The sequence below is a fragment of the Lolium rigidum genome, chromosome 7 (genome assembly GCF_022539505.1).
Source record: "Lolium rigidum isolate FL_2022 chromosome 7, APGP_CSIRO_Lrig_0.1, whole genome shotgun sequence".
Taxonomy (NCBI): domain Eukaryota; kingdom Viridiplantae; phylum Streptophyta; class Magnoliopsida; order Poales; family Poaceae; genus Lolium; species Lolium rigidum.
The window spans coordinates 82,569,647-82,641,735 of record NC_061514.1 but is presented as its reverse complement, the minus strand read 5'-3'; the positions used below and the strand labels follow the sequence as shown (position 1 = coordinate 82,641,735).

The 72,089-nt window shown below is 46.4% G+C and overlaps 1 protein-coding gene across 1 annotated transcript; it reads right to left on the bottom strand.

Moving 5' to 3' along the window:
• Positions 1-32,707: 32,707 nt before the first annotated feature.
• Positions 32,708-36,471, bottom strand: LOC124675280 (photosynthetic NDH subunit of lumenal location 3, chloroplastic-like). Its single transcript, XM_047211347.1, has 3 exons — positions 36,398-36,471; positions 33,575-33,863; positions 32,708-32,971 (listed from the first exon to the last, which is right to left on the bottom strand). Exons 2-3 carry the CDS (start codon positions 33,830-33,832, stop codon positions 32,864-32,866), a joined length of 366 nt encoding a protein of 121 aa, XP_047067303.1. The 5' UTR covers positions 33,833-33,863; positions 36,398-36,471; the 3' UTR covers positions 32,708-32,863.
• Between the last annotated feature and the right edge of the window lie 35,618 nt (positions 36,472-72,089).

Below are 72,089 nucleotides of genomic sequence, written 5' to 3'. Positions count from 1 at the left end.
CAAACTCAATTGCTTCGATTGAGCTACCCCTGCGTATTAGGGATCCCTGGGTACTTAAGTACCTCGTGTGATTTTCATGATTGCTTGTGGGTTCCTAAATTTGTTGCTTGAGTGTTTGTGATTGCTTGTTGTGTATATGCTTGTTTTAGCCTTTTGGCATGAAAAACCCCTTTTTGTGTGATAACCCTGTCTAGGAAACCCTCCCTAAGATGTTTTCCTCGTTACTAAAAAAAAAAAAAAAAAAAAGATGTTTCCTCGCGTTCGATCAATATTCGGGTAGAAATAATAACTGTTAGATTACAAAGTTAATGGAAGCTCTAACTCTAACTTGGGTAACATCCTGATATAACCCTGTTTTCCCGATGCCAACTTCAGTACGACACTCAGCCAAAGACACCCTGCGACGCCAATGAAGCAGAAGTCATTACTTCAAGATTGACTGCAACCCCGCAAGAAGATGAAGCCTACTAACAGGGTCTAACCGTAGGATAGAACCCCGCTAGCCATAAAGAAACCTTCTTAAGACCCAACCATAGGGTACCAGCTGCCCGCGGAGCAGCCAAGCGAGAAGTCGTATCGAAGCCAATATATTCTACATGGTGCATCTGGTCATCATCAAGTGAAGCCTGTGAAGAGAATTAAAGACTCAAGACTAGGTGTACTTTACCTGCTTATTCCTTAGCTGATAGGAGTCAGCGCCAACCCGAAGGCCAAAGACTGTTTTCGACAAGTTGCTGCTTCATGTGGAGACTGACCATGATCTTCGCTGACTCACTAACTTAACGAGCGCCTTACAGAGCAGTAAACACTGTGTGTACCTCTTGAAGTCGTGGTCTGCACGTCTTCCCTGAAGATTCTTCAACTCAATACGGAAGATCGATGACTTCTTCAGAAGCGCCAGAACAGAACATCAAGGCAGAAGCTCTGAGTTCTTCCGAACCCCGGTGAACAATCTTAAGGGTGGAAGACTTCATCTTCCACTAAAAATGGAAGCTAACTCCAAAAATTTCAACCTTTCTAAAGCATCGTTAGGATGCTCTAACCCTCCCAGAATCCTTGACCAATCTAGTATTGTTACGAAGGTGCAAATCTAACATCCGCATGGAGAAGTCAACCGCTTCACGAAGCTTGCCCTCGGTGGAAAAATCTACCGTGTCTCCCAGAAGCTGAAGCTGTGACTTTTCGACAACAGCACGTTCACCGAAGGATGTAGTCCAACTTAGATTAACCTATAAAACCTTTCCAGCCCTAAACTTAGTAATCTCGGGACGAGATTATTTTAAGGGGGGAAGGATTTGTAACACCCCAACTTTTGCAACCTTGTTTAAGTGTCCAGAGTGCAAAAATCAGGGGGAACAAAAACTTTTTAAGTTTTGCTTGTGCTAGTTGTCAAGTTTTTGGTTGAAATGTGTCTGACTTAGTTTGATGAGTGATGTTTGTTGAATGATCTTAAGTGAAGTACCTCGACCCACATCTTCTTGTCTCGAGAAACACTCATGCTATGACCCCTCTTGTATTACTTTAACCTACTCTCTTCAAAAGTATTTGAACTTTTAAACACAACACAAAACCTGTTTTGTTTTGTTTTTGGACTCAAAGTCTTAATTCAAAACGTCTTGAAAATTTTCTTTTCTTAAATTGGCTATGGTCACTTAGATCGTAGTATCAATAGGAGTTTCAAAAATTGTTGTTCACACAAGGTATTTTCCAAATGGCATACCCCTACTTTGTGTGAATTTAAAATTTTATAAGAGCTTTTGTACGCATTTTTGATTTCCAAACGTAAAATGGAGTGATCCGTACTTTATTCTAATTCGACTTTGGGCCACACTACCCTTCTAAAACCCTATTCTTCTCTATTTTGATTTTCCAAAATATTTCTAGTTTTTGTCAAACTAATTTTCAAAACTTTCTCAAATAAAATAGGGAATGTGAATGATATGTTCATCATATCATTTTCCACCCAAAATTATTTTCTACAAAATTATTTTATTTATTAAATCCTCTTATTTTACAAAATGATTTGGTATGACAACTATGCCAATTCTTGAACTTTTTCTCTTCATTTTTTTATAGAAAAATCTACAATGATATCCACATCATGTAGAACCCTTTCTAAACCAAACCCCTAGTTATCTATTTTATTTTGTTTACAATATCTAGCTCATTTGATTTTCACTCAAACTTGGACCTCTTCAAAATTTTAACCCCTCTCCGATCCATCAAAATCATGATTGTACGGGGAAAATCGCTACAAGTTAAACAAACCCAAATTTGTCCATCGCATGGATGGTCTCCTTTTCTAACTATGTCCCTCCCTTTTACCATTTGCTCTCCAACAAAACATGCCAAATATTCCAATCTCTAAACAAATTTCTCTAAACAAATTTCTCTAAATAATATTGAAGCACACCTAACCCTCAACCTGGCCATCCCAGCTCCCTACTCTCTTCCTGGTCGACCTGCAGGACCTCAACACCATCCCTTTGTCATCTTGTGTTTGGCAAAAGAAGGGAACCGGCCATGTCTTTGGTCATGGAAAAAGGTTTGTCAAATCCTTTCTCTCTCTCTCTTGCAACCAAACCTTGCTTGACTCGTGAGCTCCCCTGGACCTGCACCTTGCCTCTCCGTCCTGCAGCACAAGCACTCCTGGAAAGTCACCAGGCTAGCCCTACGCCCTCCTCTCTCTCTTGTGCCATTGTGCACCGATGGCGTGATTTGTTTTCAAAACCATCACATCTGATCGAGACATCGCGCCACTGGCCTCCCCTAGCTATCGTTGAAGCAAATCAGGCTCGTGCTAGATATTGTCCCGTTCCTCTTGCACTCTCTCGACGATTGCTCTGATGGACATCGTTTCAGCGAACACCTGGCGGGCACAACTTGTTCGTTCTCCCTCCAAGCAGCCCAACCTCCCCCGGACAAGGTCTCTCGCCTGCAGCCTCGTCTTAAGTTCCCCTGACCCCTCCTGATGCAGCCCGCTCCTCTCCTTGTCCTATTCTCGTTGGAAGATCTTGCCGCGCACTGCCGCCCGACGCCCCGACCACGGCCGCCACGTCGCGGTAGAGCGCAGGCCAACATCGACCGCGCCTCGTGCCTCCCAGCACGCCTGCACCCTCTCCCTTACCTTGCACGCCTCCGATCCTTGGCATCTTCCCTTTGTTCCATCCACCGCCCTGGCTGCCCAATCTCGCGCGACCATCCCCGCCACAACCTCCGCAGGCCGCGTCCATGGCACACCACCGCGCCCTTCTCTAAAATAAACCCGAGGCCCCCTCTTGCTACCCACCTCCCCAGTTATCTCCTCTCCATCCCAGAGCAACCCCAAGAACCTCCCTGTCTCTGTCTCTCTCTCGGCCTTGGTCGACACTGAGCCAGGCCCGTCGTCGTGCATGTCGTCATGGATGAGGCCGCCGCCTCTCTCCGTCCTGGCTCTCCTTCCCTCTCGCCTCAACGCTCTCTCTCACTCCTCTCTCTGTTTGATCTAACTCTCTGTCCCTCCCTTGCTCAGGTGCATGCGAGGAGGCCCTCGCCGTTGGTTTGGCCTCGTCGTCCCGCCCCGGTGTCGTACCGGCCCTCGACCGCGTCGACAACCAGGAGCCCCTCAAGCAAGTCTGAGACGTCAGGCAGCGCCACCTCCGTCCTCCGAGCTTTCCTCACACTTTCAACGCCGTTCTAGACCCCACACCGGTGAGCCCTGCTCTCTTCCTTCCTCGCCGACGGAGGGGACCAAGCTGCTGCTCGTCAGTCCGCCCGACTTCCAGCACATCCATGGCTGATGTCCCTCTCAGCCCTCTCTCTCTCTGCACTGCTTGTTTTACTCTTCTTCGTGCACCTCTAACCCCGGCCCCATCCTTAACCAGGATCACTTCCGAGTGTCGCGAGGCAGCGACGGAGACCGGCCGCAACAACACGAAACTTCTCGCCGTTCTTGCCCACGACCTGGAGCTCCGCCTGCACGTCCGAGGCGGCCAGGTAGGACTTCCGCGCGACGCCACGTCCTCTCCATGGCCCCCCCTCCGTCGCCGCCATCCTGTCCGTGACGAGGTTTTGCTCCCCGACCTCGCTCGCGTCCGTATCGGAGGCTAGGGACTCGCCGCGCGGCCGAGCCGACCGGTCTCCGCCGCCGCGGTCCCCCTCCACGTCCTCCTCACGCCTCCGACGCCCTGAGCCCTTTGGTGAGCCTCCACCTCCGTACGTTTCCTGCGTCGCGGCGGCGCCGCTGAGTTTTGGTCGTCACCGACGGTTTCTCCTGATCCGACGCGCGCATGCAGCCCCTGCATGCATGTCGCGGTGGGGCCCGCGCGCTGACGCTACCTGGCCTGTTCAAACGGCCTCTCCCGCGAGGCCTCCGTGGATCTGGGCCGCATCCGGCCAGTCCAGGGATTCAGCCCGTCCCCTTTTCCCTTTTATTTTCATGTCTAAATCAGCCAGTAAAGATTGCCGTAGGTTTCGAAGTTTTTAAAATTCATCGAGTGTCCAAATTAACTGATTCAAAATTCTGCGTGCTCCTAAACAAATTTTTCAATCACATAAAGTTGCATGCATGTGTATTTCCAGTATATTTTTGTGCTGATAAATAATCCTCTAAAATGTTGTTGTTTCTGTATTTTATTTAGTGTGTGAATTGTGTGAATTATTTTTGCATGAAACCAATTTTGTTGTGTAGTAGAAGTCAGTACCTTTATTTTGGCAGGGATCTTGCATACAGGAGTTTCCTATATTTTGCTTGGTTAATAGATTAAGATCTAGTCAGTAGGTCGTTGTGTGTTTTTTTTTTATTTTGAAAAATAAAACTGTTTTTGAAACAAACCCAAATCCCGGTGCTAGGTATCACGTTAGGCTACTAGTGTGCCACAGGAAATATTTTTGTGAACTATATTAAATTTCTATGAATTTTATAACCCAAAACAGGGTACCTTTTTAGTATAAAATTGTGTAAATTATTTTATAGGTCAAAAAAAATACCAAACCAATTTTAGTAGATCACATTTTTCAGTACGTATCCAGTGATATGTTTGTTACTGGTTGGATACGCTCTGATGACTATGTTCCTTGAAAATGGTTGGCTCTAGTTTCTTCCTTGTCAAAATATTTAAAATGTTATTTTTGAAAACTTCTAGTGCATGTGAGTTCCACATGTTAATAGATTCCATTAGATATGATGCATGTATTTTTGTGAACAACAGAAAGATTTAGGTCATTTATTTAGTTCCTAAGCCATTTATGGTTTTATAATAATCTTATCTATTGTTTTTAAAACCCAAATTTAGTGAATCCAATTTATGTAGCTTTATAAAGTCAAGCTTTACTCTCTGTTATTTTAACACATTTTTGTGTGCATTTTTATAGAGTGATTTGTTAATGTGGTGTTGTTGCTTAGTCTACCCATAGGGAAATTGTGTTGTTTATGTTTAAAACGCTTTTTAATGAACTTTGGCACCAGACCTCTTCTGGTGGCTTCCAAAAATCATTACCTACTAGTACTTGTGTGTATTATATCCTGATGTCGTGCATATCCTTTTTAGCAAATAGATGTTCTATTAAGGTATTTCCTAGTAATGGTACAACTAGACCTTTTATATTTAAAATAACCATTATTGTCCTAGGTGTTGTTTGTTTGAATGGTTCGGTGTCCCCGATTGAGTGGTTTGCTACTGGTTTTGTATGAGTGGTTGATGCTATGGCTATGTGTTGATTGTTCTCCTTTTATTTTTGCGACGTTAGATTGCGAACACCATCGGAGAAGAATGAGAGGATCGTGATGAAGTTTTCGAAGAGCAAGGAAGAGAAGATGGTTCATGAAGATGAAGTCCAGGGACAAATACCCAACCAAGGCAAGCCACCTCTTGATGCATCTCTGATCCTATATATCTTGTTCTTGCATTATTACAAGTTTTACAAAAAGTGCATGTCTTCTATATTTATTTTGTCGGTGGTTAGTGCCACCCGGAGATTTATTAATCCACCATTAGGGTGCAGCCCTCGTTGATACCTACTGAACACCTCTCTATTAGTGACCTGGTGCTTATCACCTTGTCATCCTTGTCGCCATTTTTCGAAGAAGAAATTGGACTATAGGTTGGGAGCCCTGGAAAGATGGATGCGAAAAAGGTTTTTTCTGAAAAGAAGTTTTTCGAAAACCTTGGAATGGGGTAGCCCTGCCCAAGTGTGGTTTTTGGTGAAACACAAAAAGGTATTATGAAAGATATTGCTGGAGACAAATGGAGATGAAAAAAGGTTTGTTTTGAAAAACTTTGGTGACCATAGTACGAAACCGGACCTAGCCAGTACAACCACATTACCCTTTAGTGGGACGGGGCGTAGTGTAGTAGTTTGTCTCGCCTTAGTTTGGGTCCTGCAAATGTAAGGGGTAGTCCGAGCATGGACACCTATCGACCGTGGCCTTCCCGACGAACTGGGAACGCCTTTCCATTGCGTATCAATGGCAGGGGTACAACCTATGAGCTCCCATTGAATAATGCCCCGCAGTTGGTCGCGGCATTCCGGAGAGTCGAGCTGGTCGGGGAATTTGCTACTCCTGGGTAAACGACCCCTCGGACTCTGGTGTTGGGAGGTACAACTCTAGGCGGCATGTCTTAGGCTAAGGCGAGCAGGCGAAAAACTACGATCGGGTACTTGTCGTGGCATATGTTATTATGCAGGGATGACGCCCACACGAGGAGTATTCGGATCTTGTGGGGAAAGTGTACAACCTCTCGCGAGTGTAAATCTATTCGAATAGCCGTGTCCGCGGTTATGGACATGGGAATGGCGGTACGTGGCATTAGAGGAAAGTTTTGGTTTATAAAAGTGTTTTCTCATAATTGTTTCGGGAAAATAATACCAGTGGGACTGGTGGAAATGTACCTGGGAGGTACGGTGGAAAGTTGGAAAAAGTTATTTGGCCATATGAGATGGTCGGGAAGGAAAATGGGTCATCCTTACCTATTAGTCTGCAAATAAACTTGTTTTCAAAAAGGTTTTCAACAAAGATATAGATGTCATATTCTAGAGAGAAACCATCTCTCACTCCTTGTCACCCTAGAATAGTGCTCGCTCCTTGCTACCGCCAAATTGCATATCCTTTACTTCTCTCTAAGGTGGTTTGCGAGTACAATTCATAATGTACTCATGGCTTTGTCCCTGGCTATTTACTTGGCCAGACTTGGTGGAATCCGACAGATGAAGAAGGAGTTGACGACGTCTATGCGAGCTAGGAACGTCTTCCCAGTCAGTTGCCTGTAGGGTTATGGCATGACTTGGACCATGCGAACGCTTTCGTCTGAAGTATTTCCGCTGTGTGGTTGATGATCTCCCGCCATTATGGCTATTATGTAAGTATCTGGTCATGTGACCATTGTAATCTTTTTAATCGGTACTGTAATGGATGATGTATTTGATACCAGTTCAGTTATACTTTCACGACACACTGATCATGGGATCGTGAATGTGTATGCATAACGGGTGTTTCGGACAGCTAGTCCGGGGCCCCACAGAGCCCCTTCGTGGAGCTCTCTCGAGGAAGAAGGTGAGGCCTTCCTTCGTGGTGTGGCCGTCTGGCCTCTTCTGTGAGGCTAGCACCTCCTCAACACAGACGTACTCCCTTTTGTGGGAGGAACTGCGGGAAACAAACCTCGCCTCGTCTTCGCGCCCTCCGGTTGTCCCGCTCCTTACTCTTACTATCTTGTTTGATTCTTTTGCTTGTTGCACTTGTCTAGAATCATTGTAGGAACACCCCCATCGCTAAAGCCACTACAAGAAAAACCCCTCTACAACAACATATACTTCGCAACCCTCCAAATATTCGTTGCAAAATTTTATAATAGATACACATGTACGTGTTGCAGTTCACATCGTTGCTGCATCATACAGATTGGAATTTATGGGCAAAAAACTAAGAGCCCAGCCCACCAAATAACTCCCATAAGTCATCTAACCCCACCTGCCACGAACGCAGGATTGACGCACGACTTGAGTCCACTCCTCGCCAAAACCTAGATTAGAACCAGTCGCCGCAGCTGTGGATGGCTTTTCGATCGGAGCGGTTGTGATGGATACGGACACTGCAACGGCGCTGAGGACGAAAGCCATCGGAGTTGTGGCTGGTCGACGACGGCCCCGGATTCCCAGTCTCCTTCCGCGCCACCAAGACCCGCCGCCTGGTACGTGCCTGCCAAACCCGATCCAGCTCGCCCCCCCTGCTTTCCTGAGCTCAAGTTTTCTCGGCGGCGTGTTTGTTTTGGTTTTGGCGTGTGTGCAGGACACGGATGTGCCGGCTGTCGTGCCTGGCGTGGTAGTGCCGGTGGTGCCGGTGGAGGTGGCGCATGGGGCCAACGACAAGAGGCCAAGAGCGTGATCATGTTGTAGGCCGCCGAGTCTACACAGAACCTCCTGCTCGTCCCGCTCCGGCCGTTCGCCCCTCTCCACCTTAGCCCCGATCGGATCAATGGGCTCAAGAGTACGTGCTAATTTCCTCGAGTTAGGCTGTTATTTGGGTTCGTTCCCTTCGATCTTAAAATTCCATTGCACTCTGAACTGTGATGTTCCCAACTTGGTGAATGCCCGAATCACTGTAACTGACGAGAATTGATACTATCGTGCAGGCACCATTCTGGATGTTCACTGGATGTGGTGATGCAAAAACTATACTGGTGCAGGCTGACGCACTTCAGGATTTAGCGATAACATGCCTGTATCCAAGAGTCTCTCCACACGTATGGTAGATCTAGATATATTTGGAAGGTTTTCTAAAATTCCTTATTTTAATAGCTTTTTTTGATTTACAGAGCTATATTTTTACACAAAATATGCGAAGGGGCAAAGGTCAGCTCTGAGTGGCTTGTGGCCATGCACAGATGTTGCTTTACCCACAAATACTGCACATAAGAAGGTTGTATTTTCTTGTGAGACCCCAAAATATGTATGCTCTCTCGTTACATGGTAGCTCTAGTTTGTTAAAAAAAATCCTTCTTATTTTTGACTCATATATCTCATTGTGGTTATTTCTTATCTAGATTTCCTCATGTATTTCCATCAGTACGAATTGTGAGTGTGATGAGCTATTTCAAATGGACACCAATAATTTCTTGGACGCTGACTTGCTTTGGTGTGCCATGAAGGTAAATACACCTACACACAAAAAAAACAAGTATCTAGTAAAATTTACTATATACTTCACACTGTTTTAGCAACTTTTACGCTGAAAAGAATTTTTTTATTTGCAGGTACCATACAAGATCTCATCCATCAGCAAGACTTGCTATATTGGATATCAGCTCTCGCCATGTTAGAAAAAATATTAGAACGAATGTATATAGGATTATGTGGAATATGATATTCTGATGCAAGATTGTAATTTGTGTACTTGCAAGATACCTTTCATGTATGCTATGGTGATACCAGTAATAAATATTGATTTATTTGGCACGCAATGCATTTGTATTCTATGATTCATTTGTGATGAGTCTCGGATGAACTATGTTCCCTCTCTAGGAAAAATTTGCCACATTCAAGAGAAATCAAAAAATCCAGTAAAAATGGAATTGTACATCCAAAAATACTTTTAGAGAAATAGAATTTTCAATCCATGTAGGATGTCTCTACCAACGCATACACCAGTTGCTTGGATTCTGTAGCTATCTTGCAACGCTAACCTCATTAGTTACCAACGCGTGTATATGCGTTGCATTGTATCCTTGCAACACCCAAAAACGCAACGCATTTTTATCCGTTGGTAAAATCGCTAGCAACGCCTATATAAGCATTTAGATACGCATAAGTCCGTTGCTGTAGAGAGGGTCTTCTTGTAGTGAGCTATCACCTTTACCTTCCGTTGCATTAAAAATCGAAAAAGACTAAAACTTGACGTAGCGTCCATTCACCCCCTCTTGTTCGCTACGATCCATTCACAATAAGAACTTAAGTTCATGCTGAAATTAAGTAATTAATTTTGATGATAGTCATGCTGAAATTTTTTGGAGTATGGGAGATAATAGTCCTTTTACCTTTGATAACAATAACTTTGATTTTGATGATTGCAATATCTCTGAAGTAATTAAGTTCTTACAAAATCTTGCTAGAAGTCCTAATGCTAGTGCTATAAATATGGCTTTCATGAAACATATTACAAATGCTCTCATGCAAATTAGGGAAGAGAAATTAAAACGTGAAGCTTATATTCCTAGAAAGTTAGAAGATGGCTAGGAGCCCATAATTAAGATGAAAGTAGATGACTTTGATTGAAATTCTTTATGTGATCTTGGTGCAAGCATTTCTGTTATGCCTAGAAAAATCTATGATATGTTTGATTTTCCACCATTGGAACAATGTTATTTGGATGTTCATCTTGCTGATATTGCTAAAAAAACCTTTGGGGAGAGTTAATAATGTTCTTATTATGGTTAATAATAACTTTTTCCCCGTTGATTTTGTTGTTTTGGATATTGAATGCAAAGCTTCTTGTCCAATTATTTTGGGAAGACCATTACTTAGAAGTGTTGGTGCTGCTATTGATATGAGAGATGTGATTATTAAATATCAATTCCCACTCAAGAAAGGTATGAACACTTTCCTAGAAAAAGAAATAAGTCACCTATTGATTCTATTATTAGAACAAGTTATGATGTTGATGCTTCTTCATTTGAAAATACTTGATGCTAGCTCTTTTTCTGCGTCTAGCTGAAAGGCGTTAAAGAAAAGCACTCTTGGGAGATAACCCATGTTTTATTTCTGTAATTTTCTTTTGTTGAGTCTTGGAAGTTATTACCTCTGTAATAACCTCGCCTTATCATTCTTATTTCGTTTTTGTGCCAAGAATAACCTCTAATAGGAAGAAAGTAAGATTTGGGTAAGTTGTTGTCCTGAAACAGATTCTGTGATGTCACCATAAAAATTCGTATTCCCAGCCAGAACGTAATTTTGAGCTGCCAAGTTTTGAGCATATGGCCCAGGTTATTATCTAACTTTTGTTAGTTGAACACTTTTCGATTTGAGCAACAGAGGATTTTCGAAAAGATCGATCTTTACCTGTTGTTCTGTTTTGACCGATTTCTGCCACTATTTGCATTTGCCTCTTAATCTCTTTATTTTTGAGTTCTTTTGAGGAAATAGCTTTTTGAAGAAGTTGCTACAGTAGCTAATGTTTTAATGGATATTTGATATATGTTAGAACTGAATCCAAGTGGATTTGTTATTTTGATTGCACTAATGCTGCTAATAAGAATTGTGTGAAGTTTTGTATGAAGGAAGTTTTCAAGTGTAGGGAGAGAAGAATGATGTAATGAGATGAAGTATGGACAAAAGCTCAAGCTTGGGAATGCTCATATCACCCCAAAAATATTCAAGGGGTACAAGCGTCAAACCTTGGAGATGCCCAAGGCATCCCATCTTCATCAAGAAAGCATCAGGTCATCTTTCTAGACGCTATATTTTTATTGCTTCATATATATGCTATCTATTGTGTTCTTGGAGCGTCTTTATTTTTGTTTTTAGTTTTCTTTTATTTTGTTTTCTGTAGCATATGGTTCGATCCCAGCATATTTGTTTTGGAGAATGGCACACTCCATTTTAATTGCATAGAACAGTCTAGTTTTCACTCTTATTGTTCTGCGAGTGTTCTCTTTTGCTAGTACTGCGTTTAACTCTTGGTTTTCCACTCGTATTTTGTTCAGAGCTTGTTAGTTTTCTTTACTTAGGTATGATTAGCTATCTGGTATTCATTGATTATTATCTATGAGAGTTGTTTCAAATAAGCTGATTGGTGTTGGAGACGAGTAAAATGTTTCATGTTTATAGTGATGCAAAAGAAAGCTTGTCTAGACTATGGCATAGACTTTGGCATGTCATGTTGAATGTTATTCTTATTATATGCTTCGTAGTTATTGTTGTAGGATGACTTGTCTCAAACAGCTGAGAGTGTTTAATGTGCCATTGAAAGAATCATGTATTTTTTCTATCATACAAAGCATAATATTATGGTATTCTCCTTTGATGCTTTATTGGGTTGACTCGGCACATGTTTACATCATGTTATGACTACAAACCAGTCACCTAAAGCCTATATGATCATTTAGTTTTTAAGTTGTAATATCACTTTATGCTTTGATTAATAATGTTTTGTCGCTATGCATGATTATGGCCATTATTGCTCTCTTAGTTAGTCGCTCCCAGTCTTTTGCTAGCCTTCGCCTGTACTGAGTATGAGCTCTACTCGTGCATCCAACAACCAAAAACCAAAGTTGTCAATTGTGTCCACCATACATACCTATATGTGGTATTTCACCGCCACTCTGAATTGCTTGTGTGCTACCTTTGAACCTTCAAACGTTATTACTTGTTTTGTGTTTTGTTTTAGCTCATGAGAAAGTATTGAATGTTTATTGTATTTTCATGACTTCATTCCATGACTAGCATGAATAATGTGTTGGTACTAAATATTGCAAAAAGAGCAAGGCAACTGGGTGCCCATCCCAAACAAAATATAAAATAAACAAATAAAGCTCCGCACATTATGTACTGGAGAGATCCTAAATAATGGTGTGCAATGAAGAACTACATGGATATGAAAGGATGATAGATCATTTGATGTCATTCGTTAACATATACATGCATACCTCTCAAAATATATTTTCAACTCCTCTATTGCATTCAAAATAAAAAGCTCTAGCACATGATTAATCTTGCTTTCCTCTGCGCAGAGTCTTTCTTTTAATTTTATGTTGAGTCTTCATCTTCTTGCTTTATGCACCAATTAAGAGAACATAGTTGTCATTCTAAGTATAATGTGCATAGTCCCAATATTTATTATTGATTGATTCATGATTATGATGTTGCTTGTTCTCAAATTACTTGTATCTAGTCACCCTTTGAACTTTCAAGGTGTCCTGGCATTTATGTTTTGCTACTTGATAAAGTACAGCTGAGTACCACTTTGCTATGTTTTCTCTATTCTTATAAACAAACAGTTGCTTTCAGTGCACAATTATTCATGATCCTTTGTTTGAGTTACTTTTCATATTGTAACATAGTTGCTAAGTTCTATTGTTATAATAAATTTTACAATATGTTTAGAGTACTTTGATCCCAGCTCACAATGCTTTTACAATAACTTGACCAAGATTGTGTTGGCTTCATGTCACCTCAAAAAATTATTTTTGTTATCACTTACCTACTCAAGGACGAGCATGAGTTAAGCTTGGGGACGCTGATACGTTGCAAACGTATCTATAATTTTTGATGCTTCATGCTTGTTTTACACCAATTTATATATGTTTTGTTTACACTTCATTGTACTTTTATACATTTTCCGGCACTAACCACAGTGTCAGTTCCCTGTTTTTTTGTTGTTTTGTATTTCAGAAAAGTTGTACAGGAAATATTCACGGAATTGGACGAAACAAAAGCTAAAGTTCCTATTTTACCGTAACGAAGACGGAGTCCAGAGGAGAGACGAAGAGGCTGAAAGGACACATATGCCGCCTAGAGGGGGCTGAATAAGCGGTTTAAAACTTTTACGAATATGACTTAACAAATGCGGAATAAAACTAGTTTTTAATTTATCAAGCACAAAACGTATATACCTAGGGTTCACCTATGTGCACCAAAAACTTATGGTAAGCAATACAAGTAACTATGTGATAGCAAGATATATAACGTCAAGCACGATGGCTATCACAATGTAAAGTGCATAAGTAAAGAGCTCGGGTATAGGAATAACCGAAGTGACGTGGAGACAACGATGTATCCCGAAGTTCACACTTTTGCGAGTGCTACTCTTCGTTGGAGCGGTGTGGAGGACAAGTCACTCCAAATGCACAAAGGTCACCGTATTATCCTCGAGAATTCCCACCAAAAGGGATGTCCTCGATCCACTATGGAACCTTAGGGTGGTCACCGAACCCGCACAAAGCTTGGGGCTATCTCCACAACTTAATTGGAGGCCTCAAGAACACCACTAAGCCACAAATCACAAAGCTTGAGGTAATCTCAAAAACTTAATTGGAGGCCCCCAAAACACCACAAAGACCACTAAGCCGTCTAGGTACCAAAGACCCAAGAGGAACAAGCTCCGGGAACAAGCTCCCGAAGTGTATGTCTCATGAACTTTCACCTCCACGTATTACCGCGGAAAGTTAAACCGATGCACCAAATGCAATGGCAAGAACACCACAAAGATGCTCAAGTCATTCTCTCTCGAATTCCAACAAAGCGACAAAAGCTATTGGGGGAATAAGAGAGGAAGAACAAATAGGAGGAGGAGCACCAAATTTCTCCAAGATCTAGATCTAGTGGATTTCCCTCACAAAGAGAGAATTTTGTTTGGTAAAGATGTAGATCTAGATCTGCTCTATCTTTTCCTCAAATATGAGCAAGAATCATGGAGAGATTAGAGTGAGAGGAAGCTTCTTAAGGTCAACAATAGAGTTGAGAGAGTAGGAGAAGCAACCACTCAATGGGGAAGAAGACCCCTTTTTATATGGGAGGAGGAGCACTAGCCGTTTGGAGAAAAGGTCTCCATTTTCGCACCCGGCCGGACCTTCCGGGCTTTGCCGCACCATTCCGGTCACCCGAACTTGTCCAGCCAGCCCCGGACCCATTCCAGCGACTAATCTGAGAGCCAGGACCATTTCGCCGGACTAGGGGCTGGCCGGACCACTTCGGCTGGCAGCGCACCGCACACCAAAAACGTCACCATTTTCACATTGGGACTCCGAATTTGATGGTCTTGGGCTCATTGGAATCACAACGAAAATCTCTACAAAATCATACAGGTAAACATCATAGTCCAACCACGGATTATAAGATCAAAAGGGGAAAGTTTAACCTATCTATAAGAGCTAAACTGGTAACACCTCCAATAAGGAAATTGCAACAACTTGAGTTAGAAAACTCGAATTTAGGTGAAAACAATTTAGTTGGAAATAGGATGAGAAGAGGTACCCCACAAAGAGTGAAAATATAACGAATAAGTGGGGTAGATTTTTTCATGCATTTAGAGGTGAAACCTCTCAAAACAAAGAACCAGGAAAAACTCCAATAACGAAAACACAACAAGCATTTTATGTGGAATCCGTTTTCGATGAACTAGAGATTGTGATGAGAATAAGCACAAGCTCTAAAAAACCATATGGATAAAATCCAAATAACAACCAAGAAAGATGATGCAATGATGCAAAGGTTTGAACTCTCTCCGAACGATACGATCAAGTTACTCACTCGAGAGCCCCTTGATAGTGCGGAAACTAACCTCTAACCCGGTCTCCCAACTAAACCACGAGACCGGTAAGAAAGAAACCCCACAAATAGTGAAAATATAAAGAATAAGTGGGGTAGATTTTTTCATGCATTTACATGTGAAACCTCTCAAAACGAAGAACCGGTAAAAACTCCAATATCAAAAACACAACAAGTATTTCATGTGGAATCCGTTTTCGATGAACTAGAGATTGTCATGAGAATAGGCACAAGCTCTAAAAAATCATATGGATAAGATCCAAATAACAACAAAGAAAGATGATGCAAGGATGCAAATACTTGAACTCTCTTAGAACGATACGATCAAGTTACTCACTCGAGAGCCCCTTGATATTGCGACAACTAACCTCTAACCCGGTCTCCCAACTAAACCACGAGACCGGTGATACGTCCAATTTGCATCACTATTTTATATCATAATTTGCTGTTATTCATTGATATATTTCATATTGGGACACAATACTTATGTTATTTCATCTATTTTGCATGTTTCATGATTATTTGGAGATCGCGCACCGGAGTCAGGATTCTGCTGGAAAAAGCACCGTCAGGATGCAATATTTCGGAAGATCAACTGTGGACGGAAATTTCACCAAAAATCCTTTTTTCCAGATGACGGAGAAGGCCAGAAGGGGGAGCCGAGAAGACCCAAGGTGGGGCCAGACCACAGGCCGGCGCGGCCCATGGCCTGGCCGCGCCACCTTGTGGTGTGGGGGCCCCACAGCCCCTTTCGCCTCCTTTTCTTCGCGAAACCCTTCGTCCCGAAAACCTAAGCCACGAGAGGGATCCTCACGAAGAGTTACGGCCGCCTCTGCGGGGCGGAGAACACCAGAGAGAAAAGAGCTGTCCGGCGGGCGAGGAATCCGCCGGGAAATTCCCTCCCGGAGGGGAAATCGACGCCATCGTCACCCGCCATCGAGCTGGACATCATCTCCATCACCATCATCATCATCTCCACCATCATCACCGCCGTCTCCACCGCTGGACATCGTCACCGCTGTAGCAATTTGGGTTTGATCTTGATTGTTTGATAGGGGAAACTCTCCCGGTACTGATTTCTACTTGTTATTGATGCTATTGAGTGAAACCATTGAACCAAGGTTTATGTTCAGATTGTTATTCATCATCATATCACCTCTGATCATGTTCCATATGATGTCTCGTGAGTAGTTCGTTTAGTTCTTGAGGACATGGGTGAAGTCTAAATGTTAGTAGTGAATTATGGTTGAGTAATATTCAATGTTATGATATTTAAGTTGTGGTGTCATTCTTCTAGTGGTGTCGTGTGAACGTCGACTACACGACACTTCACCTTTATGGGCCTAGGGGAATGCATCTTGTACTCGTTTGCCAATTGCGGGGTTGCCGGAGTGACGAAACCCGAGCCCCCGTTGGTATATCGATGCGAGGAGGGATCGCAGGATCTCGAGTTTAAGGTCTGTGGTTAGATTTATCTTAATTACTTTCTTGTAGTTGCGGATGCTTGCAAGGGGTATAATCACAAGTATGTATTAGTCCTAGGAAGGGCGGTACATTAGCATAGGTTCACCCACACAACACTTATCAAAACAATGAAGATTAATCAGCTGCATGTAGCGAAAGCACTAGACTAAAATCCCGTGTGTCCTCAAGAACGTTTGGTCATTATAAGTAAACAAATCGGCTTGTCCTTTGTGCTAAAAAGGATTGGGCCACTCGCTGCAATTATTTCTCTCGCATTTTACTTACTTGTACTTTATTCATCTGTTACATCAAAACCCCCTGAATACTTGTCTGTGAGCATTTACAGTGAATCCTTCATCGAAACTGCTTGTCAACACCTTCTGCTCCTCGTTGGGTTCGACACTCTTATTTATCGAAAGTACTACGATACACCCCCTATACTTGTGGGTCATCAAGACTATTTTCCGACGCCGTTGCCGGGGAGTGAAGCGCTATTGGTAAGTGGAATTGGTAAGGAAAACCTTTACTGTTTGTGCTGATTTTATTTCTGCCTGCTGTTATAAGTCATTATGGAGAGATCTTCTCTTCAATTTCTATTTGGGAAATCTACTACTACTGAAACGGTAGTGGATGAGGCGCCAGGTGAGGAAGTAATACCATATAAAATACCTATGAAAATCATTGAACGTGTTATGGATAACCACTATGAAGGGGATGGAACTGTCCATCCTGGTGATCATTTACTGTTTTTGCATGAATTATGCGGGTTATTCAAATGTGCAGGTATTACTATGAATGAAGTTAGAAAGAAACTATTCTCTATATCGTCTGTACGGTAAAGCGGCGCATTGGTATAAATTGTCTGAAGAATGGTGATTCTCTTGATTGGGAGGACATTGTGCCTTTATTTTATTCCAAATTTTATCCTCCAAGTGAAATTCACAAAGATCGGAACCGCATATATAATTTCTGGCCTCATGATGGAGAGAGTATTGCCCAAGCTTGGGGGAGATTGAAGTCTTTAATGCTCAAATGCCCCATTCATGAGCTTCCTGGTAATGTTATTATTGATAATTTCTATGCAAGACTTTCTTTTCAAGACAAGACCTTGCTTGATACTTCTTGTTCTGGATCATTTACGCGCAACAAAGAAGAGTTTAAAAGGGACCTTCTTGATCGGATCCAAGAAAATACTGAAGGTTGGGAGAACGACAAGGATAGAGAATTAGGTATAATTTATGATTATAAATGCATTGAAGCTTTTATGGATACTGATAAATTTCGTAATATGAGTGCTACATATGGTCTTGATTCTCAAGTTGCTGCAGATCTTTATAAAGCTTTTGCCTCTCATTATGAATTGCCTAAGAGGAATTTTGATAAGTATCATGAACCGTATAAAGATAAAATTGATTCATCTATTAATAAGTGTGTTGTAGTTGAAACTGCTGATCATGTTATTCCTGAAGCTTATATTGAAAAAACTCCTTTTCCTGCTAAAATGAAGGGGTACTCTGTTATAAATAGTGCGGTTCATAAAAGTGAAAAGAAACCTATAGAACCCGAAGAACAAATAAAAGTTGAACTCTTCATTGCAATAGTTAAAGATCTTGTGACTGAAAATGTAGAGGATGGTCATATTATTTTCTGTGAAGATGCTTCTAATATTGTATCACATCCTAATAAACCCAAACAAGTTAGTGTTCCTTATGAGCTTTACACGGAGACTATTATGGTTTATGTGATATTGGTGCAAGTGTTAGTGCTATTCCTTATGAGCTTTACACGGAGACTATGCACGAAATTGATTCTTGTGAACTTGAAGATATTGATGTGGTTATTCAGCTGGCTAATAGAGAAACTATTTCTCCAATTGGTATTATTCGAGATGTGGAAGTTCTATGTGGTAAGATTAAATATCCTGCTGACTTTTTGGTACTTGGTTCTGCTGCTAGTGATTATTGTCCTATCATTTTTGGTAGACCTTTTCTAAATACTTGTGGAGCTATTATCGATTGCAAGAAAGAGAAAATTTTGACTAAATTTGCTGGTGAATCTTATGAGTTTAACTTCTCTAAATTTACCAAAACTCCTTATAAAGCTGATTTGCCTAGTAATGATTTTAAAATGGAGCAAGTGTGCATCTATTGTTCTTGTTCCTAATAATCCTTTGCAGCAACATTTGGAGAATAGCGAGAGTGAAGTTTTTAGGAAAGAAAGAGATGAGCTTGAGGAGATTTTTCTTCGCCAACCTATTCTCAAGCATGATTTACCAGTGGAAGATTTGGGTACAACACCGCCACCAAAGGAAGATCCTGTTTTTAATTTAAAGCCTTTGCTCGATAATCTTAAATATGCTCATATTGATGATAAGAAAATATATCCTGTTATTATTAGTTCTAAGCTTACAGAGTTTGAAGAAGAAAGATTATTGCAAATATTGAAGAAACACCGAGGTGCTATTGGCTATACTCTTGATGACTTGAAGGGGATTTCTCCCTCTATTTGCCAACACGCATTAATATGGAAGATGATGCGAAGCCTGTTGTTGAACCTCAGCGTCGTCTAATTCCTAAGATGAAGGATGTGGTAAGAAATGAGGTATTACGACTTCTTGAAGCTGGTATTATATATCCTATTGCTTGATAGTAGATGGGTTAGTCCTGTGCATTGCGTTCCTAAGAAAGGAGGAATGACTGTTGTGCCTAATGATAATGATGAGCTCATACCTCAAAGAGTAGTTGTAGGGTATAGAATGTGCATTGATTATCGAAAAGTTAATAAAGTTACTAAGAAAGATCATTACCCTTTGCCTTTTATTGATCAAATGTTAGAAAGGTTATCTAAAAATACTCATTTTTGCTTTCTTGATGGTTATTCTGGGTTTTCGCAAATTGCTGTTAAAACTAAAGATCAAGAGAAAACCACTTTTACTTGTCCCTATGGAACTTATGCTTATAGGCGTATGCCTTTTGGTTTATGTAATGCTCCTGCTACTTTTCAAAGATGCATGTCTGCTATTTTTCATGGCTTTTGTGAGAGTATTGTGGAAGTATTCATGGATGATTTTTCCGTCTATGGGAATTCTTTTGATAGTTGCTTGCGAAACCTTGATAAAGTTTTGCAGAGATGTGAAGAAACTAACCTTGTTCTTAATTGGGAGAAATGCCACTTTATGGTTAATGAAGGAATTGTATTGGGACATAAAATTTCTGAGAGAGGTATTGAAGTTGATAGAGCTAAAGTCGAAGCAATTGAGAAGATGCCCTATCCGAGGGATGTTAAAGGTATTCGTAGTGTTCTTGGTCATGCTGGGTTTTATAGGAGATTTATTAAAGATTTCTCCAAGATTTCAAAGCCTCTTACTAATCTTCTTCAAAAAGATGTACCTTTTGTTTTTGATGATGATTGTAAGGAAGCTTTTGAAACCCTAAAGAAAGCCTTAACAACTGCTCCTGTAGTTGAACCTCCTGATTGGAACTTACCATTTGAAATTATGTGTGATGCTAGTGATTTTGCTGTAGGCGCTGTTCTTGGACAACGGGTAGATAAGAAATTGAATGTTATTCATTATGCTAGTAAAACTCTTGATGTCTGCTCAAAGAAATTATGCTACTACCGAAAAAGAATTGTTAGCTGTAGTCTTTGCTTGTGATAAATTTAGATCTTATATTGTTGATTCAAAAGTTACAATTCATACCGATCATGCTTGCAATTAGATACCTTATGACAAAGAAAGATGCTAAGCCGAGGCTTATTAGATGGGTACTTCTTTTGCAAGAATTTGATTTACATATTGTAGATAGGAAAGGTGCTGATAATCCAGTTGCTGATAATTTGTCTAGATTGGAAAATATTGCTTATGATCCTGTTCCTGTTAATGATAGTTTTCCGAATGAAAAATTGGCTGTAATAAAGGTGAGCTCGCGAGACAGTCCTTGGTATGTCGATTATGCTAACTTTATTGTTTCCAAGTACTTGCCTCCAACCTTTTCAGCTCAGCAGAGGAGGAAATTCTTTTATGACTTGAGGCATTATTTCGGGATGACCCACACTTATATAAAGAAGGAGTGGATGGTATTCTGCGAAGGTGTGTTCCCGAATATGAACAACAAGAGATATTGAGTAAATGTCATGGTAGTGCTTATGGAGGACATCACGCTGGAGATAGAACCGCGCAAAAGGTTCTACAATCAGGTTTTTATTGGCCAACTCTCTTCAAAATGCAAGGAAGTTTATTTTATCTTGTGATGAATGTCAAATGGTTGGTAATATCTCCAGACGCAATGAAATGCGTATGAATTATACTCTTGTTATTGAACCGTTTGATTGTTGGGGATTTGACTTCATGGGACCTTTTCCCTCTTCAGAAGGTAACACTCATATACTTGTTGCTGTTGATTATGTTACTAAATGGGTGGAAGCCATACCTACAAAAAGTGCTGATGGTGAGACCTCTTTAAAAATGCTTTTAGATATTATTTTTCCTAGATTTGGAGTACCTAGATATATTATGACTGATGGAGGTTCTCATTTTATTCATGGAGGTTTTAGAAAGACTCTTGCTAGGTATGGTATTAATCATAGAATTGCTTCCGCTTATCACCCTCAAACTAGTGGTCAAGTAGAATTATCAAATAGGGAGATTAAATCTATTTTGGGAAAGACCGTTAATAAATCTAGAAAGAATTGGGCTAGTAAATTGAAGGAAGCACTATGGGCTTATAGAACTGCTTATAAAAACCCCATGGGAATGTCACCTTATAAAATGGTTTACGGAAAAGCTTGTCATTTACCTTTAGAACTAGAACACAAAGCTTATTGAGTCGTTAGAGAATTAAATAAAGATCCTAAACTTGCCGGTAATAAGAGGTTGCTACAATTAAGTTCTCTAGATGAATGGAGAAGTGAAGCTTATGAAAATGCTAAACTCTTCAAAGAGAAAGTTAAGAAATGGCATGATAGAAGGATCATCAAAAGAGAGTTTAATATTGGGGATAAAGTCCTATTGTATCGGTCTCGTCTCAGACTCTTTGCAGGAAATTACTCTCGAAATGGGAAGGACCATATGTTGTTGAGGAGGTGTATCGTTCGAGAGCAATTAAAATTAGCTCTCTCCAAGGCAATGCTACGCAAGTGGTGAATGGACAAAGACTCACGCATTATATCTCGGGTGATTCTTATAATGTTGATGTTGATATTATTCAAGTGGAAACACCGGAGGCTTTCATCAAAGGACAAATTGACGATCCGCCGTAACTCGACTTTGAATAGGTAACAGTACTGGTAATGAAAATTTCGCAATTTACTTTCCGAACAATATTTTTGCTGTTTTTGGAAAATATGAAAAATTACGAGATCGAAACGGAGTGGAGGAGACGCACAAGGGCGTGCCCCCATAGGCCGGCGCGGGCCCCAGCCTGGCCGCGCCGACCTATGAGGACACCGCCTCGTCGCCTCTTTCCGACTCTGGTTCGACCTGGTACTTTCCGTTTGTTCCGAATTTTTTTATTATATAATCCCCCGGACCCCTGGAGGTCCGTATATCGTTTTCTCGACGTGTTTTGTTTCGAGTCTGTTTCGCTGGGATTTGTCTTTGATTTAGGAGCACCATGGTCTCCCACAACAAGGACAAGGAGCCTTCGGAGGAAGGTATGCAAGACCCCGAGTTGAAGGAAGAAGTGAAGGAGGATGAAGAGGAAGTCGAAGAAGTTCCGCAAGTGCACCCGCGCACCACCATTGCAAGCATCGGAGTGGTGTCAAACCCGTTCAACGCCAAGAAGAGCGCACGGATTAGAACCGGAGGAGGATTTCCACGTCATTACCTAGCTCCAAGGACATCTTCTTCAGGCATTCACCATCCCTTCCGCAATCTAATCTACAATAATCAAATTGAAAGGACTCCCAAGGCAGCGTTGCCTAGCAATTGGGATATAGATCGTTCTAACAATGCAGGAAGGACGAAGCCTCGAAGCTGAAGGTCGGGGAAATAACTCCAAGAATTGGGACTCGCCGTCGGACATACTTCTTAATCGCGTCGAGCACAATTCGGAGATGATCCGCAACCTCATGTACAAGATTGACGAGCTTCAGGAGCTTGTGGATAAGCTTGTGAGGAATTCATCACCACCATCGCCAAAGGATTGATTCATCATCGGTATTGGCATCCCCTTGGTTTGTTTCAAGCTTGGGGGAGTGCCGCGGTATCACATCATCACTACCTTTTACTTTTTACTATCAAGTAGTGTCATATCATGAGTAGGGAAGTTATCGTATAAGATGGGTTGCAGTGTGGAAGTATCTCTCCTTTAGTTTGTCTATGTATCCCTTGGTGTGAGTTATCGTTATGGAATATTAATGAGAAGTCTTATCATTTACATATTGCACACCTTATTTTAGTTTGCAATTTCTACTATATGATTGATCTTGATTTTAGTATTGGTACCACTTTGGGAGCATTGAGTAAATCTATTTGGTTTTGGCAAACTTAGCAATGGTCAATAGTAACAACACTTTGAGTTCAAGAAGAATAGAGGAAATACATGTAGAAGATGTTATTATCTTTCTTATCAGTCCTTAGCTTGGTATTTTGAAGTTAAAAATGTTTGTGCTTACAAGTAAGATGCATGATTGTTTCTATCACATGTATATTTGTTTGTTTCCCTCAACTCTTATGCTTGCTATTTAACCTTGCTAGCCAAAGACCTGTACTGAGAGGGAATACTTCTCGTGCATCCAAACTCGAACCCAAACCTATGCCATTTGTGTCCACCATATCTACCTACTGCATGGTATTTTCTGCCATTCCAAGTAAATACTTCATGTGCTACCTTTAAACAATTCAAAACTTATTACTCTTTATTTGTGTCAATGTTTTATAGCTCATGAGGAAGTATGTGGTGTTTTATCTTTCGAGTCTTGTTAGGCAGCCTCCACTAATGGACTAGTGGCTTCATCCACTTATCCTATAATTTTGCAATAAGAGTCGGCAACGGGGTTCCCAGCCCCAATTAATCAACTTTCATTAATAATTCTCTTCACATGTTTTGCCCCGATTCATCGAGTAAGCAACTTAATTTTGCAATAGACACTCCTCCATGGTATGAGATTGTTGGAAGGCACCCGAGGATTCGGTTAGCCATGGCTTGTGTAAGCAAAGGTTGGGGGAGTTTCATCCTTAAATAAACTAAAGTACATGTGTAAACAAAAGAGAAGAGGGATGATCTACCTTGCTGGTAGAGATAACGTCCTTCATGGGAGCCGCTCTTTGGAGGTCTGTTTGGCAAAGGGGTTAGAGTACCCGCTACCAGTCGTTGACAACGACAAACACCTCTCAAAACTTTACTTTTATTCTCTTTATATGATTTCAAAACTGAAAAAGCTCTAGCACATGATTTAATCCCTGCTTCCCTCTGCGAAGGGCCTGTCTTTTACTTTATGTCGAGTCAGTAAACCTATTTCCCTGCATCTCAAGCAAGCATTTGAGTTGCTGTGATCGAACTATTATATTGTGATTTGCTTCATCATGTCTTTACTCTTTCTTGTTTAGTACAAGTTTTACCTGAATGAATATAGCTTTGAAAGTCATCAATGATTACTATGATTTAGTATGCAAGTTTACCATAAGCTTTAATATGAGAGCGCTGCTCAATAGATAAATATAATCTGTTAAATGTTCTCTGACCAAGAACAAAGTTTGCCATCACCAATTATGATTCCTTATGCACCTTTATTTGTGATTACCTTATACTTGTTTCAAGTTGGGTTATATGAGGAAGTTGTTTACTATAATGTCTTGTGTGAATGAATATGATGCTTCTTGTCCGTATTTTATTTATCGACTCTTCACTCCATAAACATGTGGTCCTGTTTACCGAGTTCAGTTTCGCCTGGGGACAAGCGAAGTCTAAGCTTGGGGGAGTTGATACGTCCAATTTGCATCACTATTTTATATCATAATTTGCTCGTTATTCATTGATATATTTCATATTGGGACACAATACTTATGTTATTTCATCTATTTTGCATGTTTCATGATTATTTGGAGATCGCGCACCGGAGTCGGGATTCTGCTGGAAAAAGCACCGTCGGGATGCAATATTTCGGAAGATCAACTCGTGGAAGGAAATTTCACCAAAAATCCTATTTTTCCGGATGACGGAGAAGGCCGAAGGGGGAGCCGAGAAGACCCAAGGTGGGGCCGGACCACGGGCCGGCGCGGCCCATGGCTCGGCCGCGCCACCTTGTGGTGTGGGGGCCCACAGCCCCTTTCGCCTCCTTTTCTTCGCGAAACCCTTCGTCCCGAAAACCTAAGCCACAGAGGGATCCTCACGAAGAGTTACAGCCGCCTCTGCGGGGCGGAGAACACCAGAGAGAAAAGAGCTCTCCGGCGGGCAGAATCCGCCGGGGAAATTCCCTCCCGGAGGGGGAAATCGACGCCATCGTCACCGCCATCGAGCTGGACATCATCTCCATCACCATCATCATCATCTCCACCATCATCACCGCCGTCTCCACCGCTGGACATCGTCACCGCTGTAGCAATTTGGGTTTGATCTTGATTGTTTGATAGGGGAAACTCTCCCAGTATCGATTTCTACTTGTTATTGATGCTATTGAGTGAAACCATTGAACCAAGGTTTATGTTCAGATTGTTATTCATCATCATATCACCTCTGATCATGTTCCATATGATGTCTCGTGAGTAGTTCGTTTAGTTCTTGAGGACATGGGTGAAGTCTAAATGTTAGTAGTGAATTATGGTTGAGTAATATTCAATGTTATGATATTTAAGTTGTGGTGTCATTCTTCTAGTGGTGTCGTGTGAACGTCGACTACACGACACTTCACCTTTATGGGCCTAGGGGAATGCATCTTGTACTCGTTTGCCAATTGCGGGGTTGCCGGAGTGACGAAACCCGAGCCCCCGTTGGTATATCGATGCGGGAGGGATCGCAGGATCTCGCAGTTTAAGGCTGTGGTTAGATTTATCTTAATTACTTTCTTGTAGTTGCGGATGCTTGCAAGGGGTATAATCACAAGTATGTATTAGTCCTAGGAAGGGCGGTACATTAGCATAGGTTCACCCACACAACACTTATCAAAACAATGAAGATTAATCAGTCCGCATGTAGCGAAAGCACTAGACTAAAATCCCGTGTGTCCTCAAGAACGTTTGGTCATTATAAGTAAACAAACCGGCTTGTCCTTTGTGCTAAAAAGGATTGGGCCACTCGCTGCAATTATTTCTCTCGCATTTTACTTACTTGTACTTTATTCATCTGTTACATCAAAACCCCCGAATACTTGTCTGTGAGCATTTACAGTGAATCCTTCATCGAAACTGCTTGTCAACACCTTCTGCTCCTCGTTGGGTTCGACACTCTTATTTATCGAAAGTACTACGATACACCCCCTATACTTGTGGGTCATCAACCGGTAAGAAAGAGACCCCACAAAGAGTGAAAATATAATGAATAAGTGGGGTAGAATTTTTCATGCATTTAGAGGTGAAACCTCACAAAACGAAGAACCGGGAAAAACTCCAATATCGAAAACACAACAAGTATTTCATGTGGAATCCATTTTCGATGAACTAGAGATTGTCATGAGAATAAGCACAAGCTCTAAAAAAACATATGGATAAGATCCAAATAACAACCAAGAAAGATGATACAAGGATGCAAAGGTTTGAACTCTCTCCGAACGATACGATCAAGTTACTCACTCGAGAGCCCCTTGATAGTGCGGCAACTAACCTAACCTTGCACATTCCACTTGAGATCGGTGATGCTGATCTTGACCGCAACAACATGGAACACCTTTCTTGATGGTGCTTGCTTGATGAAGTCAAGCTAATTGCTCCCCCATACTCCACAATGGGAGAGCTTCTTCTTCGACGCATCTTCACATATCTATGATCACCATATGAAAGGCAAGCTTCAAGCATATGATCTCTTCGAGTTGGCTCATCTTGAACTTGCACTTTATTTCTTCTTATTGCAACCTTGAAGCCAACATATGGTACGCGCGTTGCCTATGGATAACTCCTACAATTATAACTCAGTGCAAACATTAGTCCATAGGGATTGTCATTAATTACCAAAACCACACATGGGAGCTCCATGCACTTTCAGAGGCGCCACAGGGCGGCCACACCAGGCCATGGCGCGGCCCAAGCCCTGGCCGCACCATGGGGTGGTGTGCCCCCCCCCCCGGCGTCCACCGACCTCTCCCTTCCACCTATTTATTCACGATCTCAGAAAAAACCTAAATACTCGAGCCTCCATCCACGAAAAGTTCCGTCGCGGCTGCCATCGCTGATCCTAGCTCGGGATGGTTCTGAAGCTCTTCCCGGCATCCTGCCGGAGAGGGAGGTCATCACCGGAGGCCTCTACATCGCCATGCCCACCTCCGAAGTGATGCGTGACTAGTTCATCTCTGGACTACGGGTCCATAGCAGTAGCTAGATGGTTGTTTTCTCCAATTTATGCTTCATGTTTAGATCTTGTGAGCCGACTATCATGATCAAGATCATCTTTATGTACTGCTACATGTTTTGTTTGCTGGGTTCCGATGAATATTGAATACTATGTTGAGATCGATTATATACTTGCCATATGTTAGTTGTGATCTTGCACGCTCTCCGTTGCTAGTAGATGCTTTGGCCAAGTAAATGCTTGTAACTCCAAGAGGGAGTATTTATGCTCGATAGTGGGTCATGCCTCTAGTAATCTGGAAGAGTGACAATAACTTCTAAGATTATAGATGTGTCGTTGCTACCAGGGAGAAAACAACAATGTTTTGTCTAATGATAATTCTATTATTTACTTTACACACATTGCTTAATGCGATAATCTGTTGCTTGTAACTTAATACTGGAAGAGGTTCGGATGATAACCTGAAGGTGGATTATTAGTCATAGACGCAGTTGGATTATGATCGATGTATTATGTTGTAATGCCTAAACAAATGTCATTGTAATCATGTTATCATGTATGGTCTTTATTCTATCAATTGCCCAGTTGTAATTTGTTCACCTAGGATGCTATTTATCTTTATGGAGAGACACCTCTAGTGAACTGTGGACCCCAGTCATTTTTTTACATTGATAGAATCATCATGTTCTGTTTACTAACTGCAAACACTGTTCTCTTTAATTTCACTGCAAACAAACATCTCTTTCCATACTATACGGTTAATCCTTTGTTTTCAGCAAAACTGGAAAGATTTACAACATCACTATAAGTTGGGGCAAAGTATTTTGATTGTGTTGTGTGCAGGTTCCACGTTGTTGCTGACGCAACACCTTTAGAAGTCACGCCTTTCTCATACTGGTCGATTAAACCTTGGTTTCTTACGGAGGGAAAAATTTCTACTGTGCTCATCATACCTTCCTCTTGGGGTTCCCCAACAGTGTGCAATCTGCGCTCATCAGTAGGCAACGGGTTTTAGACTTCCATGCCAATGACGCGTCGGGCCCACCACTCATCGCCTCGTTTCTTGCTATGTCCGGCGTGCTCGGAGCGTCCCCTGTGAACCGGGGACGGGGTCAGGGCGCCGGACACCGTATTAGGCCCCGCCGGACAGAAAGAGCCTTTGGGGCGCGCGACTGGGAATGAAAAATGCCAACGCGCCCCAAAAACCTTTGGGGGACGTTTTGGGGACGCAGCTGGAGATGCTCTAAAGGTAAGGGCTTAGTGAAAATATCAACAAGCTGATCCTTAGACGAAATAAACTTAATCTGAAGTAGCTTCTGTACAACATATTCGTTCACAAAGTGATAGTTAACTTTCTATATGTTTCGTCCGAGCATAAAATACTGGATTGAATGATATGTATGTAGCACCGATATTATCACACCAAAGGATAGGAAGCTGGTCTTGAGAGATCTTCAACTCTATAAGTAAAGAGTGCACCCAAATAATCTCATGACAAGTGCTTTGTACTTAGCATCAATACTACTCCGAGACATTGTAGGTTGCCTGCGAGCTTGCTAGGTGATTAAATTAGAACCAAAGAACACAACATATCCCTCTATAGATCGCCGATCATCAGGACAACCAACCCAATTTGCATCCGAAAAGGCGGAGAGCATGCCAGAGGGCGCTAGCTGAATATGCAGCCCATAAGGCATAATACTGTGAATGTAGCACAATATGCGCTTAACAAATGACCAATGATGATCGCATGGTGAATGAAAACACGTGACTAACTGCATGCAAAAGATGCGTCTGGTCAAGTGATGATCAGGTATTGCAGACCACTCACAATGCCACGGTACTCACAGTGTCCAGTGAAGAGATCATGGGGAACCACAATGTACCTGATCAGGGCATTATGGCTATCCACATTGGATACGAGTGTAAGCTCATCTTTAGTGGCATCGTTTAAATGAAATTTCGAAGCATCGGGTTGATATTTTTGGAAAACTCGTTTGGTGGTATCATTTTACGGCGCGTTCGTTTCCAGCCGCTTCCCTCAACGAGTAGCATGAACAATAAAATACAACAAATATTAAGGTTTTCATCTAAATTTCATTTTATGTTACAAAGTTGAATGAAAACGACTAAGTTCGATCTAAAACCTAGCCTACTCGCCGTCTTTCGAGGCGGTCGATGAATTAGCTTCGCTATCGTTCCCCTTCCTCCTCTCGTTCTCCGGCTCTCGTTGCTTCATGCGAAACGCATAACCCTATGTTTGACGTTCTTGCGCCTCATTGAGGATCCTCTGCCGCTCGGCCGCCAGGAAGAGGTGCCCCCTCCTTAATAGGCGCCCGTTCAACGGAGATTCCGACGTTGCACCACCATGTGGCCTTGAACTCCTCCTATCAAGCGTGAGATTCGTCTTGGAGCTTCTTCAACGACTCGTAGGACTCGATGATGACCTTCTGCTCCGCTGACTTCTCCTCTGAATCTGTCCCTCCGCTCTAGTCCTCTAGGCCGTCGTCATCTGACTCCTCCTCCACCTCATCTACCGCTGCCTCGGTCGACGCATCAACTTCAACCATGAGCTCCAAGTTGAGGATGGAAAACTCCTCCTTGTCGGCCTCGTCGAGCTCGGGCTTGAGTGGCGGCTATGCAGGTTCTTCCGCCGGTGGAGGCGGAGGTGCAGGTGCAAAACGGTTGTTGTGACCCTGCATGGAGTAGGTCGTTGCATGGCGGCATAGCATTTTAGTTTAGGTGGAGGGAAGGTCTTGTGCTACGGTGGCGACTGTTGTGGCGATTGAGAAGAATGGCAGGTATATAGGCGGAGGAAACACATGAGCAACATAGAAGGGAGGAAGGAGTGTTGTGGCATTAACACCGCCACGACGCGTGTAAAAGGCGCATCAACGATGGGACGTCTCGCCTGCCTCCTCCTCGAAAACCGTCGATGACATGGTTGGTCCGCAAATTGCCACATCGTCATCGTCTTGCGCACGTTACGCCCGCAAGGATCCCTATGCAGCGGGGACGACCTTAGGCCGCCGAACGTGGTATTGAGTCGCCCCGGACCGAAAAAGCCTTTGGGGCGCGCGGCTGGCGCGGTTATCTGTCTGGCATGCCCCAAATGCCTTTGGAGGATGCTTTTTGGGACCCCTTAAGTCGTTGAGCATGGCCTCAGATCCAAGATTATTTTCCAGAATGGTTTATTTCGTCTTTTATGTTAGATGTGAGATTTAGATTTTTCGGCTCGGTGACCTGCAGCTAGGGTTCATCAATAGCAGCCCTTCGAGGTTGGGATGGGTGCAGGTGATGGCTCCTTGGAAATATCCTTTCAATAAGCGCGATGGCACTCAGCTCTGGCCTCCTAGCCCCACTCGCTCGGTGGCGGATGGACGTGTGGGGTATGCGGATCTGATGCTTTGGGGAAAGTTCTGCTTGCGCAACCTGTGGAGATCATCAATGGTAATGAACCTGCGTTGCCGTTACCAGCAGCCTCTGGGGTCACTCCACGGCACAGGAGCTGCCTTAGTCCTTTTTCCTCCCTTGGAGGATCTTCGGGTGCTTTATCGTGGGGCTCTTCGTTGATTCTTCTCCAAGTGGCTTTGTCCCAGAGAGGACGTCAACGACCATGACATCAGAGGGTGGTCATGGACTCGATGGCGTTTCATTTGACCATGTGCGGATCCTTGGCATAAAATATGTATTTTTTCTATTAAGGTCCTCTATGTAATTTAAACTGTTTAATGCAACTCTAGACCCTTCGGTCATTCCCTTGTTCATAAAAAACTCAGTCATGTACCGTATGATACCCACTTGCATACGCACCCCGCGACGCTAACACGAAGTTCACCTGTCTGTGCCACGTCGGTGAAACACCGAGGTGGCTACGTCTGACGCACCGGTGGAGGCCCCAAGGATCGTCTGCTAGCGGCCGAGAAGCCCATCAATGATGGGTAGTCCTATACACCGACCAGGTCGGTGCTTACCAAGCATCCCAGACCTTGGTCGGGTATAGGGCCCGACCCAATTCCGTTTTTTTCTATTTCTTTTCGTTTTCTGTTTATTCTTTTCCTTTATTTATTTATTTATTTATTTGTTTCTTTTCTTTTCCTTTTCTTTTGTTTTATTTTTCAAATTCAAAAAAGTTTAAATTTAAATATTGTTCAAAATTGTTAAATGTAAAAAATGTCCAATTGTTCAAAAAAAATATTTTTAAAACATTGTTCTATCTCAAAAAAAATGTTCAAATATTGAAAATGTTCAATCTAAAAACTATTCAAATTTTAAAAAAATCAGATTTTTGAAAAATGTTCATAATGAAAAATTGTTCAATCTTCAAAAATGTTCAATCTATAAAAAAAATTAAAATTTGAAAAATATCAAAATTTGAAAAGTGTTCATTTTTCAAAAATGTTGAATCTCAAAAATGTTGAAATTTTGGAGTTTCTTTAATAATTGTCCATATTCTTGAAATTTTTTGCTTTTGAGAAAATTGTCAGATTTTACAAAACGAAAAAAAGCAACAAAAATGAAAAAAGAAAAATACTATAAAGCAGCTGGGCCGGCCCAACATGCAACCTAGGGTATGCGGTGGGTCGCATGTAGGACCGCCCGTCAATGATACGCTAGATGCAGCAGTGGAAGACGGCGACCGTTTCGCGGCGATCCCACTACGACCAATGTGTTTCATTGGCAAAATTGGTCACAAAAACCTTGATGTTGATCCAAAAAAAAGGAGAGAGACTGGCATGGAATGCATTTGGTTTCTTGGAGGCGTAATTTCGTGCCGATTTCAGAATAGCCTATCGCCCTAGCTACTTATGGAAAACTGTGTGATGGACTGCCCCTCTATGATCAGGAACCAAAGACCTTGCAACACTTGCTGCTTGGTTGCGTGGTAGCGCGGGAGGAGTGGACGCCGACCTGTTGGAGTGGTGGACTTCCCGGCCTTGCCCGGCAGCCCATGCGGAACATGTTGAATGCCATCATTTTGGTGTTCTGGTTTATCTGAAGGCACCGGAAAGATGTGGTGTTCAGCGGCTCGGTGGCTTCACAGTCCACCATTAGGGATAAGGTGCGTGAGGAGTTCGATAGGTGGCGGCTCGCCAAGCTCTTATGTGACACGCTCTTTGTATTTCTTGATCCGAGTCTTGTACCGTGGCAGCACAAAGAGTAGGCATGTGTGGGGAGCTGCCGCTTGTGGGTAGCGACAACTTTGCCTTCTTTGACACCCGATTGGTACATTTTCCATGGTTTATTCTCGAAAAAAAAACTCTGCGACGGACCACGCTTTGCCTACACGAGACGCACCAGGGTGTCAAAGAAGGGTGGGACTCGCGCCCTGTATTTGTCTGACGCGTAGATTGGCGTATGAACAACCAGAATCCAGAACAGATGGGATCGAACGTACTACTACCTAAAGCTAGCACGAGCAAGCTGACTAGCTGAGCTCCATCAAATCCATGTGGGAGGTCTGAGTGAGACGCGTGAGATCACAGATCCGCCTTTTAGTTTTACAGTGCATTGCAGATCACTACTCGCACAAATCACCGAAACCATGACGGCAACTGGGCAAGGCAAACTGCTAGACGCTAAAGCCATTTTAGGATATATGCACATTACACACAGGCCATCTGCGCCCGCCTCGTTTCTCTCTTGTCGGCCAACCCACTTTGTACAAGTTTTAGAGCAATTTCAGGAAATGTGAAGCTCGCAGATCTTGCTCTCTCTATGTCCTGCTAATGGGACGGCACAAGCGCCGCGACCACCTCGCGGAGAGCATGAGCCGTGTCGCCGTAGCACGCCTGCATCAGTGTCACGCTTCTGTCCTTCACCGCATTGTCCAGCTGCCATTATATTTGCGCATCTTAATTCAGTTAGCATCAAACATATTCTGCTAATTTCCCAGATTGGTTGCCAGATAGGGTTTTTTGTATACATTAAAGAACACCAAATAACAGTTTGCAAAAGTTGACCAGAGAGGCAAAGACTAATCTGAATAAAAAATGCAGTGCCAGACACCAAAGAAGACCAAGCGCACTGGAGCTACTCTATTAGTACTTTTAGATAAAGCCCAGTCCTGAGCCATAACAACTTCCGATAGAACAAAAGAGAATAAAAAGGTGAAAATGACTTGCTTAAGGGGGAACGGGTATATAACTAGAATAGTCCATATAGCCTGCTGCAAGACGAACTGAACCACTTACTCTATTACTATCTTACGAAAATGTTGAGCTGGAGGAGCAATCAAAACTTTAAATAATGTCTTATGATGGAATTGCACATTAAGTTTACTTGAGATATTGAAAATTTTATAAAATCTGGTTATCAAGGGCAGTAATGGACTGTGATAACCTGTGTATGTAATATTCGTCATGTGAATTTTGCAATACAACAAGGCAAGCTTTGAGCCAAAGTGTTTCTAGCAAGGGGAAGAAAACAATCATCACCTCGTCCATGAAGTAGAAGAACTTGTTGGCTAGCCCGGTGAGTGTCTTCTTGTGCTCATCACTCTCGCAGGAGGAGATCACACGGCTGAGGTCAATATACAAGAAGGTGGCCTTCAGCCGGAGATCCCTCTCAACTAGGTCCCACGAGTCTTCATCATCATCAATCAACAAATCCTCCTCCATCGAGAAGAGCTCAACAGCACAGTTCTTGATCCTGCAAACAGATCCCTTCAGCTCAACACCATAATCTGAATCCATTGCTTTGGTTTGCTTTCTCTTATCCCGGTTTCTGTACGGGAAAGAACAAAACGATATCAGTTTATAGAGTGGGTATCTATCAATTTATACAGTGGGTAGTGTTGTGGGAGGAGAGGTCACATAGAGGAGAGAGGAAACTGATTCTTGGACATTAAGGAAGCAACAGGTGTCACCGAGTGCATGAGAAAAAACAAACCCAGGTTGGTCAATAAGAAGATAGAAGATGGTCAGGGGTGACGCGCTAGAAACACTGAAAAAAGGAGGACACGTTCAGGTAACGGGTGCCTTGCAGCCTTGCAGGGTTGGAGAGCAAGGAAAGTGGCAGCATAGGAAGCCATAGGAAATTGCTGACAGGGAAAATTTATGAGGTAGTCATATACTAGACTCTTGCAACCATAAGTCTCCTCTCTTCTTTTTCCAAAGCAAGCAGAAATAATAATTCAATAGGAGAACTCTTACCCCTTTTCTCATTTAAACAAAAAGCTTATTTAACAGTTTGCAGGGAGAAAATAATATTCAGTGGGCAGGCAGCAGCAATGCAGCATAGATAAAAAAAATCTTAGGAGTCAACTAAGAGATTATCTATGAACACCCATAGTTATACAACAACTAATTCAGTATCCGGGCTTTCATTATTATGAGAGTTCACATTTGAATATTTGAAGAATATGCCAGTTCTATTCTGTTCGCTCTTCTAATGAAAGAAAAGTGTGCATTCTCGTGTGTTCCTGATAAATAAATAGAGAATGTCCAAAAACTAACGCATGCTTCATAGTTGTGCTCTTCTGCTATAGCTAAGTACAACCTTATTAAGTTCCATTTTTTAGGTAATGATATCATTATAAAGCTAAAGCTCAGTATATGAAATTTCGATGGAAAGCTATCCCCCCAAAAAAAATTCCAACAGTAGTTTTAGATAATTATGCGCATCTTCAGATGAAGAAGCAAAGTTTTTTCGTCCATTATGTAAAAAAAAATTAAATCAGTCTTATGCACGCAGCCTATATATACTTCTGTGGCTATTACAAGTGTAACTGCTAAAAGCTTTCTTTTTCAAAAAACAAACAGCTAAAAGCTTTCGACTATCAGTTACTACTAGTAGTAGTTAAGAAAGCCTAGTAAGCATGCCAAACAGTGCCTTGTCATAGATTGTATTCACTTTGACCTCAAAATTGGCTTATAACCATCACTGAACTATCAGTTCAAGCTGGCTTCTTTTTCTCTCCTATCCACTCCCCATAACTTTCAGAAATGTATGATCTGGTGGTCAAGAAAATTCTGAATTCCTCACAAGGATAATAATTATGAATTACATATGCTCATTTAGAAGCTGAGTTGTGGGTCCTGGGCATTTTTCAGTCGCTGTTCAAGTCTTAAAAATAGGACATAGGATGGGGACAGGCAACGATAACAACTGATTGAAACAACTTCCGAAAACGAAAGCTGAGGGGGCCAAATGCGGTTTTCTCCTCCCTTTTCCTCTTTGCCTCCATAGATGGGTTTACCTTCTTAAATATCTATACCGGAAGAGATAAAGATTGGTTTCTAGGAATCTCCTAATTGGGAGCTTTGACATGTTTAATACCTTATAATGAATTTACAAGCAGATGGTTGTACCAGGTTTCACCAAGCTGCAGTAAAGTAGTGCCACCGAAAAAAAAAATGGAGAACAACGGAAACATGACAAATAAAGAGAACAGGACAGATATTTCCTCCATCAACTTGCAGAGATGGAAAGAAATCCACGGAACCAAGGAGGAATTTAGGAGCATCGTGTACGGCCCATCAGCGTTATTTATTTACTTCTAATCCTCATTGGGGTGTTCCCTACTTCATCGTCGAAAGACATTTTGACTCAATTAAGGAACGCCGATGCAAAACTGAAGTGCAGCATTGTGGCTGGCGTTCAGAGTTCAGAGAACAAGCATGCATTTTGCATCGGGACTGAACTATACAATAGAGAGGGGATTAAAGTACTGCGGCAGTTAAAAAGGACAAGAAACGGCCAAGGACAATCATTTTCCCATGCTACGCTGATCAAAGCCCAGAATGTAGAGATGCGATCCGAATCAGCTGCTCCTGAACTGAATCCAAGAATCAAAGGGGGGCGGGAAAGAGCAGAGCAATCTCAGATGCCCCCTACATTACCGATCCACACTGCATCCCAAATCCGATCCGATGTTCAATCCTCGGTAATTTCTCGACACCGCCACTAAACCGTGAGGTGTGATGCTTTCTGGTATGACATGAATGGATCAAAAGGGGTATCCAAGGGAATCTAACCAAGGAGGAGAAGAGGAGGAAACCTCAGTCTAGTTCTTCAGAGAGATGCTCCACCCCTTCACCACCCCCCAAAAAATATGGCAACTCCTTTTCTTTATACTACAGTATGATCGATGCGATCGAAGCTAAGATTCACCCGAGAAAACAGTGCTCCTGTTCTAGGATTCCTCTTGAATCGGAGCAAAATTACGCCCTAATGATCCTCTTAAAACAGCTTAGCCGCAGTAACTTTTATTAATTACAGGAAATAAAGCAACAGAGGAACATGGCTCGTGTTTGTACCTTGCCTTTGCCGGTTTACCCGGCGCCGCGTGACTGCTGCAGGCGAGAGAGAGAGATGGTAGTAGTTCTAGACTGGCCCCCGCCTCTACGGTTTGGTTCTACCTGGCCGTAGGGCTTTATATACACGCAGACCCTGCCTCGGGGTAAAACAGGAGGAAGACGTGCAGATTCTCTGAGGTTGGAAGTCGTGACCGTGAACCCTGTGGCTCTCCATGCAGATTGCAGGCCCGCTGCTCTTACATTAATTTGAAACTAACTTAAACTCCGATTTGGAATTGTGTCACGGGTAGGGTTATAAACGGATAGGATAATTTCTGCACTGAAACCGGCACCGAATTCGGTTTAAGGTATTCATATCCGATTGCAAAAAATCTGATGAATAAGGATATCCGATTTAGAAGTAGCGCTCTACGATATTGTATGGCACATACCATGCAGATATGGATTATCTAGAATTTAATTAGGATAATTCAAAGGTTTTTAACCAGATAATCTGATTTTTGAGTCAAAAGCCAAGTCAAACTCACAAGGTTATGAGTTATTGAGTTACCAAATTCTTTTGGCTAGCATATTTACCTCTAAATTTCTATCAGTGCTTGAGTTTTAGCGTAAATTTCTATCAAGCTGGCAACACGCTTGGAGATTAATTGATAACCCCGATAGTCTATGTGCACACCTTCTAAAAGCCAGATATCACTCTACAAGCAACCTGATCGATACTGTTTTTGTTGGTAATTCTTCAGCTGTTTGGAAAGGGATAGAGTATGGCTTGAAACCACCGAAAAAGGGTGTAATATGGAGAGTGGGTAATGTCACAAGTATAAATGTATGTTTGTTTTGTGCCCTACCTAGCCCTACCAAATGTTGACAAGAGAGGACAATGATCTTCCAAAAAAAGTTATAGGATTATCCAAGCATGCTTTATGGTTCATAATACTTATCGTTCATTTTCTTACAATGCTATTTATTATTAAGCATGCTTTGCAGAATGTGGGAGTTGTCACTTTATAGTTCATTTACTTATTTTCGTTCTTTATTGACTGAACCTTGTAAGACTTTGCATGATCACATAGAAGCAATGCAATAAAATCCAAATTTTATGTTAGTTTTATCACCTTTATGTTCAAAGAAGAGCATAGGTTAAAGCTTGGGATGTTGATGCATGTAAAATGCATACATGAACTTTGTACTTTATTAACACATATTCACACATATTTGCAATATATATAATGTTATTTTCATGTTTATATTGATTTATGCGGATTTACCAATGATTCCCTTTATTCGGGTTATAACTTTGCAGAACAGGAAAATCATGTTTTGTGTATTTTTCAATTTCAGAGACCTATACGGAGTCAAATTGAGTTAGGATTACAGTCATTTTTTCATCAAGAGAAGCACCTAGAGCACTTGAACCTCACCTGGAGGGCCTGAAGGCCCGAAAGAGGGCAGGTGGCGTGCCCAGCAGGGGGCACGCCACCTATGCTCTTTTTGTCGTCGATCGTCCAATTCGCTTGATTTTTTCGTGAACCGATTTCTTTTGCCCTAAAAACCCCAATATATATGAGCCCCGAAGGGTTCCGCCAGGGAGCGCCGCAGAAACATGAAAACAAAGGCTGCAACAACGAAGATTGGTGGGGAAACTCCGCCGGAGCCACCGCCGGAGGGATCTCCACCTTCTCCAACGTATTAATCATCATCATGATCATGAGGGAGCAGTCCACATCTGGACTATGGATTTGTGGCAGTACCTTGTCAAGTTATTTTAAATCAAATCAAATCAGGGTTGCGTTAATAAGAAGTCTTAGAAGAGTGAAGTATAGGCGAGAGTGGAAGCAACCTCAGGTGCCCGTGACATAGAAGGTTGCATTGTCGAAGCACATAAAAAAGGTGGCCCATTGAAAACGATCGAATGATAGTTCTACCAGGCTAGGCCCAGATATGTTTTAATGACCATGCGGTCCACAATGTTGAGGGTGGTTAGTCATCCAATTAAGATTTTCAAGGACACTGTTGAACCACATGCGGGGTACCGATCATGATTCATGACCCAAATGGATAAGAGGTGAGAGTAAAGGTAAATTCATATGTAACCCAAATATGAACTTATGTCTCTACTAGGCTTATTTGCACTCTACGTGAGGAATCAAACGAAGTGGAGAACATATCTCAAAGCCCATCTCCTGGTGGTCATGCGCTAGGGCCTGCCCGGGAGCGATGAACCAAGCATGCCCCCAAGCTCGCAAGTTTTTCCCCAACACGAAAAACATGCCTTTGTTTAGCTTCTAACCATGTCGAATACAAAAGATTTGACATGTTGTCTAGTTGAGGACTTGAGGTCATAACGTTGGGAAAACCCTACACGACATCCCCTAACGCGGCGCAAACACCGCGCCGCGCACCCATGGCGAGCTCTCGGGCCAGTGCCATTTATTGTTTTTTTTTCACATACGGGTAGTTTGATCGTTTTTACTATGGTTTTTTGTCGGTTTTCAAATGGTTTTGTGTTTCTGTGGTTTTTGTTTTTATCCGATTTTTTGGTTTGGTTTTCCAAAAGGTTCAAAACTAAATCCAGATTTTATAAAATTTGATTGTTTGAAAATTGTGCATGTTTAACAAATTTTTAGATTTAAATTTTGTTTAGATTTGAAAAATGTTCGAAATTTTCATAAATGTTTAGATTTTGAAAAATATTCATCTATTGATATTTTAATTTTAGAAAAATGTTCATATTTATTTTTTTCAGATTTTAAAAAATAAAAAACAGCAGGAAAAACGATCAAACTGGGCAAAAACCATAGTAAAAACCACAGAAACACAAAACCATTTGAAAACCACAGAAACACAAAACCATTTGAAAACCGAAAAGGAAATTAAACAGAAAAAACAGCAGGAAAAAAACTAGAAAAGGGTGGTGCGCTTCGGCCCAAGTGGCAAGTACTGACGAGCGGGGTATGCGGCGTGTCTGCTCGACCCCGCAGGCCCGCACCGAGAAGAGAGCACAAAGATGGGCCGCCTTGTCCAATTGGACGTAGTAACTGGGCTGCAATTTGGAAGCTGCAATAAGTAGAACCAACATTCTCGGTTCATATTGGTCTCTTTTAAGCAGCAATCCCAAAAAAGAAAGATTTTTTCTTCTTACTAAAAAGATACTAGAATAGAAGAAGATCGTGCTTTCGTTGCAGCCGTTACGATTTACGAACTCGTAACTTTTTTCCTTTGCGAAAGGGATACTAGGATGATTTTTTTTTTCCCGCAAAAAAATTACTCTAAAATACCAAGTGAGAGTGTAGGCGTATAGCGCACCTTATGTAGTACAGAAGCTGGGCCGGCGGTCAGCACAAACGAGAAAATTTGCTTCTTCAGATAACCAGTTTCCTGTTGCATCAGATGCTAGGAACACTCGCGAGCGCGCACAAAGTCGTGCACGACGATCGTGTAATCTTTGCCTCTGGCCGAAAGAAAGCACCATCGTGGCGTTGGAGCGACAACGAGAGCACAAAGTCGGACCATTTTCTCCGAACCGATCGCCGTCGGGCGTCGGCCGTCACCGGCCGGTCGGGAGCATGCATGCATCGCCATGCCGACAGGGGAGGCGAGGAAAGACAGAGGATCTTGAGTCCAGATCGCCATGGCCCGCGTGTTCTACGCTCCGCAGGCATCGCAGATTCGTGCATGCATCTGGGGTGTCGCGAGCTCGTGCTGCGGAGGCCCCCCGGGAAGCAGCGCCGGACCAGGAGCTTTGTGCTCCACGGAAATGGGAGGATGGAACCCAAGATTTTGGCACCGTCCTGCGACATGCCGTGCGCCCCTGCACGGCTGCACCGCAGCTTGTCCCTCTGCGCTGAGCATGGGCACATCTGCCAAATGATAGGTTATGTTAGGCCATCTGTCCGCATTTCGATCACCAAAAGAGCCCCTTTACATCTGTTTGGATCGGATCGTGAACACGAAATTGGCTGACCGTTTGCGTTAGATAGTTCTAGTGGTCCAACGCATTTTTGTCTTTCCAGCTCAGGTATGTTTATGCAATTTAAGAGACACTTGGGACATTCAAACCGTGGCGTCACTGTCTCAAATTACGCCTAATTCAGTCCATGACAAAGTTCACTTAGTAGAGTATGATTTTTTTTCGAAAAGGGGATCCACCCCAGACACGGTCTTTATTAATAAGTTCGAAATAAATAATAGTATGTGATACAAATATTCACCGATCACGCATGGTGGATACATAAATCAACCAGCGAAACATCATAAAACTGAAACTGAATCTGCAACTAGGTGAACTAAGCATCCTGTAGTCGACTAGTGTGACACCATCCAGCTCTGGGACGAGATACTCTGAACGACCGTCTGGAGATGGTTGCATCCAGTATCCATAAATGCCCGCTGGTCCTGAGGGAGGAGTAACGCTCACTGTTGCACCCAGTGAACAACCATATGGATAACCTGCATAATATTAAAAGTAGTTGAATTGTTAAACACAATATTATTTCGACATCTCTATATTGACCAACACAAAGCAGACACACCAATGCGTATTCTATCTTTTGATATTTTGTCAACACCATTCAACCAATTACCAAACATATTAGTAATGTTAGTTGGTGGTGGGAGATTGAAAGCGAAAAATATCATGCGCCAAAGTAATTTTGAAAAAGGACAGGCTATGAAAAGATGTTCGATGGATTCTTGTGCACCACAGAAACAACATTTCGTACACCCTTTCCAATTCCTCTTTGCAAGATTATCTTTGGTTAACAAAACCTTATTATGAAGAAACCACATGAAAATTTTGATCTTCAACGGAATTTTAAGCTTCCATAAGTATTTGCGTAGAAAAGGCGTATGGTCATTCATCAAGTCTTCATACATAGATTTAACCGTAAACAAACCAGAAGTTGTAAGATTCCAAAAAAAAGTGTCAGGTTCATTTAGAAGATTAACATTCATCAAACGTCTGCATAAACTTAACTAAGTTGTCCACTTATTTCCTTGTAACCCTCCTCTAAACTGAATATTCAGCGGTACCTGAGCTAATACATCTGCAACTAAGACATTTCTATGCTGCACAATGCGAAACAAAGATGGGTACTGTTGCGCCAAAGGTTTATCCCCCAACCAGACATCCTCCCAAAATCTAACAGCCAAACCATCCCCTAATTTAAAGTAACCTCGTGCAAAAAAATCATCTTTCACATCCATTAGTCCCTTCCAAAAAGGCGAATCAGATGGTTTAGTTTGGACTTGAGAAAAAGTTTTTTGAGAATTAAGTAACAGTAAAATGGAACCACCACGGCTCTCTCACAGCGACTTGACACTCTTAGCCATCCGATCAAGGTCTTGGACGTCCTAGATCCGTTCCATTGGCCATGTTGAATGTAATAGCTCCTGCCACACCCTTCTTCATTTAATAATTTAAATATCCATTTACTTAGAAGGCATTTGTTCTTTAGTTCTAAGGCCTCTATACCAAGACCACTTTGATCTTTTGGCCTACAAATAATATTCCATTTTGTTAATCTATATTTCCTCTTTTTCCCATCGCTTTGCCAAAAAAATCTAGACCGATGTCAATACAGAATTGATCAAAACAAGTCTATCCCCATAAGATAAAAACCTGCCTTTCCAGTATCCTAATTTGCTCTCAAATCGAGTTCTACTGGATATCAATCTGAATTTCTAAGTGTTTTGTAATAAATAGGGACTCCAAGGTACTTAAACGGCAAAGAGCCCACCTCACATTCAAAAATATGTTTATATTGCTGCTCAACAGGACCATGACTACCAAAAGTAAAAGAAGATCATAGCGCTCACGAGGTATACACAGACGATCAGGCGCAACATTACGTACTTCATCCATTCCATATTAAATATCTTCAATGATTCATTGTAACTTCATATTAAATCAACAATAATTTTGCTTATGCAAACCTTAACTAATTGCAAGTAATGACTTTCATTGTTTACGAGTTTGGCAAGACTAACTTTGCTAATAAAACAACCAAGCCCTAGCTATCGCATGATCTACCTCGTTTTCATCCCTCGGACAGTATTGAAATTGGACCCGTTGGGATGGCTCTCCGCTCCGCTCCCGCTCCTAGCCTAGCCCTTCTCTAGCCCCGCCGCCATCGTGCCCCGCCGGCCGCCGCCCTTCCCTGCGCGCCCAGCCTCCTCGCTCCGTCCCATGTCGAGCTCCGACGCTAGCTCCCGCTCCGGCGGCCACCGCCATCAGCGCTTCGCCGAGGAGGCCTCGAGCGGCCGCTCCTACCGCGACGTCACGAGCAGCTCGCCCTCTCCCAGCCCGGTGCCCACCGCCGCCGCTGCGCCACCCCCGCCTCCGCCGCCGGCCGGCTGCATCCCGGCATCTGCGCGCATCGGCCCGCGCTCTGAGGTGCACCGCGTGAGCAACGCCCCGGTGGTCACTTTTTTTTTTCTTTGGTCACCACTTCCTCGGAAACTGCTGTGGCATTGAATCTCCACCATATCCCTTTTATTTAACCGCATCGAGCAGTTTGCTTCTTCATCCCCTCCTCATCATCTGTTCCTCTGTAGTACTCGAAAAACCCTTCTTCCACCATGGACTCCTCCTCCTCTTCCTCCTCCGGTCTTTCCTACCGGTCTTCTTCCTCCCGCGAGCCGACGCCGGAGGACATACGCGCCCCGCAGCGATGGGACGAGGCGGACTGGGACTTCTCCGTCTGGTCAGAGGATGATGAATCCCTGACCGATGGGGAGGACAACCTTCATTTCCTCATTGATGGGGATTCGGAGGAGGAGGACGACGACGATGCTCTGTGGGGCGAAGACATCTCTTCCGATGAGGAGGATGAGGAAGTGGAGGAGGACACCTCCTCCGACGAGTACCCGCCGATGAAACGCTTCCGCGCCGGGTCGGATGATGATGACGACGACGATGATGACGAGGAGGAATACGGGGCCGCTGCCGAAGGTTACGGCAGCAGTGACGAGGAGCCCGCCGGCAGCAGCGCCGACGGCAGCCACGACAACACCGACGAGGGCAGCAACGGCCCTCAGACCAGGACTAGTAGCACAGGACTAGTAGTAGTAGTGCATTAGGCATCGGATGATCCTTTTGAGAGCCCTCGGCTCTTTCTTGTAAAGCCGTTCCTTTGAATCAATAAGAACTGTTCTTCCAATTTGACTCTGTTGACGTCAGAAACCCACTGGCGGGCAGAGACGGGCAACACAGTAGAGCCGGGAACAACTAGGGCTGCGGCTGGCCCCAGTCCCTCAGAGCGACGGCCCGCAAAGCCTCCTGGTCACACGTCCGATGCTATCGCAAGGGCGTGCCACCTGACCTATACCCGGTCGGGAAGGTGTTGGATGATGCCTCGCTTAGTTTCCTGCATGGCATACACGTAAACATTAAATATGAGCCTCGATCGGCTCTCAGGTTATCCTGTGAATCGGCTCAAAGAGCCGATCCACCCATGATTCGAACAAGGTGTCCGAATATATGGTGGTCCTGCTTGATCAAGATAAAGCTAATGAGATCTACGACGATTTAGGGTTTTCACCGCATAATCGGATCATCCTACTCACGATTGGGCCTCGCGCTCGCGCACGGTGACCGTAAGCCGATCCTAGACAGGGCCTAAAAACCAACACGAGGTTGATCCCCGGAACATCCTTTCTAGGGCTAGCAAACGTCACCCTACACGCCGCTGGATCCTCCAACCCTTTGTAGGGCCTAACTAATGCGGATGTTAAACTAATCCTTGCGGAACAAGGAGCAACCGTAACGGATCAGATCTACTAAACTATGATCAAGCGGGTGCCGCCCTACACCTAAGATAGGTGTAAGGGCGGCTAGATGCATGAGGGTTGCACTACGACGAGCATATGATACGAAGAACAATGCTAACCCTAACGCATCTAAGATAACTACGTTGCTCGCCATAAAAAAGGCTTCAGCACGAGCAACGCATGAACAACAAGATAGGCTTGTGCTGCCTAGATCGCAAGATGCGATCTAGGCAGCATGGTGCTTACCGGAGAAACCCTCGAGACGAAGGAGTTGGCGATGCCCCGAGATTTGTTTGTGTTGAACGTTGGTTGTTGTTTATTCCATAAACCCTAGATACATATTTATAGTCCAAAGGACTTTTCTAACGTGGGAATAATCCCCACCGTGTACGAGATAAACTCTAACTTTTAATCTATGATGCAATCTACTATAATTAAAGATACACGGGCAATCTAGCCCACATTCTTCGTGCAAGGCCGCTTCAGAGATCTTCCACGTGTAATCTTCCGAGCCCATCTCCCTTACGGCCCACCTCCTGATCTGGCCAAGATCTGGTGATAACACATGCCCCCCTGGTTTTGGCAATGATAATGTCAAAACCACTCTGTTTTTTTCCTCCGAAGGGTCATGTCGTAGCAGAGCAGAAACCGCCGTAGAATCCTTCATCATGATGCCTTGTCTTCCCAACTCCACTGTAAAATTTGATAGCTTTAGCATAACTTCCTCGGAAACTGCAATGATATTAAATCTCCACCAGGCTCCCCATTATTTAACCGTGCCGATTAACCAGTCTTCCTTATCCCCCTCCTCAGTTCTAGCGGTCGGCACCAAAAAACCCTCTCCTCCTGTAGCAATGTCTTCCTCTTCCTCCTCCCACTCAGGCCTCCCCCTCCAATCCTCGCCGAAGAGCAAGAATGAGGACGACCCTCACTCCGGGGCGAACTCCACTTCCTCCGACAAGGAGAAGACAGAAGGAGAAGTAGCGAAGGCCAAGGCCTCCCCCTCCGCCACGCTTCCGCCGAAGAAGCGTTTCCGCATGTGGGCAGACAGCGAGGATGAAGATGATGACGAGGAAGGAGAAGAGGAGGAGGAGGAAGATGATTCCTCCTCTTCAGCTGGGTACCCGCCGACAAAGCGCTTCCGCTCTTGGGCGGACAGCGAGGACGATGATGATGACGAGGAAGACGAAGCTCCGTCCAAAGGCTGGGGCAGCAGTGACGAGGAGCTTCCTGGGAGCAGCGCCGACGACCTCGGCGACGGCGATGATGAGGACAGCGACGACTAGCAGAGTAGGACTAGTAGTAGCAGTGCCCTAGGCACCAAATCCCTCTTTTAGAGCCATCGGCTCCTCTTGTAAAGCTCTGCTCTTTTGAATTAATGAGAATTGTTCTTCCAATTTATCTTTCCATTAATCCAATTTCCATCCTTCCGCTTGTCACACCAAGACCGATAGCAACGAATCGGATTTCTTCCCTGACCATGGTACTTCGTGATCTCATAGCCGATGACTGTTCATCAGCTAATTTGAGAAACCAGTCCCCTTCCTTTTCTTGTAGCAACAATCTTCTTCTGCAGACAGCTCACCGCTTTCGGAGAAGATCATGATGCAGGGTCAGCCGATGCAACCCCAACCGGCACTCAAAAACAGAGCACCTCCTAAGTTAGTTGCCCCCCGAGCCTTAGTCAAGGCGAGACAGAAACGAAGGCATGCCATTCAGACAAATGAACCTGGGCTAGATCATGTCCGAGAGAACTATCATGCAGAGCCAGCCGATTCCCAGCAAAATCGGCTCTCCAGAGCCGAGAACCCTCAAGGTGAGCTGCCCCCCGAGCTTCTTCAGACCGCCTTAGCCCGATCTGCACATCCATGCTGTTCTTGGCATTGTTCTTGAAAAGAGGACACTGAGCCCTTAAACCACTCCATTGAGGAGTTCTTCCATTAAAGTCTCTCTTCGTGCTCCATTGACCCTCTGATTGTAACAGTTATACCTCTCGAGTCGATGGCCATGCATCGGCTTTTATATCCTTAAGTCGATGTCTGCTGCATCGGCTGTGCTTTTTTTTTTACGGTCGATTTATGTATCGGCCCCCATACCTCCATACCCATCATCAAAGAATATCTTGGGCTGCTGGGCACTTGCACGACATTCCTACTGCATATCCTCGTGTCTCATCCACCTAGGTGCCCCCCCGAGCCGATTCTGTCAAGAGAATTGATGGTATCGGCTCTTCAGGTATCCTCTGTTGGATTACATGCTGAACCCAGGCAGAATGGATGGTGAAGATAATTTTGGCCGATTGCTGGAATCGGCCTCCACGTTGCTTGTTCGACGAAGGGTTTGTAATGTCCTTCCATAAATTTTTGGGGCCGATCACAACGATCAGCCTCGCCACGTTTGCTCATTGATTTGCTCTTGCTACTTGGTCAGGCCGGTGGATAAAACCAGCCCAATCTCCGACTTTATCATGTTGGTGCGCTTACTGTCGTCCACCTCAAGTGCATCATGTAATCGTGGAGCACTAAGCTTCGTCGGAAGGACGAGTACCATGTTTGTGCCAGCCGATGTTTCATCATCGGCTTTCCTTTTCTTGGGGCGCCATTCCATTTTCCGTGGACGACCCTCTTCATCCAGGGCTCGCTGTACTTTCGCAGCCAAATCAGGCCTTGCCTTCCTCAATGTATGCAAGTATAACCTTTCGGCTTCCTCCAGGCCGCGCAATCGCTGAACCCTGCGCTTTTGGGAACGGCTGAGTCCATCAGGGCACCACCTTGGCCGGTGGTACCTATCTTCTTCTTCCCCCTCGTCTTCTGAATTCTCGAGATCTTCTAACCGAGGGGATTCAGCACGTTTGCTTTGTGGCGGGAGAGGCCCTAGGCGCTTAAACACGGACACGTTGGCTGTCTCCTTCTTCTTCTGGTTGCATTCTGGGCAATTGCCGATTGTGGGCAATCGGCTCATTCCTGAATCCCAGCAGTGTCTGAAGAAGGGGCAGTCCCAGTGCCTATCCACGTCGTCTCGCTCCCCTGACTTTTCCTTGGCGCGGCGCTCGTACATCTCCTCCTCGCGATCATGCCGACGACGTCTCCTGTCGTCCCTAGCCAGACGATCTTCTTCATCATCGTCGTTGTATCGACGGCGTTGGTCATACTGACTCACATACTTGTTGAGGAGGTGATCAGAGAGAGGTCGTTGATACCTTATGTTTTTCACTTCTCCCTCTGTGACGTAACGCTTGCCGTCTTGGCGGAGCCGATCGCGTGGAGCGGCTTCCTCTGTATCTTTGCTATGAGAGCAGCTGCCCTCATCTCCGTCCTTACCAGAGTGGTGTCCAGGTCCTACCATGTTGATATTGCACGAGAAATCCGGCTGGCACCCTCCATTGTAAGTATACTCCACCATGTTCACGGCGGGGCAGGGGTGTGTGTCGACCTTCATGGCGTACTGGTTGAAAATTAACCGTCCATTTTCTATCGCCATTTGGATCTGGTGCCGCCACACCCTGCAGTCGTTGGTGGTGTGGGTGAACGTGTTATGCCACTTGCAGTATGGCTTTCCGTTCAGCTCTTGCACCGTGGGGATTTTGTGGCCTTCGGGTACCTTTATATGCTTCTCCGTGAGTAAGAGATCAAAAATCTGCTCGGCTTTGGTCACGTCGAAGTCGAACCCTTTTGGAGGGCCTTGTGGCTTCACCCATTTGCGGGACACGGGGCCTGCCGCTCGAGTCCATTCAGCCACTGCTACCTCTCGATCTCCCGCAGCACCTTCATCCTCGTCCGCCTCAACCGGGGTCACCGCACGCTTGAATTTGTCCTGGTAGACATCCGGGTGGCGTTGCTCATATGCCGACAGCCTTCGCACCATGTGCGCCAATGAAGGGTAGTCTCGCTTGGGAGGCCACGTCCTTAATCGATGATGAGAGACCCACCGCCGCCAACTCGATCGCTTCTTTTTCACTTACATGAGCCGAAAAGCATCGGTTCCTAATGGTCCTGAAGCACTGGACGTATTCTGACACTGTCTCCCCGCGCTTCTGTCGTACTTGTGCTAGATCGGCAATACCAACCTCGGAAGCTTCTGAGTGATACCGCTCATGGAACTGCTCTTCCAACTGCTTCCAAGTCCGGATGGAGTTCGGTGGCAGCGATGTGTACCACCCGAAAGCCGATCCTGTGAGGGACTGTGCGAAGAACCTCACACGCAACTCGTCCGATGCTCGAGATCGTGCCCAGCTGTGCCAAATATCGGCTCACATGCTCGATGGAGCTGGAACCATCCGATCCACTAAACTTTGTGAAGTCCGGGAGCCGATATTTGGGTGGTAGCGGGATCAGTTCGTAGTCGTTGGGGTACGGCTTGGTATAGCCGAACGTCTTCCTTTTCGGCATCATGCCGAACTGATCTTTCAAGATTGCACAAATCTGATCCGCGGTGATGGCTGAAGGTGTCGAACCCTGAAGATTCGCCGGGGTGGCATACTTAACCAGCCATGCTTGCTTTTCTGGTTCTAAGCCAACCGCGGGAGCTGGGCTGCGGAGGTTTGTCGGAGTGGCGTACTTAGTTAACCACGTTTGCTTCTCAAGATCTGCTCCTGACGTTCCTCCCGCTGTTCCGGAGGCCCTCGCTGTCGCAACCTGGTTCGAGAGTGCCCGGGTATTGCAGATCCAGTACGTATGCGCACGCGTATCCGTGCGGGATCTCCTTGGGTGCCTCAAGTAGGAATTGGTAGTCACTAGGATCACCACCAATCTTGTAGACGACGTATGCCGATGAGTTCGGCAGTTCCGGTGCTGCCCATGCGAACGGCAGCGGAGGATGGGACCGGAGTGGCAACTCTCCTTTGAAAGTCCCCGAGCTGGTCCCGACGGAGAATACCGGTGGCTCATGATTTCCTGGACCACGCGCGAGCGACACGCTCCAAAGTGTTCACCGAGGCTCTCGCAGTGGCGGTGCAGCGAATGATCCACCATGTAGTTGATCTCCTGACGCAGCGACCTCGTGCGTTCTTCTGACGGGGCGGACAGGTCCACTCCATCGAGTGCGCCTTCAGGTGTGAACCCCTTCCACCTGACGCCATGGGAGCGGGTTCGGTGGAACGAGCCGATGAGTTCGGCTTCGAGGGTTGCCTTGATCTCGTCATGTTTCTTCTTGAGCTCATCAGGAAGATCCTCGTACTTGACCGGAGTGCCTTCCGCCATCTCGGATGTAGATGGCGATGTGGTGGATGTCGAAGGTTGTCCCACCGGGCGTGCCAGAATGTGTTGACGTCAGAAACCCACTGGCGGGCAGCAGACGGGAAACACGATGAGAGCCGGGAACAACTAGGGCTGCGGCTGGCCCCGGTCCCTCGGAGCGACGGCCCGCAAAGCCTCCTCGGTCACACGTCCGATGCTATCGCAAGGGCGTGCCACCTGACCTATACCTGGTCGGGAAGGTGTTGGATGATGCCTCGCTTAGTTTCCTGCATGGCATACACGTAAACATTAAATATGAGCCTCGATCGGCTCTCGGGTTATCTCGTGAATCGGCTCAAAGAGCCGATCCACCCATGATTCGAACAAGGTGTCCGAATATATGGTGGTCCTGCTTGATCAAGATAAAGCTAATGAGATCTACGACGATTTAGGGTTTTCACCGCATAATCGGATCATCCTACTCACGATTGGGCCTCGCGCTCGCGCACGGTGACCGTAAGCCGATCCTAGACAGGGCCTAAAAACCAACACGAGGTTGATCCCCGGAACATCCTTTCTAGGGCTAGCAAACGTCACCCTACACGCCGCCGGATCCTCCAACCCTTTGTAGGGCCTAACTAATGCGGATGTTAAACTAATCCTTGCAGAACAAGGAGCAACCGTAACGGATCAGATCTACTAAACTATGATCAAGCGGGGTGCCGCCCCTACACCTAAGATAGGTGTAAGGGCGGCTAGATGCATGAGGGTTGCACTACGACAGCATATGATACGAAGAACAATGCTAACCCTAACGCATCTAAGATAACTACGTTGCTCGCCATCAAAAAGGCTTCAGCACGAGCAACGCATGAACAACAAGATAGGCTTGTGCTGCCTAGATCGCAAGATGCGATCTAGGCAGCATGGTGCTTACCGGAGAAACCCTCGAGACGAAGGAGTTGGCGATGCGCCGAGATTTGTTTGTGTTGAACGTTGGTTGTTGTTTATTCCATAAACCCTAGATACATATTTATAGTCCAAAGGACTTTTCTAACGTGGGAATAATCCCCACCGTGTACGAGATAAACTCTAACTTTTAATCTATGATGCAATCTACTATAATTAAAGATACACGGGCAATCTAGCCCACATTCTTCGTGCAAGGCCGCTTCAGAGATCTTCCACTTGTAATCTTCCGAGCCCATCTCCCTTACGGCCCACCTCCTGATCTGGCCAAGATCTGGTGATAACAGACTCTCCATTTATCCAATTTCAAGTCTTCCATTTGCCGCACCAAGAACCGATAGCAACGTATCGGACTTTTCGCCTCAAACGCCCATGAAGCCAGACTCAAATACCAATTTAGACAGTCATCCAAGCACTCCTCAAATTCAGACTGTAATTTAATATCTGACCATAATACTTTGCAACCCTAAAGCCGATGGCTGTTCATCGGCTGTTTTGAAAATCCAGTCTCCTTCATCTCCTTGCAGCAACAGGACGGTCCAGACCACCGTAGATGATGACGGCTCCCCTTTCGATTCCTCCCAACAGCTCCGGTGGTCCTTCTTCACGCAAAACTCATCACCTTTGCGGGAGGTTGTGATGCGGAGCCAGCCGATGACACCCAAATCAGCTTCCAAAAGCAGAGTGTCTACTAGGTCGGCTGCCCCCGAGCCTCAGTCAAGGCGAGAACAGTGGTGAGGAAAGTAGCTGCCAAGAAGACTCTGAAGCGCCAAAGCCCTACTCCATCTCAAGAAGGCTCGCACGTAAGCTTCACCCATGCTTTGACTGATTTCATCCATCCTTCTAGACTTCTGCAGCATACTTGTATTTCTTCTACAGACCCCCCTGAAGGAAACTCTAGTGAAGACACACAGTCCAGTTGAAGGGACTCGAGCTCGGGCAATTCTGAGACAACCACCACGCAGAGCCAGCCAGACTTGCCACCGTCGGCTCCCAAGAAAAGGTCAGCCCCTCACTAGTAGGAAAAGCCTCATCAGTGGCGCACGAAAATTTGATTCTGTGGCGCACGGGTGGTGCGCCACAGAAACGTCGCCACAAAAATAAGCTTTACGTGGCGCACCTGGTCGTGCGCCACGAAATAAGGTTTACGTGGCGCACCGGACCAAGTGCGCCACGAAATAAGTAGTTCCGTGGCGCATGTGATGTAGCTGCGCCACGAAACAGGTGCGCCACCGAATTATTTTTTGGTGCGCCACGGAACTATCTACGGGTATACTCGATTTTGTGCTCCCTGGTGTATTATACAGGTTTTATACTGGTTTTATACACCGTATACAGGTTATATACTGATATAATATAGACGGATATAATATGGACATATATAATCATCACATCATCATCACATTACTTAGAGCCCGATCGAGTTATACATATAGCTCCATACAACTCATAATCCATGCAAATTAAGAAAGTTCTCATCATCTCTAGATACAAACGAAGTACACTAGGATGAAATAGAGTACCGCCGCGACGATGGTGAGCAAGAGCGAGAGCACAAGGAAGGTCTTCATCTTGCTCTTGTTCGCTTGGTGCGCCCTCCACTTGGCAACCGCCTCGTGTCTAGTCGGGTACCCTTTGTAGCGAGTTGCCGCTGAACTTGTGCACTCGTTTCTTGCACTCCTCCCACTCCTCGTACACCCCTGGAACCCGCCCCTCGAACACGACGTAGTACGTCATCTCTATGGACACAAGGCATATTAGTATATAACGCAATGGAAAGAGTTAGAGGGTTCACATGCATACATATTCACAAGAATTAAAGCAAGGAAATAATAATAAACCTAAAAGAAATATAGCATCGGTATCACATAAGTAATATGGTTCAACGATAACGACTACAATAGTAATTGAAGTCCAACAACGACGACCACCGTTTCGAGCAAATTAAGCAAGTTTAGTTTACAACACGGTACAAATTGTCTATCGATTCAAAGTAATGCTAGGCACACCGGCCTCGGTCAACGAGACGTCTTCTTGAGCGGCTCCGGGAACGGCTTGTACAAGTCCTTCGTCGTCCACGTCCTTCCATCACCACTGCTTATGTAGGCGTTCTTCGATATCCCTCTTAGGCAACGCTACGGCTGCGTGTAAGAGCCCCGATCCGTTGGATACATCTTGTAAGATAATTTCCGAGAGCTTTACTTGGATGCGATGGAAGTCTTCTCTAAGATCATCATCACTGATTTCCCCGACATTTTAATGGGGTCTCGCTTACTAGGTGGCAGAGACATCATCTCTGCATCCTCGACAAACCCTTTAAGGTGATGGAGGACATAGAAGGCATCCTTAATGCTGCCAGTTGGCTGCTTGATACAAGGGAAGTTGATCACGTGCTTGAACCCGATCTTTTTAGTGTCCGGCCTGATATATTGCCCATTCTTGTCGAAGGTGCCTCCACTTTTGGAGTAGCCAAGAATAGCCTCATCGAGAACACCCCTTATTCTCGTGTAGTCTTTCTTCGTCTTCGTACTCGACGAGTCGAAATACTGGGCTAGTGACCACTTTGGATCTAGGATGATGAGTGTGCAGTATTTGTCCCTGCTCAACACATGCAATTGAAATGGAATGTTGGAAATGATCGGCAATGGAAGAAATATATAACAAAGCATAAGTTACGACGGCCGTGAGCGGATGTGTACTTACTCGGGAAAGACGAGGCGGAAGAATGGTGTTGCTCTCTTTGTGCATGAGCATGAAGTTCGGAGGTACCGCACCGCCTTGGTCCGTGTCCTTGAGCCGTCCTGGAGCTGGCTATCGCGCATGTAGTAGGGATCCGCTACCGCGATGTGGCGGGGTCTCTCTCGTTGATCTTCATCCGAAGATTGATCGCGTATAGGCGGACCAAGTTATAGTCGAGCCGTTTCGAGTGAAATAGATTGAAGACGTCCTCGAACGCTATGAATAAGATATCCGCGGGGTCTTCATTGACGAAGTTCTGGTTGGACGGCACCTTGACCGAGAACACCGGGTAATTTGGATCCTTTTCTTTAAGAAGGACGCTCTCTTGATAATGAATAGAGTGCTGCAAAGGGAGCATTTGTCCACTTGCGAGGTGTTCCATGTCCGGAGGCGGTATAGGTTTACCGGCTTCATGACACCGGGTCAAGCCATCCGGTGTAGGTGGTACCATGTCGTCGGCCCGGATCCTCTTAGGAGCAGGCTGGCTCGAAGATGCGCCCTTCTTGGCTCCTCTCTTCCTTCCCTTCTTCACCTGACCTACTTGGGGGTGCTTGTGGTGCTGATGGTGGTGCTTCGGGTGCTGGGTGGTGCTTCGAGGTTGCTTGGGGTTGATTTGGGTGGCTCCCCGATGATCGTCTTATGCAGCGTGTTAGGGCTGAAAACGGTAGCGAGCTTGACTTGAGCTGGATTGCCAGCCTCCGGAGGAGTGTCTTGAGAAAGACCCGTGAAGACCAGGCGCTGCTTCGTGACCGTAGGGGGACGACTAAGTTGATCGCCGTGTGTGCGGAAGGCTTGTTCATCCATAGGAGGCATGTACATATCTTGGCTGCAGGCGCCAGTGTTGATGTAGGCATCGATGTCATCATCATCATCTACATCATTGCCATCAAGTGGCGCCATGTCCTGGACCTTAGGTGGTGGCGGTTGCGATGCCGCCGCTTGGCGTACCGTGCATCTAGTAGACGGTCGTTGCGGTAGCGCTCCCAACAACTGTTTGTGGCGTCTGGTGGTGACGGCGATCGTCGGTTCCTTCCGGGTGGTGGCGGCGACCGCCGGTTCCTTAAGGGTAGTGGGGGCGGCGACCGCCGTTTCCTTAAGGGTGTCGTCGGTGCTGGCGATCTTGGGCCGGATGATAGGGGAGGTGGCGCCGGTGCTTCTCTTACCACTCGGAAGACCCCCCCCCCCCCAGACGAATCTGGTTCTTCGGCCATTTCATAAGCCATGAGGTGCAATCCCCAAGGGGCAAAACGTCGCCTTCTTCTGTGCCCGGAGGTTGAAAGGGGGGATGGCGTAGCGGTACTCCGGCACTACCATTACCAACTTGACCTTCGCCACGTCTTCCGCCAATGTAGCGCCGTGCATAACGCGGGAAGCCATGACATAGCCGCTAGCAACTTCCACCAACTTGCCGCCGGGCTCCACCGTTTGCAGAAGTATGCATTGTTCATCCTGAGTCAGGGGCGCCATGTTGGGCATCGTGAGATGGCAGTCACGAAAGGCATATATAGTTAAAGAAGATGACGCGAAGGAGTAACTAATGAGTTTACCTCCTTGATGGCGTCGATCTCGGCTACTGTCGATACAAGGGCGGCGGTTGGGGGCGTCGATGCGACCAGTTGGAGCTGCGGCGGCGGTTGGAGCTGCGGCGGCGTCTGGTGGAGCCCCGACGCCGGCGTCGGGTGGAGCGGCACCGTCGGCGACACGTGGAAGCTTGAGTTGCTGCCGCTAATGCTGGGCACATGTATCGGCCCCACTTGACCTCCCGCATTCCAAGCAGCTAACCCCTCCATCAACCCAGGGGGGATGATCTGCCGGATCTTCTCGTCCAATAACTTGTTCATCATCTCCGTGTTCTCCACAGGCTTTTCGGCCACCAGCTTCTCTAGTGACTCCACCTTCTTCTTCAGCTCCCGAACCTCGGATTTATCCTTAGCCGATGACCTCCTCTCCAGCTTTCTCGTCTTGGCATCCGATCCGTAGTACTCGGATAGCTTCATACTTGTGCCAAAGCCGGACACACGGCCACCCGACGTTGGTGGCTTGTCTGGCTCCCTCTCCTTGTATTTGTTCATCGCCCTGTTGAAAGGCGTGTCCCACGGTTCCGTCGACCCCTGGGACGACGGGCCAGCCTTCGTCAACTCTTCATCCTTTAGACAAAGGAACTTAAGGTTAGCACATTTGGCTTCATTGCCTAATAAGATGAGTGAAATAATATAGAACTATCCTTACCAGGTACTTCTCGAAATCACTCATGTCTTCGTGATCCGTAATAAATTCCCCCGTCTTCCAGTCTAAGTAGTAGCGGGACCGGACAAAGTTCCTAGCCTGTTCATCCTGGATTTTGTGCCGGGGTTTTCTTTCCCCGGACGTACCATCTCGGCATCCTCCTTGTCCCAAGTGGGCTGTTTTCCTCGGTAACCGCCGCTTCCGCAATGGTGGGTCCCTAAGTTCAAATCCCGCATTTTCTTCCCCAGGCGGTCCATTTTTTAACAGCGTCACTCCGTAAGTAAGACTTGAATGCATTAAAGTCTTCTAAGGAGAGCGACGGGTCTTTGCTACTTATCCTCTCCCAGCTTTCACCGGCCTCGATCTTTCCCTTCAGCCGGTTCTTCCAGCTGCTCAAGGCGGTGCTCATCTTCGTGAGAGCTAAAGAGTCCACCTTCTTATTTAACGGCTCCGGGAACGTGTATCGTTGGTGAAGCTTCCGGAGGAGGGATTGGGTGATAGCCTCGTTCTCCTTGCTTCGAGGTCCCGAGTTAGGATCGGCACGGTTTCACGGACGATGCACCCTAGTTGCATGCCGTACCCTTTGGCAACCCACGAAGGCTCCAAGGGTAGGCCACTTTCGGAGACTACCGTGAAATGATCGGTGACGTTGGCGAGCACTTGCGGCCTCCGATCCCTCCTTGGCCTCCTCGCCGTCCTCTTCTTCTTACCCTCCCGAGGGTTGCCGCCGCTATCACCTTCCGTGCGGTTGGCCGCGTTCTCTTCACCGGTCGTCTCTTCACCGGTCCGGGCGGCGTCGTCCCGGGTATCGTCATCGTCGCCGGTGTCGGCGGCGGCCCCCGGCCCTCTCCCTCGGAGGCGGTGTCCCGGCCCTCTCCCTCGGAGGCGGCGTCCCGGCCCTCTTCCTCATCGTCGGGCGACTCGGCGGCGGCCTTCCGGGGCTGCTCGTAGCCCTCCCGAAGTCCTTGTTGGCCTCTCTCGCTTCTTCGTTCGGCTCCTGGGCTTAGAAGTGTTGCCCGACATGTTTATTTGCACTTCATTAAAAAGAGGCAACAAGTTAGTACAAAAGTCAACCAGAAAATTCGGCATGACTTTTGCTAATTTTTCTACGTAGGAGTGCCCATTTCTCAACCGAAACGGAAGTTAATCAACGCTTCGGGAGAAATGGGCAACTCAATGAAATCCCTGCAAAAACTGGAGCCCACATTCATCACCATATTCACAGATTCTAACCATGTTCATCATCATACAAAATTGTATCCAAATACTACTACATCAAAACCTGGAGCATCAAAAACCTGAAGCATCAAAACCTAGAGCATCTACAACAAAACCTGGAGCATCAAAAACCTGAAGCATCAAAACCCGGAGCTACAACTACATCAAAATCTGAAGCATCAAAACCTGAAGAATACAACTACATCAAAACCTGGAGCATCAAAACCTGGAGCATTACACTTATACTTACGAGTAGCACTAACCACTTATACTTACAGTAGCACTAACCAAAATCTTAGCTAGCGAGTAGCAATAAAGAACATCAACATATAAAATTCCAGAGATAATTAAATAGCAGAAGCTTGAGCATCATATGGAAATGCTAGTGACTACAAATGAAAATGCTATTACTCATAAATATTCCCCAAAATGAAATGCTAGTGACTTCAAATGAAAATGAAAATGCTTGAACATCAACCATCTATGCATTCTCATCTTGCAACCAGGGAGCATGAGCATGATCATTTCATAAAATTCAAACGAGTAGCATTTTCTAAACCTAAATTTTCTACTGCCAACAAATCCTAGCATCAATTCAAAATCAACTAGGCGAGTAGCATTTCATTTTATTAAAAAACCTACTGCATTGTATTGAAAAACCTACTGCATTGTTCATTTTATTGAACCATTAGCTATACTGCAAGCAATGAATTAAAAAAACAGCAAGCAATGAATTAAAAATAATTGCAAGAACTTTATTAGCTTTAGTGCAAGCAATGAATTAAAAAAAACAGTAACCAATGAATTAAAAAAATAGCAAGCAATAAATGAAATAGCATTTGACTGCATCATTTGCATTTACATTTAAACCAGTAGCATCATTTGCATGAACAAGAGAACCTAAATCAATTTACAAAAGGCAGTAGCAATGTTTTCACTTCATTTTACAAAAGGCAGTAGCAATGCTTTATCTATTTGACTTCAAATGAGAATTTTTTTATAGGCAGTAGCAATGTTTTGACTTCATTTTACAAAAGGAGGACCTTATCAAATGAGGCAGTACTAAAGGCTTTTTGGTCATATATGTTGCCCAATGAACTTATCAAATGAGGACAATGGCCAGAGACATAGAAAATTCATATCAAAATTCATACTGACTCTCTGTTAACCCTCTTTTAAACATTGTCAAAATTCTTATCATCTGTCTAAATCAAAATTCATACTGACCATCAAATGTCTATTTGACTAACACATCAAAATTCATAAATTGAATGTCCACATAAGCTACACCAGCACTACATCAAAATTCATACTCGACCATCAAAATTCTATTTGACTATATGTATATGCAACATTGTCAATTGCTCAATCAAAATTAAGTACATCACCAGCAAGAAGTTAAGCAAATTGAGAACCAAATTGAGAGGCATAGGGGAGAGGGAGGGAGGCACAGGGGAGAGGGAGGGATGCATAGGGGAGAGGGAGGGGCACAGGGGAGAGGGAGGGAGGCACAGGGGAGAGGGAGGGATCTCACTGATGGCGGCGCTAGGCGGTGATGGCGAGCGCAGGCGGTGGCAGGATTGGGGATGGGCACAGGGCGGTGGGGAGGGGGACAAGTGAGTGGGGACGGGGGAGAGGGCCTCTCACCGAATGGCGGTGGCGCAAGGTTGCGATGGTGGCGGCGTTGTCCTCCTCGTCCTCCTCCTCTGCGGCGGCGTGGCGGTCCTCCTCCTCCTCGATCTGCGGCGGCGGCTCGGGCTCGGGCGTCCTGCTCGGCGGCGGCGGCGTGGCGGTCCTCCTCCTCCTCGGCGGCGCTAGGCGGTGGCGGTCCTCCTCCTCCTCGGCGCTAGGCGGTGGTTGCGAGAGCATAGTGGGCGGGCGCTAGGTTTTGGCTCGTCGGGGAAGAAACTGATGTTGTGAGGGGGGAGAAAGGTTCGAGTCGATTATTTCACCAAGTGTCTAAATTCTGTGGCGCACCCCTCCATGTGCGCCACAGAATTAAGCATTCTGTGGCGCATCAACTCGACATGCGCCACAGAATTCCTTAATTCCGTGGCGCATCTAAAGGGCGTGCGCCACGGAATTTAGACACTTAGCAAAACAAAATGGTTTACCGCTGTGTACCGACGGTTACTTAGCACTAGCCCGATGGTTAAGGTCAATGTTAGCCCATTAGTAGCCAGGTTCGAACCTTGGCTGCTACACAATTTTTCTTCTTTTTTTCATATTTTAGTTACATTTCAATAAATAACACAACATTATTTAGTAATTAGTAGAGTATTATAAATTACTTGTCTCATACAAACATGTACGTTCTTGTTTCTCTCACACACACATGCATGTACTTGTCTAACACACACTCACACACATGTGATAGACCAAAAAAGATCTTCTTCGTCCCGGCTCCGAGCTCTAGCTAGCGTCTCTTCGCAATCTTCTTGCCCTTTCGGTTGTTGGCGGTTGAATACTTTATACCGGCCACCTTGAGATTTCTTCGCGTGAACGGACAACCTTTAGAGGGTAGGGAGGTCTTCCTTCTTACTTTACTAGTAGTAGGCATGTCGAAGTGCCTGTCGAATTCCTCCTCCATCTTCGGGTCACCGTTCTTGTCCAAGTATTCCTCGTTGGCGTCTCCTTGCATTCCTATGATGCTCCTCTTGCCCCTCCTCACGACAACACGGCTAGGCCTCGACGGATCGGTGATGAAGAAGCATTGGTCAACTTGGCTACCGAGTACCCATGGCTCATTTTTCGCGGATGCGTTCTTCGATTTTGCATCGGGTATAACCATGGTTGTGAAATATCGGCCTTCTTTTTCGACCTTCTTGGCCCATCTCACACGAAACATTGGCACCGTCTCTCCACAGTAATTGAGCTCCCATATCTCCTCGATCCTTCCAAAAAATCTTTCCTTGACATTAGTCTCGTCATCGGCGTATGACAGCATAGTTACTCCTGAGTTTTGATTTTCACTATTTCTGTCCTTTTCCTCGGTGTAGAATCTGTAACCGTTGATGTCGTAGCCCTGATAGGTCCTTACGTTATGCGCGGGTCCCTAGAGATTCGAGCGGAACTCATCGAGAGGACCATGCTTGCCTGCAAATGGTATACATAGAACAGGAAATTAGAACCGCACCAAATGCACACACATGCATGGGCCGTACCTCTCCTCAAGGTATTACATGGAGCGGAAAAATTCGGCATGACCTCTCCTCAAAGTAGGACATATGGGTAGTGCAAAACTTGCCGAAACGGAAATGAATCAACATTTCGGCAAACATCCATGCACCACACCGGCACACACACAAGCGCTTCACCTGTAACAAGCATCCATACACACGACGGCCACACAAGATCTACAAGCATATGCATGTCTCCTCCAAGCATATGTATGTCTCCTCCAACTACTCACCTTCTAGATTCGATACCGAGACGAGACCGCGATCGATGACTTCGAGAGGAGGAGAGAGTATGGAGAGCCTTCTCCTCAACTCCAATTAAGTATCAACCAAAGTAAGTGCAATAAATACCCAAGCAAGTGAAAAGTAGAGTCAAAATGGTATGAGAGAGAAGGGGGGACGAGCTAGATGGAGGAAGAAGAATGGCTTGTGTAGTGTGGTAGGTGGGAGGTTGGCTCACTTTTGTAGATCTGGTTCGCTAATTCCGTGGCGCACCGACCGCAGTGCGCCACAGAATACCTTATTTCGTGGCGCACCGAGCGCAGTGCGCCACGGAATACCTTATTTCCGTGGCGCACACAATACGGTGCGCCACGAATACCTTATTTTTGTGGCGCACCGTTGCCGTGCGCCACGAGAAGTAATTTCTGTGGCGCACCGCGGTTTGTGCGCCATAGAAATTGTAAAACCAATGATTGGGGGTGACAGGGTGTGGGGCCCACCAAGTTTTTGTGGCGCACGGTTTAGTAGTGCGCCACAAAATTAAGCTATTTCTGTGGCGCACCGAGCTTTGTGCGCCACAAAATAAGTTTTTGTGGCGCATTCAAAACGGTGCGCCACAGAACTAAGCTTCGCCTATAAGGGTTTTCCTACTAGTGCCTGAACATGCCGTTTCCCAAACTCTCATCAAAGCGGGGCAGGGCAGCCTACGCACAGAGAGACGATGTATCAAGAGAGCTCGCAAGGAACCGCAAGCCTTTCCATTAAACCAGGAGATATCAAATGTAACTCCGTCCTCTCCTCGGCTCATTTTGCATGTTGACCCCTTGTCGTTCTCATCGGCTAACCTCTCCCTTTGCAGACTGATGACACCTCCAATGGGGAAGTCGAGAAGGTACCCATGCCATCCGCCACTCTGGCCCTAGCAACTTCTGCGAGTGTAGTTGAGAAGGTGGCCAACTTGGCCAAACCAACAACAGAAACACCAGAGCCGATCACCTCTTTTTCCGTTGAAAGCCGATATTGCAGACAAAATGCCAACGGCTTAATGAGCAAAAGGCTGCCTTGTACGCCAAAACTGACACATCTGACAGCACTTCTGAACTGGCGACCTTGCGCAAAGGGTTGGAGGTCCTCGCAGAGAAAGTTCGGGCACCAAAACAGTTCATTGAAGCTAAGGAAGCTCTCATCGTTCACTCCCTCGAGGAAGCAGAAGGCCTCAAAGCTGAACTGAAGACCGACTTGGCCGAAATCCGCGCCTTGAACACGCAGCTGGTAGATCCTGTAATTTGTACTAGAGTCGATGGCTGTGCATCGGCTTTACTTGTATGCTGTTGTCTTCGCATATTTTCTCAAGTCGATGTCTGTGCATCGGCTGTGACTTGCGTGTACATTTTTTTTACTGGCCGATTTTTCTATCGGCCCCCAATATTTCACTGCACATGTATCGCACATGTTCATCTGATTAGGTGCCCCCCGAGCCGAATCTGTCAGGTAACTGCAGATATCGGCTCTGTAGTTAACCAAGGCACTGTACTTGAACGTCGGCTCCGTCAGGACCAATGTTGACTTCTTCCAGCTCATCAGCCGACGTAAACTCGTTGCCCGTTAGATCGACGTTGAACACAGGCAGAACGTATGGTGAGGATAATTTTGGCCGATTGCTGGAATCGGCCTCCATGTTGATTGAATCGCTCAATGAAGGTTTACATCTTGGTCTTGCTTTACTATAACCACGTGACATACTTGAGACAAGATTATCCCTTTTTATTTTTTGGGGCCGATCACAAGGATCGGCCTTGCCACATACGTCCATAGATTTTGTTCTTGTTACACGGTCAGGACGGTGGATAAGACCAGCCTCACCCCATCCTTCGTCACGTCGATGCGCTCGCAGTCGTCCAAAGTGATGCCTGAGAGTGGCTCTTGGCCTGTCGTCTCCCAAACGTTCATGCCAGCCGTTGAAATCTCGGCTGAGTCATCTGCTTGGACGACCTCTACTTCATATCCATCCCACTGTATTAAACATTGGTGCATCGTGGATGGATTGCAACAGTTGGCGTGGATCCAATCTCTCCCTAGCAGGACAGCATAGGTGCTCTTGCTATCGACAATAAAGAACGTCGTAGGGATGGTTTTTCTTCCTACGGTCGGATCCACGTTCAGAACACCTTGTGCTTCAGATGCTTGGCCGTTGAAATCGCTCAGTGTAACGTTGGTCTTGATCAGATCCGAGCTAGAGCGTCCCAACCGACGTAGCATGGAGTATGGCATAATGTTGAGTGCCGCTCCGGTGTCCACCAGCATCTTGTTGACAGGCTTCCCATTGATATAACCTCGCAAGTACAGGGCCTTCAGGTGTCTGTAGCTTCTTTCTCGTGGCTTCTCAAAGATAACTGGCCGTGGGCCGCAGTCAAGTTGTGCCACAGGTGCTTCGTCTAATCCTGGAGCACTAAACTCCGCCGGAAGGATGAACACCATGTTTGTGCCAGCCGATGTCTCATCATCGGCTTTCCTTTGTCTGGGGCGCCACTCTTTCTTTTGTGGCCGACCTTCTTCGTCCAGAGTTCGCTGAATTTTCGCGGCCAGATCAGGCCGCGCCTTCCTCAACGTGTGCAGGTATAACCTTTCGGCTTCCTCCAGACCACGTAGTCGCTGAACCCTACGCTTTTGGGAACGGCTGAGTCCATCAGGGCACCACCTTGGCCGGTGGTACTTATCTTCTTCTTCTTCATCATCGTCTTCTAACTCCTCGAGATCTTCCACCCGAGAGGACTCAGCATGCTTGTTCCGAGGCGGGAGAGGCCCTAGACGTTTGAACACGGACACGTCACCTGCATCCTTCTTCTTCTGTCTACACTCTGGGCAGTTGCCGATTGTAGGCAATCGGCTCATTCCTGAATCCCAGCAGTGTCTGAAGAAGGGATAGTCCCAGTGCCTATCCACGTCGTCTTGCTCTCTTGACTTTTCCCTGACGTGGCGCTCATATCTCTCCTCCGCGCGATCATGCCGACGATGTCTCCTGGCGTCCCTGCTAGCCAGACGATCTCTTTCATCATCGTTGTCGTATCGTCGGCGTTGGTCGTATTGACTCACGTATTTGTTGAGGAGGTGATCAGAGAGAGGTCGCTGATATCTCACATTCTTCACTTCTCCCTCCGTGATGTAGCGCTTGCCATCGTGTCGGAGCCGATCGCGTGGAACGGCTTCCTCTTTGTCCTTGTTATGAGAGCAGCCTGCCCTCGTCTCTGTCCTTACCGAGTGGTGCCCGGGTCCTACCATGTTGATGCTGAACGAGAAACCTGGCTGGCACCTCCCGGGGTAAGTGCACTCCACCATGTGAACGGCGGGGAAAGGGTGTGTGTCGACTTTCATGGCGTACCGGCTGAAAATTAGACGCCCTTGTTCTATCGCCATTTGGATCTCGCCGACGCCACACCCTGCAGTCGTTGGTGGTATGGGTGAACGTTTTATGCCACTTGCAGTATGGCTTTCCGTTCAGCTCTTGCGCTGTGGGGATTTTGTGGCCTTCGGGTACCTTTAGCTGCTTCTCCTTAAGAAAGAGGTCGAAAATTTGCTCAGCCTTGGTCACGTCGAAGTCAAACCCTCTTGGAGGGCCTTGTGGCTTAACCCATTTGCAGGACACGGGGCTTGCCCCCCGAGTCCATTCAGCCATCGCTACCTCTTGATCTCCCGCGAGCCTTCATCTTCATCCGCCTCAACCAGGACCACCGCACGCTTGAATTTATCCTGGTACACCTCTGGGTGGCGCTGTTCATATAATGACAGCTTCTGCACCATATGCGCCAGTGAAGGGTAGTCTGCTTGGGAGGCCACATCTTTGTTCGGTGATGCGAGACCCACCACCGCCAACTCGACTGCTTCTTTTTCAGTCACACGAGCCGAATAGCATTGGTTCCTAACGGTCCTGAAGCGCTGGATGTATTCTGACACTGTTTCTCCGCGCTTCTGTCGTACTTGTGCTAGATCGGCAATGCCGGCCTCGGAAGCCTCTGAGTGATACTGCATGTGGAACTGTTCTTCCAACTGCTTCCAAGTCCGGATTGAGTCTGGTGGCAGCGATGTGTACCACCCGAAAGCCGATCCTGTGAGGGACTGTGCGAAGAACCTCACGTGTAGTTCATCTGATGCTGAGATCGTGCCCAGCTGTGCCAAATATCGGCTCACATGCTCGATTGAGCTGGAGCCATCTGATCCACTAAACTTGGAGAATTCAGGGAGCCGATATTTGGGTGGTAGTGGGATCAAATCGTACTCGTTGGGGTACGGCTTGGAATAGCCGATTGCCCTCCTTTTCGGCACCATGCCGAACTGGTCTCTCAAGATTGTACTCGATCCGATCCGCGGTGCCTGGCTGCAGGAGTCGAACTCCGAAGATTCGCTGGAGTGGCATACTTAGCCAGCCACGCTTGCTTCTCAAGCTCCGAGCCAACTGCAGGAGTTGAGCTCTGGAGGTTCGTCGGAGTGGCATACTTAGCTAGCCACGTCTGCTTCTCAAGATCTGTTCCAGAAGTTCCTCCTGCTGTTCCAGAAGTCCCTGCTGTTGCAGTCTGGTTCGTGAGTGCCCAGTTACTGCAGTCTGGCACGTATGTGCACGTGTACCCGTGAGGGATCTCCTTAGGCGCCTCATACAAGAACTGGTAATCACTTGGGTCACCACCAATCTTGTAGACGACGAATGCCGGTGAACTCGGCACTTCTGGTGCTGCCAACGCGAACGGCAGCGGTGGTCGGGACTGGAGTGGTATCTCACCTTGGTGAGTCCCTAGAGCAGGTCCTGACGGAGAGTGCTGATGCCTCATGATTTCCTGGATCACCCGAAGGGCGACACGCTGCAAAGTGTTCACCAGGCTCTCGGAATGGCGGTGCGGCGAATGAGCCACCATGAAATTAATCTCCGACGCAGAGACCCGGTGCGTTCTTCCGAAGGGGCGGACAGGTCCACTCCATCGAGCGCGCCTCGGTGAGAACCCTTTCCACCTGATGCCGTGTGAGCGGGTTCTCTGGAAAGAGCCGATGAGGTCGGCTTCGAGGATCGCTTTGACCTCGTCATACTTCTTCTTGAGCTCATCAGTCAGATCTTCGTACGTGACTAGAGTACCTTCCGCCATCTCAGATGTAGATGGCGATGCAGTTGATGTCGAAGACTGTCCCACCAGGCGTGCCAGAATGTGTTGCGGTCAGAAACCCACCGGCGAGCAGCAACAGGCAACACAATAGAGCCGGGAGGCTCCCAGGACTGCGGCTGGCCCTGGTCCCTCGAGCGACGGCCCGCAAAGCCTCGGCACGCACGTCCGATGCTGGTGCAAGGGCGTGCCACCTGACCTATACCTGGTCGGGAAGGTGATGGATTTGCTTCGCTTAGTTTCTCGCATGGCATACACGTAAACATTAAATACGAGCCTCGATCGGCTCTCGAGTTGTCCTCGTGAATCGGCTCAAGGAGCCGATCCACCCACGATTCGTATGAGGTATACGATCACATGGTGGTCCTGCTTGATCAATATAAAGCTAAAACGACCTACGACGATTTAGGGTTTTCACCACATAATCGGAACATCCTACGCGTGATTGAGCCTGGCAGCCACGCACGGTGATAATAAACCGACCCTAGACAAGGCCTAAAAACCAACATGAAGTTGATCCCCGGAACATATCATCTAGGGCTAGCAAACTACACCCTACGTGCTACTGGATCCTTCAACCCGTTTGCAAGGCCTAACTATGCGAGATATTAAACTAATCCTTGAAGAACAAGGAGCAATCATAACGGATCGGATCTACTAAATAATGATCAAGCGAGGTGCCGCCCTTACACCTAAGATAGGTGTAAGGGCGGCTAGACGTCTAAGGGTTGCATGGACGAAAGCATGTGATACGATGAAACAATGCTAACCCTAACACATCTATGATAACTACGTTGCTCGCCATCAACAAGGCTTCAACACGAGCAACGCATGAACAGACGAATAAACGTGTACTGCCTAGATCGCAAGATGCGATCTAGGCAGCATGATGCTTACCCGAAAGAAACCCTCGAAACAAGGGGTTGGCGATGCGCCTAGATTGGTTTGTGATGAACGTGATTGTTGTTTTTCTCAATAACCCTAGATACATATTTATAGTCCGTAGACTTTCTAACGTGGGAATAATCCCAACCGTGCACGAGCCAAATTCTATCTAACCGACACGTATCCTACTATATTTACGGATACACGGGCAAACTAGCCCAAACTTTGTATACAAGGCCGATTCATGTATTTCTTCCATGTGTATTCTTCAAGCCCATCTTAATCGCGGCCCACCTCTGATCCGGTCAAATTCTGGTGATAACACACGCGGATGGCTTCCAGGAGCCCCGCCGTCGCCGCCGGTTCAGGCGCCCCCAACGCTCCGCGGCTGCCCCGAGCCCGCCTCGCCTGCGACGCAGCCCCACCCCTGAGGAGGAAGGAGGCCTTTCCTTCCGCTGTCTGGATCCTGGGCACAGGGTCAGGACTGCACGAGCGACGTCCGCTGCCGGATCTGCTTCGTCCTGGGACATGAGTCCCGCCACTGCGAGACGCGCCGCCAATGTCAAATCCCGCCACGCGCCGCCGGCAACCGAGCTCCAGGCACCATCTCCGCCAGCGCACCTGCCCCAGAGCCCCGCAGGAGGTCCCCGCATCCCTCGCCGCCGCCTGCTCCGCGCACGGCTGGGGCCACGGCGGCGCCATCAAGCCCGAAGCGCGTCATCATCCCGCGCTCGTTGGAGATGGAGGAGTCTGAGGCCACCGTCTCCCGCGCCATGGTGGCCTCCATCACCGGCACCAGGCCCGCTGTGTTCGTCGACCAGGTGGCACGCGTGCTCTACACCTCCTTCGGCCTAGAAGAAGGGGACTTCTCGGTGCACATCCACCACCCTGAAGACTTCCAGATCATCTTCTCCTCTACGCTCACCAAGAATCGCATCGCCGGCGACCACTTCATCAACGGTCCTGGGTTCACCCTCTCGCTGCGCCCCTGGTGCAAGCTCGCCCATGCCGGCTCAAGCAGGTTCGAGTACCGTGTCGAGCTCGCGCTCCGCGGCATCCCTGCTCAAGCTTGGCACCTCTCTACGGCAGAGCACATCCTAGGGCCTTCTTGTTGGATCGAGAGGCTCCACCCCAGCACACGTTCCCGCACCATCCTCGCCAAGTTCCGGCTCTCAGCGCGCACCCACGACCCTGCATCCATCCGCACCCGCGCCACGCTTGAGATCGTCGAGCAGATCCCTGCTCGCATCCCCTCCCGTGCTCCATCTGTGATCATCCTCACGTACCCCATCTCCATCGAGGTGATCCGCCCTGAGGTGGACCGCGCCGTCGTGGCTGCTGGCAACCCTGCCTCTGGACAGGATGGTTCGGGCGGCGGCAACGGCGGAGGACGTGGAACCGGGCGCCAGAACCGCCGCCGTGGCTGGAAGCGCCGCCGCTCCGCCTCTGCGCCCCAAGGTAGGGCCGATGGCATGGCCGTCGATAGCCTCGGTTGGAGGGAGCCAAGCTGTGCACGCGCCGATGGTCTGGCCATCAACCGCTCCTGGACTTCTTCCATGGTGGCGCCACCATCGCCGGTGCCGGAGAGGACCATGGCTCCTTGGCCAGCTCGCCGCCAGTCCAAAAGAGGAAAGAGCAACAAGACAAGACGCCGAAAAGGCAAAAGCAGGTCCAAGGCTGCTGCTGCTACAAACCCCACCCCGTCTGGCCTCCTGACAGGATCTGCTGGGGCCACGCCAGCGCCAGATGGCACTCCCGCAGTGGATGCCACTCCTCCCTCGCTAGCGGGTGGGGCCTCGGAGAATTCAAACTCTCCACTACGCGGCAGCCACGTCGATGAGTCTGAGGCTCCGGAGACTTCCAGCGCCGACAGGGACCAGTCCACTACCAGTGAGGTGCCAGACTCGCAGCCGGTGGCTCCAATCCCAGTGCATGGGCCCAATCCCCTGTCAGGACAAAGTGGGGATTCGCCTGCTGCTGATCCCGAAGCTAGCTTGGACGCTTCTGCTGACCAGTCAGCGGGGCCGGAAGAACCCGTGCAGGACAAGGAAAAGGACGCGTCCACCGACCCTTCTCACGCCTCCACGTCGGATGCGTGGGAAAACTATTCTGGGCCAAGCATGGGTGCACCCTCCTCCGAGGTCCAGCCCAGCAACTGTGACAGCCAGGCCCATCCAGCTGCAGCTCCTTGCGCTACACCCTCGCACAGGCGTTACACGTCGCCGCCGATCGCCTCGTCAATCATCCACATCTCCGACGCCATGGACGCTGGGAGACTTCCTTGCCGCGGCCACCAAGCAACTTTATGTTGCCCTTCCCACCCTAGCAAGACGCCCACGCCGGCCAGCCCTCAACTTCTCGCCTCCATATGCAAGAGGGCTTCGACTGCTGCACCGCCCACTGCAGAGCGCCGCGCTCAAGTTCAGCTCCTACGCACGCTCGGTATCGTAGGGGTGGATCAGGTGATCACTGCCACAGAGATGAAGCTGTACGATAGCATCTTTGTTACTCCGATACCGCTGCCCGTCCTCTCGGCCATGGCTGCCCTCATCGACCGCGAGCTGCCGACGGACCTCAACGCACCGCCACTCGTCGCCCCGACTGCTGGCAGGCCACTTGTGGCCTAGCCATGCTGCACGCCCTCCTGTTGATCCCTGTCTCATGGATTACGGCCTTAGGATTGGTAACTGGAACGTGCGCGGCATGAATGCACGTGCTCGACGCATTGCCATCAAATCGCTTGTAGACACCATGGATGTCTCTATCGTTTGCTTCCAGGAAACAAAGATGGAGTTAATCTACTCGTCGAATGTCCCTGAAACCCTAGGTTCGGAATTTGATGACTACGTGTATCTACCGGCCATTGGCACGCGCGGAGGTATTTTGCTGGCGTGGAAGAGCAGGGCTGTTTCGATCACAGATCCAATGTTCACCACCAACTCCATCACGGCAAAGGTGTCCACGGCCGCTGGCACTCCATGGTGGCTCTCTATGGTTTATGGGCCGCAAGATGATGCCGATAAGGTCGCTTTCCTACATGAGCTGAGAGATGTGCGCGCGGCGTGCACGGGACCATGGTTGCTATGTGGCGATTTCAATCTCATCTACCAGGATGAAGATAAGAATAACGGCAACCTAAATCATCGCATGATGGGCAGATTCCGTCGGCTTCTCAACGACCTCGTGCTCAAGGAGATCTACCTCAGCGGGGGCCACTTCACTTGGTTGAACGAACGTAGCCCACCCACGCTGAGCCACATTGACAGGTTCATTTGCACCACAGACTGGGAAGAGCTGCATGACGAATGTCACCTCAGATGCCTCGCTTCGGTCGTTTCTGATCACAGCCCACTGCTCCTGGACTGCAATCCGTCTCTGACAGCTCGTCGTTGCTTCCACTTGGAGGAGTTTTGGCTACGGATGGATGGCTTTCATGACACGGTGGCTGGAGCCTGGGCTTCCGTCACGGACGACGACCCTTTCCGTCGCCTGGTGCTGAGGTTGCAGGCCACGGCGCGGAGGCTGACCAGCTGGAGCGCGCGCTCAGTTGGCAACATTCGGGACAAGATGGCTGTATCTCGGGAGCTTATCCTACGCTTAGACAAGGCACAAGAGGATCGTCTGCTCAAACCCCATGAGGACTGGTTACGCAAGCAGCTAAAGGTGTCTTACTTGGGTCTGGCCTCCTTCGAGCGCACGATCACGCGACAGCGGGCACGCATTGCCTTCCTCAAGGACGGCGACGCCAACACGTCGTTCTTCCATAGGCAGTGCACCTTTCGCCGCCAGAAGAACAGGATTCACAGCCTCCTGCGCAGCGGGCGCGTGGTCACGGATCACGCAGACATGGAAGAGGCAGCGTTCGACCATTTTGACGCCCTGTTAGGCACTGCCGTTGACCGCGACTGCACTCTGGACCTCACGCCGCTCATCGAGCCCGCCAGTGACCTCCACGAGTTAGACGCTCCCTTCACCGCTGATTAGATCTGGGGTGCTGTCAAGCGCATGCCGGGCCACAAGGCGCCGGGGCCGGACGGCTTCACGGCGGAGTTCCTCCATTCCTGTTGGTCCGTCGTCGGCCCAGACATTGTGGCCACGTTCCAGCAGCTGCACGACCTAAGAGGCCGGGGCTTCTGTCGCCTCAACCACGCCCTGGTATCCCTGCTGCCTAAGCGTGCTAACGCCAGCTCCCTGAGCGACTACCGCCCCATAATCCTCATCCATCTCATCGCCAAGCTCTTCGCAAATGTCCTCTCGCTGCGTCTTGCGCCAAAGCTTGTGGAGCTGGTCAGTCCTTGCAAGAACGCATTCATCGCCGGAAGAAGCCTTCATGACAACTTTATCCTCGTCAAGCAATCTGCGCACCTGCTACACCAACTTGGAGCACCCAGAGTTCTGCTCAAACTCGACCTCGCGCGTGCCTTTGACTCTTTGTCTTGGCCGTTCTTGTTCGAGGTTCTGCGCCAACACGGCTTTGGGGACAGATTCCTTGAGTGGCTGGCAATCTTGCTCTCCTCGTCTAGCACAAGAGTGCTCATCAATGGGGAGCCTGGACCACCCATCTAGCACCGGAGAGGGCTCCGACAAGGCGACCCACTATCGCCACAGCTGTTCGTGCTCGCCGTGGACATCCTCAGCAAGATCATCAAGCGTGCGATCGACACCGGCATCCTGCAACAGCTTCACCCACGATGCCCGGTACCTGATGACCCACAAGTATAGGGGGTGTATCGTAGTACTTTCAATAAATAAGAGTGTCGAACCCAACGAGGAGCAGAAGGTGTTGACAAGCATTTTCGATGAAGGATTCACTGTAAATGCTCACAGACAAGTATTCAGGGGGTTTTAATATAGCAGTCGAATAAAGTACAAGTAAGTAAAGTGCGAGAGAAATAATTGCAGCGAGTGGCCCAATCCTTTTTAGCACAAAGGACAAGCCGGATTGTTTACTTATAATTACCAAACGTTCTTGAGGACACACGGGAATTTAGTCTAGTGCTTTCGCTTCATATAGCTGATTAATCTTCATTGTTTTGATAAGTGTTGTGTGGGTGAACCTATGCTAATGCACCGCCCTTCCTAGGACTAATACATACTTGTGATTATACCCCTTGCAAGCATCCGCAACTACAAGAAAGTAATTAAGATAGATCTAACCACAGCCTTAAACTCTGAGATCCTACTATCCCTCCTGCATCGATATACCAACGGGGGTTTAGGTTTCTGTCACTCCGGCAACCCCGCAATTAGCAAACGAATACAATATGTATTCCCCTAGGCCCATAAATGGTGAAGTATCATGTAGTCGACGTTCACATGACACCACTAGAAGAATAACACCACAACTTAAATATCATAACATTGAATACTAACCAACATAATTCACTACTAACATTTAGACTTCACCCATGTCCTCAAGAACTAAACGAACTACTCACGAGACATCATATGGAACATGATTAGAGGTGATATGATGATGAATAAAAATCTGAACATAAACCTTGGTTCAATAGTTTCACTCAATAGCATCAATAACAAGTAGAAATCAACACCGGGAGAGTTTCCCCTATCAAACAATCAAGATCAAACCCTAATTGTTACAGCGGTGACGAGGTGCAGCGGTGGAGATGGCGGTGATGATGATGGAGATGATGTCCAGCTCGATGACGATGACGATGGCGTCGATTCCCCCTCCGGGAGGGAATTTCCCCGGCGGATTTCAGCCTGCCGGAGAGCTCTTTTCTCTCTGGTGTTTTTCCGCCCCGCAGAGGCGGCTGTGACTCTCCGTGACTATCCTCTGGATCTTAGGTTTTCGGGACGAAGATGTACGCGAAGGAGAGGAGGCTAGAGGGGGCTGTGGGCCCCCTCCTCACAAGGCGGCGCGGCCAGGCCTTGGCCCGCGCCGGCCTATGAGGTGGGCCCATGGCGGCCCTCCTCGGCTCCCCCTTCTGGCTCCCTTCGTCTTCTGGAAAAATAGGATTTTTCATATAATTTCCGTCAAGTGTTGATCTTCCGAAATATCGCATTCTGACGGCGCTTTTTCCAGCAGAATCCTGACTCCGGTGCGCGATCCTCCAATAATCATGAAACATGCAAAATAGATGAAATAACATAAGTATCATCTCCAAATATGAAATATATCAATGAATAACAGACAAATTATGAT

What these genes read in the sequence shown, in the direction of transcription:
- LOC124675280 (XM_047211347.1), bottom strand. Translation starts at nt 33,832, where the DNA reads ATGGATTCAGATTATGGTGTTGAGCTGAAGGGATCTGTTTGCAGGATC. An exon ending in TCTTCTACTTCATGGACGAG is followed by an intron (nt 32,972 to 33,574) that starts GTGATGATTGTT and finishes ATATAATGGCAG; the next exon opens with CTGGACAATGCGGTGAAGGA.